General features: G+C 37.0%; 3 protein-coding genes across 8 annotated transcripts in view; 2 read left to right on the top strand and 1 right to left on the bottom strand.

Annotated features, from left to right (window-relative positions):
* Positions 1-4,684, top strand: part of fli1 (Fli-1 proto-oncogene, ETS transcription factor) — a 32,965-nt gene extending 28,281 nt beyond the window's left edge. For all 6 annotated transcript variants that reach the window (XM_051135148.1, XM_051135147.1, XM_051135146.1 and 3 more), the window contains 4 exons: positions 106-165; positions 479-541; positions 786-833; positions 2,862-4,684. In XM_051135148.1, coding sequence (XP_050991105.1) covers positions 106-165; positions 479-541; positions 786-833; positions 2,862-3,391 — 701 coding nt within the window. In that variant the 3' untranslated portion in view covers positions 3,392-4,684. The remainder of the gene's footprint in view (positions 1-105; positions 166-478; positions 542-785; positions 834-2,861) is intronic.
* A 1,545-nt stretch (positions 4,685-6,229) lies between these two features.
* On the bottom strand, positions 6,230-9,463 carry LOC127180349 (ATP-sensitive inward rectifier potassium channel 1). Its single transcript, XM_051134330.1, has 2 exons — positions 9,223-9,463; positions 6,230-7,906 (listed from the first exon to the last, which is right to left on the bottom strand). The coding sequence occupies exon 2, from the start codon at positions 7,891-7,893 to the stop codon at positions 6,775-6,777; it is 1,119 nt and encodes a 372-aa protein (XP_050990287.1). The 5' UTR covers positions 7,894-7,906; positions 9,223-9,463; the 3' UTR covers positions 6,230-6,774.
* Positions 9,464-32,457: 22,994 nt separating this feature from the next.
* kcnj5 (potassium inwardly rectifying channel subfamily J member 5) lies at positions 32,458-61,250 on the top strand. Its single transcript, XM_051135911.1, has 4 exons — positions 32,458-32,729; positions 46,638-46,720; positions 48,423-49,299; positions 59,806-61,250. The coding sequence occupies exons 2-4, from the start codon at positions 46,658-46,660 to the stop codon at positions 60,144-60,146; spliced, it is 1,281 nt and encodes a 426-aa protein (XP_050991868.1). The 5' UTR covers positions 32,458-32,729; positions 46,638-46,657; the 3' UTR covers positions 60,147-61,250.
* Positions 61,251-72,089: the final 10,839 nt, after the last annotated feature.

Below are 72,089 nucleotides of genomic sequence, written 5' to 3'. Positions count from 1 at the left end.
AACATTTCTGAGGAACATTAACACATTTTCCAAAGTCACACTGAGCTTTTGTAAAAACAATAGCAGGTTATGAAAATCCCTCATATTCTTTTGTCTTTTCTCCAGATGCGTCTTACGATGCTGTACGGAGGGCAGGCTGGTCAAACAACATGCACAGCGGCAAAGGTAAGTGTCAAACGTCCATCTCAAGTCACTGATTTATGTGTTTTTGGTCAGACGCTTGCAAGTGTCATTCTTGGTGGGCGCTGTGCTTGATTCTGAGGCTTTAATCTGGACAGTAATACTGAGAGTCAGCAGATGGCCAGTCTTTAGTTTAGGGACACTGAAGAGGCCCATTAAGTGCTTAGCAGTTCGGCCAACTATTGCCCGTGTTTTCTTTGGACCAAGACTTGTGCGTCTGCTCGCCTAGACGAATGTGCTTAACTGTTTTATTTTCTCTCTTTTTTGCTGTCGCGCTCGCTTTCTTTCCATTTCTCAGGCTCTCCAACAGTGGTCTCTCAGAACGTGTCCAAGAACACTGAACAGGCTCGGCCTCAGCCCGGTAAGCAGGAATGCTCTGCCACGAGCACACGCATTCAAAAAAAGTCATATTTTTGCATTTGGCAAGTGCATTAGCAGGATGTGTTTTTATCACTTAATTTTCTGGGAGTTGAATTCATCTCTTTGTTGTTGCTAGTGCTATTCTGCACCAGTACTGAAACTCAATTTCAAGACTTTTAAATTGTGACATTTACCAACTATCCAGTTCAATGCTCACATATAGATTCATTTATTTTTCATTTCAGACCCTTACCAGATATTAGGACCCACTAGCAGTCGACTTGCCAACCCAGGTAACGACATGAAGGCTTAATGTGTTTTTGAGCTACATTGTATTTTAAGAAAACTTTTTCAAATTGCATACTTATTGTGTTAAAATATTAATATTTCATTAAAAGTCCTGACAATACAGATTTATTTCATGTTATGGCTACTAATTAAAAATTCTTGATGGATTCAGTTCTGTTTTAAAATTCTATAATATGTGGTCTAAATAAATTAAAAACAAAACACGAAACATTAAAAGTGTAAAATGTAAATTTAGTCATTCATTATTTACATTCAATTACTGCAAAAGAAACAGCATCTACATTGAAAACCCGTGTATGATTAACAAAAGGGTTATTGTTAACTAAAACTAAATTTTAAACTAAAATCTTTAAAAAAAATCATTACTTGAAATTTTATTTTTGAAACTAAAGAAAAAATAAAATTATTATATTGCACGTTGACATGGCATCTCATTTTCTTTTAGTTTAATTTAAAGTACTAAAATCTAAAATAAAAAATTAAATATTAATACAAATAATGTAGACATTTGTTTGTAAAAAAAAAGACAAAAGAAAAAAACAAAACTACGAAAACTAAAATAAAAATTAAAATTAAAAATATAAAATAAAAAAATGTTTCGAAATATTAAAAAAACAGTATAACAGCATATCAATTATGCTAAAATAACACTGCAGAGAAATTGCTAGAAATGTAACAAATAATGACCAAGTAACACTTATATAACACTAAATAATATGCAAAACTGTGAAGTAGAAAGGTTGACATGTTTCTTTAAAATCTATCCCAATGATCTGTTTTATTTACAACTTTGGAAAAAAAAAAAAAAAAAAAATATATATATATATATATATATATATATATATAAATGGACAATAAATCCTTACTCTAACCCTACCCGATACTTTATGTTCAACTTGAATATACATGCCTTTCTGATGTGATATCTGATTTGAAAAGGGAAGGGAAAATGTTCAATAAACCCGCATTCAAAACAGTCAAAAAATGACTTCAACACGTTCTTTACCGTCTGTGCCACTGGTGCTATTATTAGACGATTTGTAATGCTTTGTAATCACACATTGGTGGGCGGCGTTAGTGTAAACAATAACTGCCAACAAAGCGGGCTATTTGCACTTGTGAATAGACACTCCGTTTATTTTTTTTCGGGTCATCGTCATAAAAGCCTTTTAAACATTGTCACAAGCACAGAGATACATCTTTCATTTCATCAAGTTGAATGCTCACTGAAACCACACAGTCATCACATTTTCAGACCATTTCAAGTTTTATTTTGACGTGACACAAAGCAGTGATATCTAAGCGGGAGAGTTGTTTACTTACTTTATAATTAGTCAATAACACCATTATTTTCTTCATTCAGACCAAGAGCTCGCACGAAAACAAGAGGCAGGATTTATCGAACTAACCAATCACATCCACATAACTGATCATATCCAAGTATAGCACGACGGAGGCATTGCCTCCTCTCACGTGACTTTCCCCTATTCATCTCAGTGAGCCTCCAGAAAAATCACGGCACGCCAAGGGTTCTCTGTATAAAGTCAGTGGGCTGAGGGGAGGCAAGCCTCCGCTGTAACTTTACCTGCGGGTGTCGTTGTTGGACAGTGTTACTTTATAAAAACTAGTGACTATTTAGTCTGGTAACACTTTATTTTAATAGTCCACTATAATATTAGACTGTCTGCTTAATATCTTCTACCACTCTTCTAAACTTTGCAAGTACATCTCAACTTATTCTACTAACCCTAAACCTAACCTCTGAGATTTAGTAGACATGTAGCTGCAAATTAATGAGAATTAGTTGACATGTAGTTGCAAAGTTACTTATAGTTAGTAGAATGTTTAAAGTGGACTATTAAAATAAAGTGTAACCTATCAGTTATCAGTTCTTACTTTGCCTGGGAACTGAACCCATGACCTTGGCATTGCCAGCGCCATGCTCTACTCTTTCAGCTACAGAACAGCAATATTGTGACTCTCCAGTAAAATCTGTTTGTGTCTTTGACCAGGTTCAGGTCAGATCCAGCTGTGGCAGTTCCTGCTCGAGCTGCTCTCCGACAGCGCCAACGCCGGCTGCATCACCTGGGAAGGGACCAACGGAGAGTTCAAGATGACGGACCCCGACGAAGTGGCACGTCGCTGGGGCGAGCGCAAGAGCAAGCCCAACATGAACTACGACAAACTAAGCCGCGCCCTGCGCTACTACTACGACAAAAACATCATGACCAAAGTGCACGGCAAACGTTACGCCTATAAGTTTGACTTCCACGGCATCGCTCAGGCCTTGCAGCCCCATCCCACCGAAACCACCATGTACAAGTACCCAACCGACCTGCCGTATGTACCAAGCTACCACGCTCACCAGCAGAAGGTCAACTTTGTGTCGCCCCATCCCCCCTCCATGCCTGTCACATCCTCCAATTTCTTTGGGCCCACCACCCCGTACTGGAGCTCTCCAACAGGAGGGATTTATCCCAATCCCAGCGTCCCCCGTCATACCAATTCGCATGTGCCTTCTCACCTAGGCAGTTACTACTAAAGCCCTACACCTTTCACCCAGCTGCCCTTATGCCAAAACTTGAACTGCACTCGAAGTGAAGACAAAAAAGAAAGCTGGAATTGAAGGGATTGTGGCCGGAAAGTTATTAGAAGGAAGCAAATGTTGAAAGAAGCTGGAAAAGGAAGAGAAAGTAGACCAAAACGGACCAAAAAATGGCTGATCCTCTTTAAAATGGAGTACTACTTATTCGAGGACTTTCGGTTGGTGTTGGTTTTGGAGAGTGTGCGTGCATGTTTTTTGTGCCTTTCTACACCCGAAAGCTGCACCGATGGGCCAGAGTCCCTTCTACCAAATAAAGACCACCTCTATTATGTATAAGTCGGCGAATGACCGAAAAAAGAATCACTGTAAACTCACCCTGTGTGTTTAATGCAATTGTGAACCCAGTGTTTATACTTTTGGACCTAGTCCCCGCTTCCCTTTGGATTTTATCTAAACCCACCTTGGTTACATGAGTTTATCTTTTTAAGTTGTGACTGAAACTCTCTTTTCTCAAGCAAATCTGGCAACTGGAAAAAATGTTGGCATTCAAGTGCCGTTTCTCCTCCCAGCTGGAGGACGTGGCGTCTGATTGCCTATTAGGAGCTTCTCAGGCTAGCTGGCTCAAGCTAAACTTACTTACTCATCTTTAGCACTCCTCTATGCTGACAACCAAGATGGTGTTGATGTGAAAGCTTTGTCGGATGGATTGAAACCTGCTTTACGCGCTTCTGATGCATGGTGTCCCGCCTTGTTGGCCAGTGAAAATCCACTCGATTTCATCTCAAAACAGCCAGAGTGTTGAGTTCACGTGAGATTTATGTCTTAAAATATTGTTGGATCGACTGAATGTGGGCATCATGCAAAGTACCTCTTTAAAAGAAAAGAAAACTAAGTAACAGTTAAAACAGCAGCACGAGACGTTGAAACCAGAGATTCGCGAACGCTGTGCGTTTGTCAGACCTATTTGCTAGAATTTTTTTGATCAAAGGTCAACTAGGCATTAAAAGCATCTTACTGTATAAATTATGCAGAGCTATTTTCATATGTGACAGTGTTAAGAATCATACGTTAATACGAGTTGACCTCGGTCAAAATGCAAACTTTTTTTATCAGTTACTGAAGGTAGTTTGTACTACGTAGGTGTTTTGTATCTGTACATATGGGCAATAAGTTTATGAATGTTTTCTTGTATTTTTCAGAAAATGCTTTTTCTAAAGTTCTTGGTGCATTGCCATGACAATAAGAAAGTTATTTTGATACGTAGTTGATATTTTTATTCCTCAAAGCAAATGCCTTACCAAACATGCTTAGAGACAATCGGTTTTACAGAAGTAATAGTTCCCAAAGTGCCATAATAATGCCTTAAAGCCAAACTGTCTTACTGGTATGTGCCTAAAAACAGTGTTATTGCAAGCGTTCGTTTCACGCAAGCATTTCCCCTTGTGTATTTTGTAGCATTAAGGAAAAAGCTGATTGAAAATTCCCAGCTGTTCATCTCTTTAAGGGATCACTCTCAGATATGAAGGAATTGTGCTATTTTATATATGCAAGTATTTGGATATTAAATTTATTACTATATAAATATATATGAAATATTGCAATTAATCTTTTTTGTTAATTTTGTTGTTTCTGCAATTTATTAAGTATTACCTTTTGTAAAAGGGTCTGTTGTATAGGTAAAATGTGACAAAATAAATGTTTTTACATTAAAAAATCTCTCCATAGAACTTTTTACTGTGCATCATTTGAAATGAAATTTTGACTGAATTTCTTATAAGGGTGGTGTTTTAAATTGCTAAACTAAACATGTATTGACTTAAACTAAATTCATGTCATCTTTGACTCAGCTGTAGTCAATCAAATGTTAAATCACTCTTGTAAACAGACCAATAGGAAAATCCGTGTCTGGCATCAGCATAACTGCTGTTTATGAATTAATCCCATGGTCTAGACTACTTGATATTTCATCTAATCCAATACTGATTGATCATACACCACCGCAGGCACATCTGAAGATCATAATGATGCATTAAATCTGGTAAGTGTTCATTTATTTGGATTTTGATCCTCTGTTTTGGTAAGGAAAAGACTAGATTATTAAAAAAAAGAAATAAATAAAAACTCACTGGAAAATCGGAGACGAATAAAATGAAATAATAAAACACTAAAGTATTCAGTGATGTAATGTCAGTGCTAAAGGATTGTAAACACATGGATAGTGTAAGGTAAGATATATTAATTCTAAGTGTTTGGCAGTGAAAGCTCTTCAGGGCATTATCTTCATCCAGCGTCTAGTATGTTTTAAAGCCTTTTTATTATTTGATGTGTCATGTAGTGAGTCAGCGGGCTACAGCCTCAGACATCAGTTCTCGATCATGCACCACCCTTCCTTACGCACAAGTCTCCACGCTTATGTTTTATGGGCTTTACAAATTTCCAAGTAGTCAGCGCCGCTAAGGGCAAAGCTGTGACACTGAATGCTTTGTTTGAGACTTTTGTGCTTTTGGATCCACACAGGGATCCTGCTGTCTGACCAGGAATCAATTGTATAAATAAATGCATACTTTATTATTTAATTTTTTAAATATGTATGTATGTATGTATGTATGTATGTATTTATTTAAATGCATTTATATATATATATATATATATATATATATATTCTTTAGACCTAGAGTTTGTCAAGCTGATGTGATGTTTGTCATCTATAGCTTTGTCTTGAACGCCCCCATGTGGTCATTTTTGAACTGTGAATGCTGGAAAATGTAGGTTGAGTTTTATAAAACCATTTCAGTGAATAACCCACCAATTCAAATTCTTAATATTATTTATTTATTTAAAAAAAAAGTGATATTTACAAAGTACAAATGACATTTACACATTCAATATGCATTATTAACAATATCTACTAATTTACAAAGAAATGCACAATCCCAGAGTGATTCAGAGCGTAAAAGCATCTGCTGGTTCACTGGTATTTGAAATACTTTATACAGAGAGACATTAATCAAAGTCAATCTCATATTAATGAACTTTCAGTTAATACTCTCACTCCCAATGACCCTGTAAGAGAAGACAGTTCTACCGTCACTTCAAGGACAATTCACACTTTTATATTTTATATATCTTCTCAGGACAAAGAGTTTTGACCACTAGTTGCTCTTTAAAATAATAAATACATTTCGTAAAAGAAATAGATTCTTACAGTATTGCCACTGCACTTCATTTTTCAGTGGGTGGATGGGGGTTTTCCAGAGATAAAACCCTTGTTGCCTCTTGTGCTCACTATGAGAGACAAAAAGCATTTGTGTCCAGTGTTTCTAGTACAGTGCAAGATGGTGACCTTGTGACGTTGCTCAGTATACGTCAGTCAAAAAGCTTTACATTTTGGTTATGTTGGGTGTCTCAATGTCAATCACCTCAAAACCCTGGTTATCAATGCCGTTGATGGAGTGATGATGGTGTCCTGCCTCGTTGTGGTAGCAGTAGGCACAGTGAGCAGTTGGTACGGGCACCACCTTGGCGAAGTTGGAAAAGTCCACTCGGTATTTTCCCTCTTTGCTGCGGGATATGATCGGGAGGAAGTCGTAGCCCCACATGATCTCCTGAGGGATGTAGGAAGTCCTGACCTGGCAAGTAGAGCTGGTGGACTCGGCCGTGCCATCGAGAAACACCACAAGTTCAAACTCCTGCTGATGCAGAGTGTCCACTGCCATGTCGAAGAAAGGGCTGGTTTTGTCGATGACGTGGTATAGGGTCAATGGACACACGAAAAACAGGTTGTCCTTGCCGGCGTCCACCATGAAGTCAATGCTGACCTGGTCCAAGATGATGGTCTCACCTTCAGGAGTGATGGTGGTCCTTAGGAGTTTGCCGTAAATCTGGCTACCGATCATTAAGGTCTTGCGCAGGTTCGCCACGCGGATCTGAAGGCAGAGGGTGCCCTTTTTAGGGCAGATAACTGCAGAGTCGCTGAAGGTTATGGTCTTGGCTCTCTTCTTGGGAAGGGCAATTTTGGTCATAATTACACCGACCCAGAAGCAGTTGATTATGGCGCCCATAAGACTCTGAATTATAATCAGAGCCACAGCTCCAGGACAGACGTCAGTGACGTACACGTTTCCATAACCAATAGTGGTTTGGGTCTCAAGCGAGAAGAGGAAAGCGTAAGTCAGGCTATTGACGCTGTAGACGCAAGCCGTCTGATTCTCGGGTGGATTCTGCCACTTCAAGTCGCCGTGGTCTCTGGCGATCCAGTACCAGAGGAGGCCAAAGATAAACCAGCTGAGGGTGAAGGACGCCACGAAGTGCAAGATGACAAACCGCCATCGCGTCTCCACAAAGGTGGTCCATATGTCAAGGACGTAGGCGAAGCGGTTTCTGTGCATCACGTTGCCAAACTCGATGTTGCAGCGGCCATCTTTGGTCACCAGGCGATATTTGCGAACCCGCCGCTCTGAGATGTACTCCTTCACCACCTCTCTCAAGGAACGAGTCATTTTGAGGATCTGTCTGGAAAGAGAATAAAGCAATATTTGTTAGAAACAAACCCAAGATCTAATGCAAAACAAAATAGCAATAGAAACTCGGCTACAGCGTTTCAAACAAAGACAGAGAACGTGTTGTCCAACAGACTGGAGTATTTATGGGTAAACACTGCCTACTGTTATGCATGAGATAAGATAGCCAAATTTGTCCACACACTGTACGTGTAAGAACACGAGTTGATTTCACATTTTGCAAACAGTAAACAATTCTTTTAAATCTGGGCCATTCCCAATAACTTCAAGAAGCACATTACAGTTGCAATGTTATTAGTTGCTGATGCTCTCCGTAACATCACAGATATCATATGAGCACATTCAGTGCATTTTTTTTTCTCTCTAGGACATTAAGAGAGTTATTGTTTCAAGCAATGCATGAGTGAGCATGTTATTGTTCATTAGCCATTAGCTAAACTCTTAATTCTATGCAGAACGGCATCAATATTCCGGATATATCATAAAGAGTTTTGAGTTCATAACATGGCATTGTGCAAGGAATCAGTTACATAAATCGATAATCTGTCACTGTGTAAAAGGGAATAAAGCAGTTGATGCTTTACTGCCTCTAGTGTTAATTTCAACTGGAAATTGCAGTGAAATGATATATGTACATTTTTGCAGTTTTTCCAATAAGACAGAATTTCATTAACAAGCAAATGATAAAGCACACTTTTAGGCCGGTATACAATAAAACCACAATCTTAAAATATGACCACAAGTGAATAAAGTTCAAATTAGTTCAATCAACAAGCCTTCAGCTGTCAGTTTAGTGTTGCACCTGACTGCATTGGTGTGGCCTGCGGTTTCACTGCAGGCTTTGATTCACGATCATTTTACTCCACTTGACACATTCTGAATGTTTCTTTGTACTTAATTACAACAGTAAATAAACGCGTTGATAAATGCAGGCGTCGCATGGCAGCGTGTTCAGGGCAGTTAGCTGCGGGTAATCTCCGCTTATCTGTCGTTTATGAGCGGCTGAGTGCTGCTCGGTTCGCTCCAGATCCATTTGTTCCATCTCTGGAGTGTGCTTAATGTTTAATGCAGAGTCTATTAGAATACACATCAACTCTGTTCCGAAGCTCAATTACAGCACAGAATAGCAACTGTTCAGCCCAGCCAGAGGAACCCGCAGTTCCCATCCACCACCAATCATCTGCTGTGCAGATTTATGAATTTAATGTTCCCAAAATACCATGAGGGATATCAGTGCTGATGAGTGAACCAGACTGCACATCAGATGAGCAGAGATTTGCATCACAGATTTAGAGAAGTTCGGCTTACCTGCTACAGAAGTCGAGGTGCGAAAACTCGTTCAGCGGTTCACTTGCTTGTGTCTTTTTGTCTGCTCTTTCCCGTCTTTTAAATGTGAGCTAAAGCAGGAAATTGGAAATCAACATATGTGTGTTACTCATTAATAAGTTGTGTCCCTCCTTTACTCTTTCACACTCCACTACTCTCTCTTTCTCTCGCTTTCTATCCAGGTGTCTGTGACAACTCATGCCCAACTCTTCCCTTTTGTAGGCTTCCCTCCTACTCACACAGTCATCCCGTGTTTATCCCGTGTTTATGTATACACAAAAATGCTTTACGCAAGGGGAGCGTGCAGGGAGCATCTTGCAAACTCAAGACGGAAGTACTTATCAACACACGCACACACTCCCGCACGACATGCTGTTACCGCTGAACTGTTAAGAGTACCTCACAAAATCACATCACTTTTTGCTTTCCCATAAATATTCGTCAGCAGCGATGGTCACGTTGTATTAAGCGATGCATACAGTGATAAAGCAGTCTTCTGTGAATGATTTGGGTTACCAGCAGACTGCAAACCACAAAGGTCAGAGGTCACTGCTTTGATGCAACTAGAGTGGTTCTGACATGGGGAACTGCAGAGGAATACCTAGTGTGCGTATTTGCATTTTTATACGTTTTGATGGACACCGAAACTATTCAATATACAATGTTCAGACACACTTTATTTTAAGGCCAAATTTGCTTAATAAGTTATTTGCTAAGTTTAGGTAGGATTTAGGGATCTAAAATACAGTCATGCAGAATAAGGAATTAATATGTGCTTTATAAGTACTAATAAACAGTCAATACACTAGTAATATTCATGCTAGTTAATAGTGTGATTTGGTTTTTAAAATAAAATGTGACCCAAAGTTCAAAATTCAGACACAGTCCCATAGCAAGACTTTCTTAGTAAATGGCAAAGAATGTACATTTCAGTGTCTATCCATACATTTATTTATGTATTTGTGATAGAAACACACTTTGCTTACAAATTTCTGCAAATATTAATGTTGTCACATTAGTATTGTCTAACTCAAAGTCTAGAACAAACAGAAATCATTGCATTATCAATCAGATATGCCAGACTGTTTCTTCTAGAAATGCAAATCAGCTGTTAGTCGCTGAAGGATTTTGAAAGTCATGACACATGAAGATGATAAGGCCCAGGACTGTAAGTTCACAGACTGACTGACATTTTAGACAAGGAATCTCTCATCATTCATTCTCTGATCTTTTGTTCTTTAGACAGTAAGTAAAAATGGTGGTGGTTTCAACCTGAGAGCTCAAAGCCTTTCTCTTTCCGCGTAGACAGATTCTACAAGCCTGCTGACATGATAAGGTCCTTTCTCATTGAAATGAGGGACCGATCTAATCAGGGATGTCAAAATCTGGAAAAAAAAATCTGGAAATCCTCATTTATTGTTTTAACAATAAAATCATATCATTCAGAATTCATTAAAAGTTACATATTATTTCATACAAAACTTAGTTATGGTCCTCAAAACTGATTCTAATTGAGAGACATTGTAAATTGTAGCTAAAATGATCTATTGAAATACTAAACTTTTTAATGAACTGTTATATTGCTGCAATATCTCACTCAGTTGTGCGAATAACTGCAATATTCAGTTTAACACGACCTTCACTGTATGGACCAAAAAACAAAAAAAAGACTTTTCTTTCCTGTTCCACAGAAATACAAATAAAGTCAAAGGTCACAGGTTTTGAATGAGATAAGGGTAAGTAAGTGATGACAGAATTTCCATTTTTCACCCCTTTAATCATAAAACTAGCCAAGAAACACTTTAGATATTTAAAGCAATGCAAAATGCTTTGGTTATCGTGTAATGTGAGTTTCTGTCATCACAGCTCTGTTTTCTTTTATGATTGCATTTCAAATTGGCCTTGTGTTTACTACTTAACTGAATCAATTTAAAGCAATGGTGTTTGAGAATTCAAAGAGCCTTGAGCATAAACACAAAGACATTTCTCTGAAGTATTACCATACTTTTAGTTGTTTTGCATCAGTATTCCGTCTTTTTACGAGGATTTTCACCCACTTTTGTAAACAAAAAGTATTAAAGTCTAAAAGATTCTTCACTGGATGTTCACACTGTTCGGTTGTTGTTTAAATCACTATTCTGAAGAATAAGAAACTGATCTTGACCTTTCATGAGAGCTGGTTGATCTCACAGCGTATGTATGGTGCCCCGGCCTGTCAGTTATTCGGCTATAATCTTTATTCAGTTCAATACCTTTGCACGCTTTGACATGCTTGAAGACCAAATTTACCTCAGTGAAGCTTTCAATGGAAAATCCATAATAAGCTTTTCAATAATACCAAACCACGAAATGTTGCCTTAGGCTGCCATTCGAGACCACTGATCCAAGAAAGAAGTTTTTCCACACTGACTTTTCTGCTGCGATGCGAACTTTGTGTATTTGTGTAAACGGCAACAGTCGTAAGTTTCAAATCCAATTTATACAACAAAACGGCTGTGATTCTGTTTAGAAAATGCTGAGTCTCTATGCCCTGGATGTTTTCTACTTCACAAATTATTTTGAAATTAATTTCCTTTCACACATGAAACTGCCATCAGGACATGCTTTTATGAAGAACACACAGCATATAAAAATGTTACATGTAAATGAACAAACTCTAAACTGGTAAAAATGCCGGACTTTTTGAACTTTTTCCCTCATTCAAAGAATTCACAGAAGCGTTGCCCTCTCAGTCGAGGTGGCAAAGTAAAGTTTCTCTTCACCCTTCCGTGATCATAATGATATAATCACCTGTGCCAGGTGGCTAAGGGGGGATTTCACTATTGGAGTGTGAACGTTAATGACCAACTTAGTTCCATTGAATGACTCGAATGAGTCACACGCTCCAGGCGACACTCCCACCCATATTTTCTGCTTTTGTCACCTGCTTTGTTTACTCCTAAATCCAATAGTCGATGTAGCTTTCGAGCAGTCTTTGGAGCTCTTTGAGACAAATGTCATAAGCATTATTTTCTAAGCTAGAAACTATTTAATAAGTTTTTTATTAAGCATTTTAATAATACATTTTGTGTATCATTTACTTCAAGTCCTGGAAGTCATTATCATTCATGGTCAATGTATCATTCTTTGTAAAGTCACGGTTTCTACTTAAACACTAGCAAAAACCTGATTTACTCAATAAACCAACCTTGACTTGACATCAGGAGATCCAAGGAAACAAGCCATTCCTTTAACTGTCATTAAATGAATTATACTGCCTAATTTATTTTTGGTGTTGTACTCAGTTTGCTAGTGGCTGTACTTACGTATCACAAACAAATTACTTAGGTCACACTTTTTAATTATTAACTGTGACTTTTGCCTTAGTAAACTCGTAATTTGCTCATTATTAACAGTTAGAAAAGTAGTTAAGTTTAGGTATGGGTTAGGATTAACAGGTCTAAAATATGGTACAATAAGGCATTAATATGCCTTTTATAAGTACCAATAAGCAGCCAATAGCATGCTGAATTGGTCCCTAAATTAAAGTATTACCATTGCTTTGTTTGAAATGCAAATATGCAGAGCTCATTGTTTTTCAGGCACTTGTGTATGTGCAGCTGCTACAGTATTTTGTTGCACTGAAATGAAGATGCTGTAGCTGTGGGGTGTAAAGTGTAGGAGGCTTCATGCAAAATGAGTCAGAACCATTAAACTTTCTGAATTTTGTGATTATATTATATGATATGATGGTGGTGGACTTTAGATAGACCAAGCTGAGGAGATGGGTCTGTTAATCCACATATATTAATAGAGTATAAATAAATCATACTTTTACACAGGGGCGTCATGCACTCATTATTTTTTGAGGAGTCACGAATGGGGGGTGGGGGGTGTTGAGTTGGGGGGGGGGGCTTCATCATGTGACACAGCAGCCACAATAGACTTATGTTTTATTTATTTTTTCCTTGTTATTCTAAGGTTCACTTCCAGAACAAAAATGTACAGATAATTTAGTCACCCCCTTATCATCCAAGATGTTAGAAATTATGTTTCTTGAGGAAAACATTTCAGAATTTCTCACTATATAGTGGACTTCAATGGTGCCCCCAAGTTTGAACTTCCAAAATGCAGTTTAAATGCAACTTTAAATGACTCTAAACGATCCCAAATGAGGAAGAAGGGCCTTATCTAGCAAAACGATCTGTCATTTTCGAAACAAACTGACAATTTATGTACTTTTTTAACCTCAAACGCTCGTCTTGTCTGCGTGAACTCTGTTTTTTTCCGGGTTCAATTCAATGCGGTCATTACAGTTAGGGTTTTTAATATGACTGACTTTATATTTAATGTGAATTTAACAATTAAAGTAAATGTGAATAAAAAATGTAAGTTAGGCTACTAATCATAACACTTTCATTGTACAGAAAAAGTGAAAAACATTTACATTACCAAATAACATTTTCACTGACACTGAGTTCAAGCTCTCTTAAAATCTCCCATTAAAATCACTGAAACTGTTTACACTGTGAATCTTACTTACAGATTCGTACACACATCAGCACTTTGTTGTTTTCTGAATTCGCCAGAAAGTGGTATTCAGTCAGTGAGCGAGTAAAGAAACGAGAGGGTGCTCCCTGCAGAGCCAAATGGGAGGAGCTGGAGCTCTAATTCCCCCTCGCTGGAGGTAATGGGTGGACATAGACACCTAACCACACCCTAACTCTACCCCTTACCCTATCCTAAACATAACGCCACCCATTCATTCACACAGAGGTGGAGCTGGACATCCAGAGAGGGGGAGCTGGAGGCCATTCGGCTCTGCAGTGAGCAGTACTGATAAACGGCATTCACTAAATTCCAGGGGTTTCATTATCACGACGTATAATGGGCGTTTCTGGAGGCGTTGGGAAAATGCCCCCTTTCCAAAAACCCCGATTAATTAAGAGGTCACCGATCATGCGCAGTATACTGTTTTTTGTTTTCTTTTTTGCGCGGGCATTTCCAATCCCAGAATGAGCTCCGATGGATGATAAAGGAGGAGAGCATGCCTGCGATAATGAAGAACAAACCAGTCATACTGGTAATTTTTCTATGTTTTATAACCTTACATTTAAACGATTTTCAAAAACAAATAAACAACCACAAGAAATGTAAAACGTGCAGTAATCGTCAATAGCTTAGCCTGTCTCTTAAACAAACTTAATCATGGTTTTATAACAACAACAAAACCCCAGGGTGTTTGTATTTTCATGGTAACCACAGCGTAATAATGTTTGTGGCAAACTAACCATAGTTTAACCATGTTATTTGTAAAACCAGTTTTATGAATGGTAATCAGTTTGGTTTAAAAAAAAAAAACACGGTTACCACACTTTTACTCTAATAAACCATGGTTAATTTTAGTAATTCTTTAATTAATTAACTGGTGTTTTTATATACAGTATAAATGCATCTTTCCACAATTATACGGAGAGAATATAAAGAATAAAAAGATCATGTAGACGAAAGCATGAACCTCTCCAAAATAATATACTTTGTTTCTTTCAGACTGGCTACCATCATATTTCAAAATATGTACATCACAGGAGTTGTTTCTTCAGACAAAGAACTTAGACATCTCCTGAAAAGCCACAAGCGTGCATCTGGCACATCTTACACTGTTTGGTAATTTAACACTTTACATTTACATTTATACCATGTTTTCTCCTAATGGGAAATATTTCTGTACCTATTTCTGTTATGGAAATATCTTGTGAAGTTTATTTGCCATGATATAAGGAATGTGTCTTGTTTCAGGTCCACAACAGAAAACACATCAACACAAAAACAGTGTAACTCTGCATTGAAAAATATGCAATGTAAGAAGATAACATGTAGTAGAGGGTAACTCTTTACAGTAAGGCCTCATTTATTAACATTAGTTAAAGCATTAACTAACATGAACTTACAGTGAGCAATACATTAATCACTGCAGTATTTCTATTAATAATTACATTATTTGTTAATGCTGTGCTCATCCTGTAACTTTCTGTTTTTCTTTCATTTTGAATATTAATTGTATTTTTTAAGACACTCACAACAGATGATTTGGTATGTATCGCTACACATTTTGGAGGTGTCTATTTTTGCTCCTGGAGGGCCACATTGCCACAGATTTTAGTGATTTTTGAAGATCTTTATTAGCTGATACAAGCAATCACAGCTTAGGCCACTAATAAAAACTTTTCTGTAAGGTAGCCTTCCAGGTGCAGGATTGGACACCCCTTATGCTAAAGAAGTAAAATGTAGTTTTACACTACCCAACAAAAGTTTGAGCACACCAACAGTATTTTAGCCTGAGCTATTCCACAGCCACTGGCATTATGTTTGGTCTAAAGTAGCTTGAATATATGAACACTTATTACAGGTGTACTGTAGGTATTCAGAATAAGACAAACATGGTCTGAAAGATGTATTCATGGTGTTCTTGCCCATTATATAAATGTTCTAAGATACATAGTCTGCCTTTAAAATGTAAAAAAAAAATCCATACATTTGCACAGTTCATATTTGTCTACATGACTAGTCTGTACAATTTGAACATAAAATGTTCGATCAAATGTTTTTTTTTTTTTTTTTTTTTTACTGCAGTCAGTCTGTAGAATGAGAAGCTTGTCCACCTTACAAATTGATATATGCCATATGAAAATATATATGTTTGTTCACTCACAAATAAATGCTAGTGTCTGGCTCTAAAAATATGCAATTAAAGCTTTATTTTCTTTCATTCTCCAGCATACTGAACATGAATACACAAGAAGAAAAATTTCCATATTCAAAACAGCAAGAAAGTGGATCGCGCAGAGTGACTTGGCCACACTGAAGGAGGGTTGCTGGTTTAATGACAAGGTAAGAGTTAGAATAATAATTTGACTTACTTTACTAAGACAAATGCCCTAGCTTATTGAGAATAATGCATCACTGTATTTTACACTGTAGTTTTACACTTTAACCACAAATGCTCATCTTGTTTAGTTCTGCGATGCGTATGATGCAGACTTCCTTTCTCAAGCAAAGCTGCTCACTTTCAGACAGGTACATGATCAAGCAACGGTATTTATGTTAACACCATTCATTCTAAAAAAAAATGTTATTATGCTGTTGATTCATCTCTGATTCATCTCTGTTTCTCTGTAGTGTGACATTCCACTGTTCAGGAAAGTGATGGTTTGGGAGATTATAAGATCCTGAAAGCCTTGAATCAACCAGTTCATCAAACGTCTTCATGACATGTTCTTTCTGTGTAAATTAAATTGAGTATGGAATTACGGATAATTATATATACATATATATATATATATATTTTTTTTTTTTTTTTTTTTCACAGACGAGCTGTGGAAAATATACAGAGATTAATAAAAACAGATCTAACTGTAGATTTGACTTGTGTGATAGGACACATCATAGAATTGATGTGAAGTCAGTAAGCTTATTAAAGTGAAAAAGGTATTTCATAGCTAAATAGTTTATTGTAAATATTTAAAGTTACTGTGTATAATATAAAAGGTATTTGACACAAAACCCCTGCAATCAGGACAGGTATTTGAAGTTACTGTAATATAATTATTTGACATGAAAGCCCTGCGATTGCAGACAGTTATTTGAAGTTACTGTAGCAAAAAAGATATTTGACACAACCCCTGTGATTGCAGACAGGTATTTGAAGTTACTGTAGTATAAAAATTATTTGACATGAAACCCCTGCAGTCCCGGAGAGGTATTTCAAGAAACTGTATATGAATACAAAAGGTACCTGACACGAAACCCCTGCGATCTTGGACAGGTATTTCAAGAAACTGTATATGAGTACAAAAGGTACCTGACACGAAACCCCTGCGATCGCGGACAGGTATTTCAAGGAACTGTATATGAATACAAAAGGTACCTGACACCATGGGCGTCAGAACCATTGAATGTGGGTGGGACAGGACCCACCCACTTTTTAAGTCCAATGATATCGGACCCACCCACTTTTACCATCTCTAATTCAGCGAATATGTCTGCGCACTTTTTAGAGCGCCATCAGTCAAATCCATTCCGCATTACGAATGCGCTAATAGGTTAAGCTCTATGCTTACGTATAAACAGGCAGCACCTGGGGTGGAGAAGTGGACGGAGCGGGCGTGGGCGCATCAGGCGCAATCATCAAACATCAAAGGAAACGGGCGCCACGGTACTGACCGCATCGCGGTCTGGGGCCATGTTTAAACTGGCGTCTTTTACAATGTTGTCACGTTAATGTTTTTAGGGGGAGGACCCACCTTCATTTATTTTGCTTCCACGAAACCCCTGCGATCGCAGACAGGTATTTCAAGATACTGTATATGAATTTAAAAGGTATTTAACACAAAACCCCTGCGATCCCGGTCAGGTAACTGGAGTTATACTAAAATCTATTTGACACGAATCCCCTAGATTGCGGACCGGTATCTGAAGCAAATGGCTTTTCTCAAACTGCGCATGATCGGTGACCTTATGCAGATTCTCAAATAGGCCACGCCCGCCTGGTGACGCAGTATCGATTACGCTGTTCTGAAACCCCTGGGAAAACACCGGCATTTTAGCGTTAACTCATCTGAATGCCTCTGATTGGTCAATGCATTCATAAGCTCAACAGCATTGTGTGTGATTGGTTATAATGCACAGTGCTGGTCTTTCTCTGGCTCAGCGCCAGAATTTATCAGCTGGTGATATGGTGCGAACGATCTAATCAGCCGGTGTGATTGTATCAAATATAGATAATATTATTAAGCTATTTTTTGTCTTTTGGAAGGTGCATTCAAAATCCACTTAGCTCAAAAATCTGAGGGGGTACGTGCCCCCTAATTTTCAGTGGGCCTCTGCTTTTACACCACATAACACTGACACATTTGGCAGAGACATTTAGCTAAAGCAACTTACATTGCTTTCCATACATTTCATCAGTTCATGCAGTTTCCTGGGAATCAAAACTATGACGTAGGTTTGCCAGTAACACACCCTATCATTTGAGCTACTGAAGATCCTGTGAAATTAAAATTAAATTGTGCATACATATGTGTGTGTGTGTGTGTGTGTGTGTGTGTGACTTTGTATTTTTTTTTCTTTTCACTAAACATATCACACACAGCTTTGAAACTTCATTCAATAACCAAACTAAAGCGTCCAAGGCAGTTCAGTTTTTGTAGTTTACACTGAGATGATAATAGTATTGTCAAAAAAAAAAAGTTTCTTATTATTACGCTGTTGCCGGTGTTAGTAAAAATATGTGTATTTCATTTGATGGTGTTATTCTTATTGTTTTTCCCTTTAAAATACTTTTTGACAACATTGAAGATATATCCTTTTCAATAACCAGATTATTTTTTATTAGTAAGCTTATAGTTAACACTTTTCTAACAGGGCAGCTACTTTAAATGATGGGCAGCTGTCTTCTATTTTGTTTCTTTTTCCTGACTTACAAATTTAACAACACTGGCATCTCAGCTGTGGACAGCAAAATTGGAGGTAAAAACTGCAACTCACCTTCCTTTAGAGTCAAGAAAACAAACCTCGATCAGCTGGTCAGTACAGTGTCCTTTGGCGTTTCCTTCTTCATCAAGAATGGGCTGATTCTGCATTTTAAGCCTCTTTTTTTATTCACTCAGTTTCTGGGAGTACAAAGAGTTCATAAAATAGATACATAGTACTTAATAATGTGCCAGAACCTGTTTAGATTCGCACTTGGCTTGATAAATACTCCAGCCAGAGCTGGTGTTTAGCCAGCTGTCAGTATAGACAAGGCCAAGGACTGCTGGCAAACAGCCGCTGTATATTAGCCAACAGCTCCTTGTTTAGTTCAGTAAGGAAAGCATCTGAGAAATAGCCTGATTTTCTGCTCCATGCCTCACATATTGAAACATCACCTCTATGTACTTTAAGAATATTTATGGCACCTGCAAGTGGAACCGTTCCACTGCTTTCTGAAAGATGTCGCTGCTGAGCACAAACACAAACATATATTATACCCATGAATAATCAGCTTTATCAAGACTTCAAAGATGCAAATGAAACCTTCATTATCAGACCTAAATTTAACTGTAAAGACTGGATAGTCTGCTAAATGCACAGCTGATGTGAAAAACTAATCCACTTTTCTGTTAACATGACAAGCGCTGATGTTATACTCTCATATGTGGGCGCTAAACACCACTTCAGGCTAAAATGAGACAGCCCAGTGTGATTTATTATGAAACTCACCTCAGCGGGTGTGTAAAGTGCACTGAACTATTGAACAGCGCATATAGTCTGGCTATGGATTCACCAGTAATGTTGTCATGTACTGCATACTGAAGAAAACATTCTTAAAGGGATCATTTACTCATCCTCATGTTCAGTCACGCATGACCGAACAGCTTTGGACTTTGTATAGACTGTTTTTTGGTTGAACTGTCCTTCAAAATCTTGTTATGGTTCTCTCATGTGTCATCATACAGAGGATAACGGCAATGGCCTAATTTATATTCCTATACTTAAGTATTAAATTATTCCTGAAGTTCCCAGTTGTAATTATGATTTGAAGGGCTGTTCAGGTGCAGCTTCAAAGTTTGAAACTCATAATTATGGTAATTCTTATAGTATGACGACAGTATCATCAACGTCAATACTCAGGGAACACACACAGAAACCAATGACCAATGATAACACTGTGTTGAGCTTTTCTTTTTTTCTTTTCTTTTCTTTTCTTTTCATTTTTTGTTTTTGTTTCACAAAATCATAAACTGTACAGAAGTGAAATGTTAAAGAAATGGTGATTACAATAAACCTTGCAAACTAGTTAAACGCTGCAAAAGTGAACACAAAACAAACAGAATTTCAAGGGCATGTTATAACATCAAATATGATGCAGCTTTTCCTACTAATAAGGACAAAAAAGGACAGAAATCTCCCAGCCTACAAGGTTTTGTTGTCACATCAACTATGATGCGCATTTTCTTGTTAAGGAGGATAAAAGAGAAAATCACATGTCACTCAGGTGACAATAACACTAACAGTGCTTCACACTCGGACCGTGAACCAATAGTTGTCTGTAATGAGAGTTTTGTACTGCCTTCAAGAATGGCAAACTATGGCCCTGGCAAATATAGATAAATCCACATTTCGTGTTTCAGAGTTTTGTAATCTCATCAGCTGAAAATGTAGACGCCTAGTTGTTGTTGGTATTGGTATAAAACAAATAAGACGATTACATGTGTTTAAAAGTTGGGCTAACAATTTAACTTGGCCTAACAATTTAAGTTGGCCTAACAATTAATCTTACTGCTTTTCGTCTTCATGAGTCTTCTCGCCGGTTTGTCAGCCCACTGCGGGAGGAAAATACTAGTTACCAGAGCTTTACCAGGAAACTGAGCACGTAACATTAAAATAATTCATACAAGAAAAGTGTATACAATGTAAAAAACTATTTGTTGATTCCCCTTAAAATTATTTGTTACCCAGCTGCCTTAAAATTTTTCAGTCAACTCAAAAAAGTTTAGTCAACTTGAAATGTTAAGTTGTACTAAGTGACAACTTAGATATTTGAGTTCATTCATCTTAAAATTTTAAGGCAGCTGGGTAACAAGTCCAGCTTTTAAGTTTAACATACCAAATTGTTTGTTTAGTCAACTCAAATATCTAAGTTTTCAATTAGTACAACTGAACATTTCAAGTTGACTAAACTTATTTGACTTGACTGAACTTGAAATTTTAAGACTGCAGGGTAACAAATTATTTCAAGTTGACTCAACAAATTGTGTTATATTATATATATATATAATTAGGGCTGTCAAATCGAATACAAAATAAAAGTTTATTATATATATATATATATATATGTCTGTGTGTGTATTTGTTAATTTTATGGTTTTTTTTCTGTCTAAAATAGATTTTAAATATATGCTAAATTTATGTTGTAAACAGTAACATAAAATAAAATATATTTTTGAAATCAGAAAAAAAAATTCAACCTTCATGTACCAAAATATATTTCAATTAAAAAAATAAATAAAATAAAATAAAATAAAATAATTCAGTCAGCCTAACGTAATTGGAATAGCTTACCGGAGATCAAAATAGATTATTTAGTAATGTATACATTAAAAACATACATGTATACATACAAATGCAATGTGTATACTATATTCCTTGATGATTTTTCTTCACATGTTTAAATGTCAGTGAAACTGCTATTTAATTAAACTGCTCAAAAATAAATAGCTCAAGCTCTGTGAGTTCACATAGGGACCATTAGCAAATGCTAATTTTCAAGTCTTGCCACAGATTCTCAATCAGAATGAGGTCTGGCCTTTGACTGGGCCTTTTTAAAACATCTGGCTTATGTGTAGCTTTGGCAGTGTGTTTTATTGTTGTTTTCCTCCTGAACTTCAACACTCTCAAATCTTTTGCAACCTGAAATGGGTTTTCTCAAGAACTGCCCGTTTGGCTTCATCCATCTACCCCTCAACCCAGTACCTGCTTACAAGACAAGGACTTGCTACCAATACCTTGTTTCAGATAAGGTTTTTATGCATTTGGCAGACACTTTTATCTAGTAACTTTCAATACATTACATTCATCAGCTCACATACACGCTTCAGACTCATAATTGCAGCACCACAGTCCATTGTTTAAGCTACGGAAATAGCCGTGTTTATTCATGTAGTTGTTTAAACAATGTTGCAGTCATGCCATATTCTTTTTAATTTTTAGAAATGAATTCCTTGCTGCTCTGTGGTATGTTAAAGATATTTTGTTTAAAACTCAAACCCAACTGCTTCTCATGACCTCCAACCCAGACTTTTCCAAGCACAGATATAATTCCTTTTGTTAGTTTTTACCTTGCATCATCAGTAGGAAAATGCACATTGCAATTGATGTTAAAACATTCCTTTGTGGCCTCTGTTATTTATTTATTTATTTTTCCCTTCATGCAATAGGAAAATGTGCATCATTGATGTCACGCCTTTGAAACCCTTGTGTCAAGTGATTTTGCCTGCATGCTATTTTTAGTGATTATTTTTCAGTGTTTATTTTAATCATCATTTTATTGACATTTTCCTTCTGAAGTATAGTTTTTAGTATCAGTTTGCCATGGAATAAAAAATACTTTTGATGTCACTATAAGTACAGTAGTGACAATAACAAAACCATTCCTCACACTGATGTCTTCACTTTTATTTGTTGTTATCTGTTGCACAATTTATTTATTTATTGTTTTCTTCAGTATAACATGCACCGGTGAATCATTCAACATAAGACCAGAGTTGTGCATTAAGTAAATAAGGTCACTTTTGATGTCATACTAAATTTAATAGAATCAGTTTTCTTTGTTTTCATGTGTTGTTAAAAGGCATTATATAAATTCATTTTTAATATTACAATTACCAAGTTAGTGGTTCTGTATAAATGCAATTGATTCCTTTGATCAAAGCTGAATTTTCAGCATCATTACTCCAGTCTTCAATGTTCCAAAAATCATTCTAATATCCTGATTTGCTGCTCAAAAAAACATTTTTTATTATTATCAATGTTGAAAACAGTTGTGCTGCTTCATATTTTTGTGCAAACTGTGATATATATATTTTTAATTATTATTATTTTTATTTATTATATTTTTTTCCACAGGATTCTTTGTATAACAGCAGTTCGAAAAAATAATTGGTACATCAGTGGTCCATATTAGTATCTTATGAGCACTTTAAACATTCATATTAGTACCTTTTCAAACTAAACTGGCCCAGTGGCAGCTTTTTTGTAACTTTTTGTGAGTTTATATGGCCTGCTGGGTAGAGGTCTGGCAAACCCATAACAAGTTGAACTCTTGGCAATACATCTTTATCTTCTAGGTGTCACCTCTATACTTTAAACTGGAAAACAACTCAAGATAGAGAGAGAGAGAGAGAGAGAGAGAGAGAGAGAGAGAGAGAGAGAGATTTAATACACTGCATAGCATCCTGTCTACAAATGAAAAAATGCACTTTCAAAACCGCAAGCGGTCGTCACTAATGGGGTTAAACGTGGGAATGATTTGGTGATTCTGAGGGCCAAAGCTCCATTGCCTACAGCATTTCCAGTTAGATTGATGTAGGATCCAACTGAAATAATTTGAAGTATATATCCTTGCTCTCCTCCACCTGCTCCAAGATCTCTGCTAGTAGGCCTACTTCTTACGGGCATTTGCAGTCACTCAACCTGAGGCCAATCTGGCCAATTTTGCCAAAAATGTGCTATACAAAGGACCTTATGAAGGGCTGGGGGCCAAACTGTACTTTATGTTTAGAAGTAAAAGTGCAACAAACTTTACAAAAACAAATGAAGAGTTCAGATGCAAAACCAGCTAAAAGCCATCTTGGTCAAAAATGAGATAATGATACTGAGTGAATGCTCTCGACACATATTATACGTCCATCAAATACTTTTTCTTCAAACTCGCTAAAATACCAGCCTCAGCTCAATCAGAAGTACCGGTACTTACATTGAAACCTGTACATCTGAGCCTGATAAAAATGCATTTTTTAAAGAAAGACATCAGATGGATTTAGCTGGTTTTGCATCTGAACTCTTCAAATATTCTGCTAACAAAAACACTAAACAATAGCATTTGAAGGGTATGTTATAACATTAAATATAATGCATTTTCCTTCTGAAGAGGAAAAAAGAGAAAAATACACAGTATGACCCAAAAGACTATGTTATAACATTAAACATGAGACAAACTTTCCTATTCACAATGCATGGAAAAAACTAACAAAGAGATTAACGCCTTTAGTCATGTTTGGACAGGATTTGTTTTCAGGACATATGCGGTGTGAGATAATTATTACATGTCTATAATGCTTATTGTCATACACAATAAACAACATCTGTAAAAATCATGGAGATATTTGTGCTTCCTGCATTTAAACATTACATTTATACATAACTAAGATATCAAAAATATATTTAGCTTCACTAATTGTGCAGGAAATACTTGAGCATAATCTGATATTAGGACAAACTGATAAAATTTTAGGCAAAATTTAACAGAAAAGTCAGCATTAGTAGACTTGTCATCCTAATTGCATTGCTAAAATTACAAAGATGGACAATCCACTAACATTTTGCAAATTTTTGCTCTAAGTCTCTTGTCTGTACCGTAAAAACTACTCAGAAACACTGCAGTTTTCACCCTTTACTTTGCTGTACTTCCAAAATTAGGTGGTTGTGTATTTTTTTTTCACCTAATCTAAAAAAAAAAAAAAAAAACACATCTTTTTAGTTATCTTAAATGTGTAAAACAAATGTGATTTGTAATTAATTTCATAAATTTCTTCGTTCAACAAGTCTTAAAAACTGTATCATGTTCAGGGGTTAAGACCATACATCATCTTTTCAGTACAGCGCTCTGAGCGGCTGGAGAAAAAAATCAGGAGAAAAATATTCTCATCAACCAATGTCTACTTGAGACACTTGGAAAAATGACCTACAGGCTGAACTTGAGCCACTGAAGACTAGATTTTTACCCGCCAATATCACCACACTGTAATAGTCCACATGCAGTTTCACTTATAGACTTAGCTTTGAATTTGCTGATGTATTTGTCTAATTAATACTGTTGGTATTAATAAGGTAATAAGGTGATCTTCATTATGTTGTGTGTGGGAGTAAACAACAAGATCCTGACTATGAGCAATGCGTCTGCCCATCTATGTACAAAATAACCCAACCCACACGATATATACAAATTAAACAAGCAGTCTTTTGATCAGTGAGTTAATCTCTTCAATACAAAATCTACATCAGTTTTTTTTGGCTTAAAATCACTTTCACTTAACCAGAAAGTAGTTTTTGAAGTCTGGGATACTTCATACAAAGAAGAAGGAAACATGATAATAAAAGTGAGCACTTCCAAGCACTTATCTCTGAGGTTCCCCACAGACTCCCTACATTTACACTCCATTTCTGCATTTAAATCATATTTCAACGGTTAGCCAAAGATTCCTTCAGACAAACTCCTGCTGGAAAACAACTCAAAATGATCTAACAGATTGTCTGGCATACTAGATACAATTGAAAGGCTGCTCTCTTCAAGACTGTAGATATGTGTCCCCATATCATTCAGTCAACAAGCTGAATATTTCAGTGGAAGTGTATCATTCTTCTGTTAAATCTTCTCTTATCACTTCTCTCTCTAAAGCTTCTAAAATACATTTTCATTGTTTTTGTACTCTCAGCTGCTAAATATTTAACATGCACTGCACTTATAACATATACAACACTAAACATCCATACCAGATGGCCTAATAAACACGCTATCATTACTAGAAGAGACCACTGGATTTTTTATTCTTCACCAAACAAATATTAAATTCAGCATTTGTCTGGCAGCTATCACCGTGCAGGTCTTTCAGCTCTTTTTATCAAGCATAAATTGAAAGGAAGCACAATTTCATCACTCACCTCAAATGCTTTCACTGCAAACGTTACCTGTCGAGTTCCCTTAGCTCAACGAGTAAAGCATACAGCTATAGCAATGCCAAAGTCTTGGGCTTGATTCCAAGAAAAAGAATGAACTTGTAAAATATCTTGTATTGATAATATAATCTGCCAAATGCATGCATGTTAAAGGGGTCATCGGATGCAAAGTTCGCTTTTATATGTTGTTTGAACATTAATGTGTGTTGGCAGTGTATGTACACATCTACCCTATAATGATAAAAAAAATCCATGCAGTGGTTTTTTAATTAATCTGTAAAAATAATATTCCCTTTTTCAAATCGAGCCATTCTCAGATGCCTGTCAGTGAGGCTGCTCCCACGATAGTTGACTGACATGGGCGTCTTACCTCAGATGCAGTGGATTACTTTGTTTGTGAAGGGAATGCGCCTCCCGATCCACATAAATGTGTCTATGTTCGCGCAAATCATTCATGATTCAGCTTCGCCTACAGCAGTAAGCGAGTATAAGGATTTTTGTTTTTTTTTATGAATCTCTGTAATCACCTTTCATAATAACGTGCTAAAGTAAACAATCTCTCAGAGCAGCTCATCACTCCACAGAGAGAAGAGGGGGTGGGGTGAGCAGAGCTCATTTGCATTTAAAGGAACAATCCATCAGAATGGATAGATTTTTGCAGAGCTCATTTTGACAAAGTAAAAAGGGTGTTGTTTTACACTACCATTGAGAGTCATATCAACTTGTGGAAAATGGGCATCTGATGACCCCTTTAATAATTTGCTTATTAAAGTCATGTGACAATGATGTAGTGCATTTATACTTTTCAGAGATCAGGAATATCATTAAGAAAAAAAAAACATGTAAGACATCAGAAAATTTTGTCAGTCACAGAGTTTATTTTCTGCAATAATAAAAGGCCATGAGGGAATCAGGATGATGCAAACTAATGGGTTGACTGACAAAATATGTCATCACAGCAGTACTTTATTTATCTTTTTATACAGCTGATACAAGAGCATTATCCTCTCTGCTGCCCTCAACAGCTCTGGAGCACATATAGACGTAATAAAATGTTGACTGATGATAAAGTTAAAGAAGTTATTGTCAGAAGCACTACTGAGTTCTTTAGACTTTAAAAATTAATATATATCATTAACATCTGCAATCTTGATGGCTTCATCGATATTCATAGCACATGTGCTGCTGCTCATTTCATCTGTTCCTTTGTGCCCTGAAACACCAGAGTGAAATAAAATCAGGCATTTAACCGATTCTGTGATTCACTACTGTTGCACCCAAGGAGTTAACTGCCCATATTGGCCAAAGGCCTTGTTTTGTCTACATTTCCTACTTCACATCATCATCACTGTGAACAATATCCCTCCGTCTTTGCAGGCAGCCTACATAGTGCTTAGTACGACATCAGCAACTCATTTTCTGGATTTTTCCATCTCACTGCACTGCTTCTGTTCCCCAGGCACAAATGCACATACAGAGCAATCTTCCAGTGATAACTGATGTGTCTTACCACTGACACCTTGACGAAGTATTATTTTGTAAGTTAAGGATAAAAGATTAACCCTGACTATATTTACCCCAGCAGGAGGTCTTAACTAATTCACATTCTCCTGTTTCAATCGTCACCTTATGTTCACAGCTGATTGAATCCTTGGGGAGCCAAACCCCCACAGTTACACAAAATTACCACTAAGATGCATATGTGCATTTTTTTTTCTCCTGAAGTGTTTTTTTCCCTGCACATTCCACAAAATTCTCAGCTATGCTATTGATACTTTAAATTAATTATTTTATTTTGCTATTTTATATGTATATATTAGGGGTGTTACACAGATGTCACGGTTCGGTACGTACCTTGGTACCTTGGAAAAAAAAAAAACAAATGTACTATGCTAGGTTTTTTTTTCATTTATTTTAAATAGACAGTAGTACCAATTACAATTTTTTCCACCTACATGTAAAAATATTAAATATTATATCAAATTAATGTCATATATAGGCTATAAAGTCTGCAGTACATATATACAAGGAATAGATACTTGAAATATATTTAATTTAGTTAACTGATAGACAAGAGAAAAAGCTGTGCGACACGTAACATAGCCTAGATTTTCTGAATTTCAGTTCAGTTTTGTGACAGAAAGGAAACTCAAATGGCAGAAAGCAACATTTGTTTTTTGTTTTTTTGTCTAGTTGATTTTGCTGGTATGAGGAAAGTTGAAGTAGCGTAATCGCGCTGGCGCACACAAACACAAAACATATCAGTTCCAGGCTTCTAGCATTTCTAACTTGACAGCGCAGTTGGTACTTTATCAAAATAAAACACAGTGAACCCAACATCAGTGCGCCCGCCTCACTGTGTCACCGTTAGAACGTGATGAAGCACAAAGTCTATAATTTACATAATAAATAATAGTTTAGCATTTGGATGCATCGCAAATATGGAAATATTATGGAATATTTGGATTTGTGCCGAATGAGAGAGGTAGGATACAAGAGCACAAAGCTCCATTTCGCAAAGAGTTGAGTGCGCAAGCCTTTAAAGTAACGTTATACTCCTTTGTCAGTAAGAGACGCGCTTAGAATCAGCACATGGTCACTGTCTAGTGGGCTTTGTTTTCAAGAGCACAACAACTGGCATTCGCTGTTCTTCTGCCAGTAGTTATTAAACAGAATTGCATTACTGTGGGCGCCCCCTTCGAACACATGTATCGTTACACCCCTAGTATATACTGTATGTTTAATGTCTAAGCTTTGTCAGATTTACTGGGTCAGAGTAATATTTAAAATTTTTAAATGTTTTAAATGTAAATGTAAAGTAAAAGGCAAAAGTTGTGTTAGATACAGATATCCTTTGAAAATAAATGTTCAAAGCCATTTTTTCACATTCATTGATCAGACCAAAACAAATTACTGACAGACTGCTATACGACAAAGTTTTTTTCCCCCGTTATACCTCTATCACCCTGTTCTTGGTGCCCTTGGTATGTTTTGTCTTTAATTATTTTACTATCTCTCCCATTGTTTTGTCAGGTCACAATATTTCAGTTCAAACAGATCAAATCTGTACTGATGGGGTCAATTCATGCTAATTTATACCAAACAACTAAAACAGACAGAAACAGATCAGAATGTGAATTAAACCAGATGCTGGGTCAGTCTTGAAGAGTACATTAAATAAACGTTTTATTTCTACATATTACGAAATGTTTTAACAGAACTACAAATGTTTTAAACATAATTTACACACTTACAGAGATTGCATTGATTAAAACTGGTCTAACCTAACCTGGTGAAATTAAGAATTAAAGATTTATGACATACTGCATTGATCTACTGTCTTCCCTTCCAGTGTTCTCATATATCTATAACCTTCCTCTCAACTCTCTAGTGATCCAGTGAAGAAAATATAAATGAATAACAAGCTTGGAATAATGAAGGACCAAGCTCTTGATTACACTTAAAGGATTTATATCCTATTGAAAATGTTTATTGATTTTGCAATTACAGGGTCATCTGACTGATGTGGCATCAAGTAGTGCTTCATCACACTTAAAAGAGATAGAGAGTAAATGAAGCACTGTGATGTGTTTTTATTCAAATTTGTTCCCAAAGCATAGCTGCTGATCAAAACAGAAAACTATTTTGAGTTTCTTGAGTCTCTCAAAAGTGATGAAGACACAATATGCTGTAAGTGTGCTTAATCAGGTATACTGCACAATATGAAAACATAATTCTAAAGCCTGCTTTCACAGACAGGGCTTAGGTTAAGCCAGGTTAGGTCATAGTTTAGTTAGGACATTTAAGTAGCGTCTATAAACATGCCTTAGATAAAAACACAACTGGTGTGCATCCTAATACATAACAATGAAACTGACATATTTTAAGATTAGTCAGTGCAGGTTTCTTTTAATTAGAATAACCCAGACATGCATTTGATTCTGGGACAAAACTTAAGCTTTATGAAACTGGAGGTAAGTGTAACTACATCTGTGATGCTATCAAAACATTATTCTGTTCTTTTGAGCATCCAAACAGTCTAGGAGGTCTATAACTGTGTGTTAGTGTTCCCATTCACCTCAACGGCAGCTGCTTGACTGGCACAGAATCCTGAAAATCAGTGCACATTGTATATTGGGTCCACTGTGCACATTAATCAATAAATAGCATCCAAAGACGTGATTTTTAGCTTTCTGAAATTTGATTCCTGTGAAAAAATGCATTCATATGACAATGTGCAGCATTAACAAGTGTGAAACGAAATATGTGCTGTTTCTATGCAGTGTATAATTGATTAAGTCAGGACAGGGCACTAGTGGGACACTTACCCCAATGGCCATGATAGGGTCTTGGGGTTTGAGCCCAAAATGAGTTTGTCCACGGGATCCATGTCAACCTTATCTGAATTAGCCCACATGACATGGATCCTGTGTACAAACTAATTTTGGGCCCAAACCTCAAGCCACTACCACAGAATCTACTGCCTCTGGGCAGATGATGTTTATTACGATGTGTGTCTGTGTGCGTTTGTGTGTGGGGAGACTGCAAAGTCATAAATCAATGTTTATTTGCATGTTGGAAGCCATTTTTGATTCATAGCATCATGGATAAGAAGCAGACGCTAGCTGGGACAGGGGTTGCTGATAGGTTAATTCTGTGGTTCCCCACAATCCCTCTCAGCATGCTACTTCTCAAGGGGGATGGATGGTAAGCTAAAGGAGCGCATGCACTAGCAGGTCGCCCTTTACACCAGTGGCCACCATAATCTAATACTGGACCTTTTCCTTTTACATTCTCAGCCAACATTTCATAGTGGGGCTAAGGTAGGCAATATTGCCTTAAGGTTTAGCCCTGTCAGTTAGAAAAGGTGCAGCACTCACTCTTGAAGAAATCTAACTTTATTGGTTAAAATATTTATGACATTTCGGCCTTATCCAGGCCTTCATCAAACATCAAGAACAGCAGAACTTAAGGTTCAGCCTCAAATAATTTGTCGGCCCTATCTGAATTAGCCCATATGAATCTGATATTGAATCTGACAGGGGACAATTCACTGATGGGGCCCAAACCTCAAATCCATATTGTGCCTACACTTAAATGTGGGCTGGGAGTCAATATATCCAATAGAAGCTACAGATTCTACTGCCATTTGGCAGACGATATGTATTATGATGGGTGTGATTCTGTGTGTGTTTGTGTGTGGGGAGACTGCAGAGTCAGAAATCAGAGTTTATTCACATGTTGGAAGGCATTTTAGATCCATGGAATTGTGGATAAGGAGCAGACGCTGGTCATCTCAGAGGGACAAGGTTTGCTGATGGGGTAGTCCTACAGTCCCCACCTGCTTTCTGTCCCTTTCAACATGCTCCTTCTTAAGGGGGATGGATGATAAGTCAAGAGGGGACCCGAGCATTTTGGGATGCCCTTTACACCAGTGGCCACCATAATCCAATACTGGACTCATTGGTTTGACACTCACATCCAACATTTCATGGTGGATACAATGTAGGAAGTATTCGAAATTAAGGTTTGGGTCCCAAGTGAGTTTTGCCTATGGGCTCCATGACGGCCCTATCTGAGGTAACCCGTATGAATCTCATAAAGATTCTGACAGAGGCCAATTAACTGATATGCATACCGTAAATGAACCCATTTGGGGACCAAAACTCAATATCATGCCTATACTTAAATATGGGCTGCAAGTCAATAGATCCAATAGAAGTCTGCTGTTGGGGAGATGATGTGTGTTACCATGTGCGTAATGTGCATTTGTGTGTGGGGAGACTGCGGAATCAGAAATCAGAGTTTATTTACATGTTAGAAGGCATTTTAGACCCAAGGCATCATGGATAAGTAGCAGAAACTTGTCATCTTTGTGGGAGAGGGGTCACTGATGGGGTAATCCTGCAATCTCTGTCAGATATCTGTCCCTTTCAGCATGCTCCTTCTCAAGAGGGATGGACCCAAGCATAGGTTTTGGGGCTCCCTGCACCACTGGGACGCCCTTCACACCAGTGGCCACCACAATACAATAGTGGACTCACTGGTTTAACACTCCCAGCCAAAATTTCACTGTGGGTCCAGTGTAGGCAGGATATGGGCCCCAAATGGGTTTGTCCACAGGCTCCATGTTGGCACTATCTGAAGTAATCCATATGAATCTCATATAGATTCTGACCAAGGCCAATTAACTGATATGGATCCTGTAAACAATCCTATATCATGCTTACAATGAAATGTGGGCTGCAGTCAATAGAACCCATAGAAGACGCAGAATTTGCTGTCGTTCGGCAGATGATGTGTATTATGACGTGCAACTGCATGCGTTTGTGTGTGGGGAGACTGCAGATTCATAAATCAGAGTTTATTCACATGTTGGAAGTGTGTGGGGAGACGGCCACATGTTTAACCTTGATGTAGTGCTCCTGAAACATCTGCTCACCATTCTGACGACCTTGCAGAGGGATGACAAGCAAATGTCTAACTTTATCTCTCTCAGTCTTCCTGTGCTTCCTCTCTGCTTCTGTATTTACAGCATCTTCCAGTTTTTCTACTGCACTGTGGTGTATCTCACCCTCAGGCTGTTCTTAAGCTAAAAAACGGGAGAAATTGATTATCCGGCACGTCTAGCAGGATTCCTTCTCTCTCACGTCGAGTCTTTTTTACGCAGTTGCGTAAACCTCATCCTGCAGAATCAAACTCATTGTGCGCTAGGATGCTTCCACACACACGCAAGTACGAAAAGGACAAATCCTGCAAGGATAGACAGAGGAGCAGGGGGCTGTGGGGGAGGAAACATCCTCTCATGCTCACTTTCACATCCCTCCCTCTCTCTCTTTTTCTCTCACTCGCTCGCATCCTCCAGGAGAGTGAGGTAAGGAGGTGGTGGAGCGCTCTGTGAACCGAGTCAGTGAGGCAGTGGAGATGAGCACATCAGAGCTGGAGTCAGAACAGAGCGCAGCTGCCCTAACATGCCTCCCTTGACACTGTACAGCTACCTCTGCGCTCGAATGAAGGTAAGTCTGAACAGAGGAAGGGGATGGGGACTAGAATATCCGTTACCCGGCTGAGTGCGATTGTGTCACACGGTCACCATTGAATGGGGTCTTAATATCATCCGTCCCCCGTGAGAAGGAGCATGCTGAGAGGGACAGAGAGCCGGCGGGGATCGCAGGATTACCCCAGCGGCGACACTTGTCCCACTGTGATGGCAAACGCCTGCTCCTTATTCACGATGCCATGAATTTAAAATGCCCTCCAGCATGTAAGGTAGCATGTTGACCAGCGCTCCCAGGTTAAAAAGTGAACACGTGTTTCAGTGCACTGCAGGAGTTTCGTTGCATGTGTGTGCATGCACGTGTTGTGCGGGAGAGAGTTTGCATGTGCGTTCAAATGCAAGTCGCTGGTGTTGACGGGAGTAGTATTGATTCTCTCTGATTCTTGGTTATAGAGGTATTAGTTCTCTCGCCTGGGGTTGCAGCTACAAACTGCTCACAATCAGATTCTCCTCCATCTAGCCTCTCTGGTCCTGTCACACTTTGAGTCTCCAGATAACTCTGCGCTGAAAAGCAGGGAACAAAGCAGCGACTGCTCGATAAAGGGGGAGATAATAAAAGCCAGCTCGATCATTGCTTCAAGGAAAGGGAATGAGTGCGAGATTGTGAATTTTTCATATAGTTTGCTTGCAGCTTGCATACATAATAGCAAATGTGAGAAATGTGCTGTACAGTTTCACTTCACCTAGTCATGTCATGTTTAAATATACATGCAGTTGCAACTAAATCACAAGCATTATGTAAATGCATTCACTACACTGAGAGAATGCTTTTTTGCATTCTCTAGCCCTATGCTTAAACCTTACTCTCCCCATTTTAGATTTTTCCTAAGACATTATTTAGAAGGTTTATTAAGCTATTTTCCTCATGGGGATTGTTTGCTGTTGCTCACTATGGAGGTGATTTCAGGTTTTACTATCCTTGTGGGGATATTTGTTCCAGGCAAAGCCTGACCCCCCACACACACCTAAGCATTTAAATGCAGGCAAACATGGGAAGTGTTCAGCTTAACCCATTTGCAGAACTGTCATTGTTTATCAGAATATGCGCGTCATGTTTCTGGTCACCATGGCGCAGTTGATTCTGATGACCTTTGACCCCATTAACTTCATGACAATTCCCTTAACTCTGAGGAAAACAGCTGCGTCACAGCAACCGCCTTTCTCAGTTACCTACTGGCAATTTTACCACATGAAGCAACAGAAATTACGAATCAGTGTGAATTTGACTGTTTAGCCAAAATGCTAATTATTTACTCACTCAAACTTTAATTCGTCTATGGAATATAGAAAGAGAAATCTGAATGGCTGCCATTGCTGTTGCCATTGCTGTTGGCATCAAATTTTATTTTGTTTCTCACACAAATTTATTTTATGACTTCAGTATATATTGTCATCATATGAACTGTTTATATTATGGTTTTGTATTCTTTTTGAAGTTTGTAAGCCTCCCAATCATTGTAGTTGCACGGACAAGTGCAACCAGTACAGTCTTTAAAAAGTTCAATTTGGTGTTCCATAAAAGAAATTAGTTCATTACTTGTATTTGGAATGACACAAGGATGTGTACATACTGACAGAGTTTAAATATTTGGATAAACTATTGCTCAAGAATTGGACATTTTAAGCAAAGACAGCACAGAAAATGTGTTCAGGCCTGGTTGTTCAGCAGAAATATGGAGTCATGGTCTGGCAGATAATCATTCTCAAAAAATCAGTGATTAGTTGAAGTCCAGTTACTTAATTTGATAGTGGGTTACCTTGAAAGAAATTGATTTTGTAAGATGTGCACACATTACTGCGTTTGCGTGGATGTGCGTCTAAAGATGGAAGTAAGTTGCACCTCATTTGCTCCCAAAGTGCGTGTTCCATTTGTATTGGGTTAGGTAAGATCCAAGCAGAAAATTTCTCAAGCGCAATCCATCTGCTTGGCTGTAATTAGATAAAACTTCAGTCTAATACATTCAGAGTATTGTCATGTCAGCTGTGGTTTGAGAGGAATTCTATTTCCTGCTGCATTGATCTGTATGCTTTGAAAGTATGTGTCTAGCAGTTTAAAGGACAGGTCTGAGATTAAATCTTATGCTGGGTCATTCATGTGACGCTGTATACTTCATATGTTTACCATTTTTTAAATATTACTATATTAACAAAAATGTTAATCATTTCATTACATATTAAAGTGTTTACATTAAAATTTAAGGTAATTAAAATTATTTATTTTTATTATTTATAACTTTATATTTAAACAGTGGTGAGACAAACAGGATGTCTAACAACAGAAATAAAGAGCTAAAGTAAAAAAAATATATATAATCATAATTGTACAATTTGCAATATTATCAAGTATTTGTAAAATTATCAAACTAGAATGATTTGCAGTTATACCTATTAATACCAAAAAGGTAGTGACATCAGTTGTTGTTCTTCCATCAACTGATGTCACTACCTTTTGTTAGAGAAAAACTAAATTTATAATCAATACACAACAAACGTGAGGGTTATATTGCATTTACAAAGAAGGTAAACTAACAAGACTATTCAATATGAAGGCTAGAATACTAAAATACAAGACTACAATACACAAGGAAAGGAAACCAGTAAATAAAAGACAGGAAGTAGACCTTTAAAATAAAAGACATAAAATATAGCCCATTGAACAGCTTTGCTAAGTTCAAATGAAAATGACAGAAAGTTAATGAATATTAACATGTCAAGTAGGATTCAACAGCAACCACTGTTTGTACACTTTGTTCTTTAATATTTCGCAACAGAATATCAAGGTATTTACTTACAGAAAATTAATTGAGTGATTAGGTATTTTGAAGCTCTTTCGGTGTTACGAGTGTTGCCATAGAAACAAATCATTCGTGAGTCTAAGGATGTGAAGAGCTCAGTGTTGAATCCCTGAGTTATGATAATTCTCAAATACGAGAACGCAGCATCACATTTGAATGTAGATCTTCTTTTAACACTCCAGTCTGTCACCAAAGACAGCCACAGTTCTGTGACATATAGAGCTGACACCAGCAACACAGTGAGAAGTAATACTGCCACATCCTTTAAACCAGCACTCGTAAAACAAACAGTCCGATCCACGCTGTAACGGAGAATCATTCCTTCACCTTCTGCCTCATAAACACAGCAGGCCTTACGGGCTGTGTGTGCGGGTGCCTGTGTGAAACTGACGGTGTGCAATAAAAGCCGACATAACAGATAATGAAAAGGGAAGATGAAGGAACAAGAGGCGTGGCTAAATGGCAGATTTGTAGTTACATTCAGGCCTTGTTCTTGCATTGAGATGCATACACACTATGCCACCGGCATGCTCATGCAAACAAATCAGAGAACATCTGATGTTTATCTGAAAGAAAACAAGCTCAAGCCTTTGCTAAATATAGCATGTATTGATTTATAAGCATGAAAGGATGTGCTTGGAGAAATATTACAACAAAAAAAGCATCAAAAGTTTCCCAACCGCTTTATTTTAGCAGCATCCAGCCACTGCAGAAAATAGGACGTCTTTGACTGTTAAAAAAAACAGACAAGGAGATGTGTGAAAGACTGCCGTGTGTATGTGTGTGAGTTTGCATCCGTCATTCAGAAGTCAAGAAGGTGATCAATGTCAGATCGATAAAGCACTATATACTCAGGGCACTACTGCAATACTAGAAATGTCATACTTTTGTTCTGTGATGCTTTCAAAGACAGAAGACTGTCATTCCAACTGGCCTTCTTCATTACTTAAAGTCCCCCTGTAGTGAAAATCAAGTTTTTAATGTTGTTTATTTGTCTATGTGGTGTTTTTAAAGCAAAAGTCCACTTTCAGAACAAAAATGTACAGATAATTTACTCAGCCCCTTGTAGTCCAAGACATTCATGTCTTTCTTTCTTCAGTCAATAAGAAATTATATTTTTTTAAGGAAAACATTTCAGGAATTATCTCCATATAGTGGACTTCAGTGGTGCCCCTAAGTTTGAACTTCCAAAATGCAGTTTAAAAATCGCTTAAAAGGCTCTAAACGATCCCAGCCGAGGAATTTAAATGCATTTTGGAAGTTCAAACTTGGGTGCACCATTGAAGTCCACTATATGAAGATAATTTCTAAATTGTTTTCCTCAAGAAACATAATTTCTTATTCTTAAAGAACGACACAAACATCTAGGGGGTGAGTAAATTTTTGTTCTGGATGTGAAATTCTTTAATATGCTTTTAGACAAACCATGTGCCAATCCATCAACACCATTGCTGAGTATTTTCTGCTTAAAACTGTAGTTTCCCAAAGGCTGTCCTAGAAACTTTTTTGCTACATCACAAACTTAAATAACCAATCACGTCAGTGGATAGGTTCCTATCATTAGCATGAAAATATACCAACTGGATTACCAGCACAACACCAAAAACTAAATAGAGCAAAACCACTAACCTCTAGCCACTAACCGCTAACTTGAATAATAACAGTGTAAAAGTAGCCCGGAGTCAGACCCACCTCTCCCGCACTGGCGTCTGCACTTCACGCATATACTGGCAGGCGCAAATTGGTATCACAAACTAGGCTTCACTTGATGCATCACTTGTGCAAGGCATTTTGAGGACACAACATCATCAAGTAAGTAACTTTAACAAATGTTAGAGTATCCACTGTAGTTGCCCGCTAGTAAAAACATAATTTTATCCAGTATTATCCGTGTGTCGCCATTATATCGCGTTTACTACAGTTCAGTTTAGTTATTGGATCAGGAGGCTCTGGCTGGTGTGAGTGGGTGGAGGCGGGGCTAATTTACATATTTATAGATCCACATATAGTAAATGAGGCAAGGGAGGTAGAGTTACATTCATGCTGTTTTAATGCACAAGAAAAAAAAACATTTAAATATGTCATTTTGATGATCAAATAGAAGTTTTAAGGGATAGTTTTTGACTACAGGGGACTTTTTGCATATCTGCTCTGTCAGCCAAACTGTTTTTTGTTTTTGTTTTTGTTTTTTTTTAGAATCTGTTTGATCAGATTTTTTTTCCCCAAAGCTGCTTGTTAATGTGTGAAAACCTTCAAATCATGTAGTGCAACAAACATGCAGATTTCTGTTAGTCAGTGTGGCAAATCAGTGTGACCAACTTGACTATGTGTGATTATGTCTCACACAAGAATCCCAATCACATGTATCCCCAAGAAATGACTGGATATACCTTGTGAAAATTTTCTGAATAACATTAAATGTCACCACTATGGAAGCTCGTTTCCGTCATCGAATAAAAAATAAAATAAGGTAATTGCGACTTTTTATCTCACAATTCTGATGTTTTTCTTACTATTGAGAGTTTACATCTCGAAATTCTGACTTTTTTCTTAGAATTGTGAGATATAAATTTGCAACTGCAAGTTAAAAAGTCAGAATTGTAAGATATTGCAACTGCAAGTTATAATGTTGAGTTAAAATTGCAATATAGTTTTATATACACTGTAAAAAACAATTTGTTGAGTCAACTTAAAATAATTTGTAACCTGGCTGCCTTAAAATTTTAAGTTCAGTCAACTCAAAAAAAAGTTTATTTAACTTGAAATGTTAAATTATACTAAGTGACAACTTAGATATTTGTTTTGAATCAACTTACCCATCTGTTAAGTTTAGCAAACACAAATACCTAAGTTGTTACTTAGTACAATTTAACATTTCAAGCTTTAAGCTGACTCAACAAATTGTGTTTTTTATTTTTTACAGTGTAGAGGGGGGAAGAAGACTATATTTACTCATTTACTACTCACTTATTTACTACATACTTATTTTATATAGTTTTTATATCTCAAAATTCTGACTTTTTAACTCACAATCACAAGTTTATATCTCACAATTCCTAGAAAAAAAGTCAGAATTGCGAAATAATAAAAACCTTGTTAAAGGACAAGGTTAGTTCAGATTGGAAATGGTCATATAGTTTAACTCCCTAAAAATGTTAAGATATTTAATAAAGAATAATTAATGTTTTTTTGTAACAAAAGTAATAATAATTTGATACAGTACGCATTAATCTTTGTCAATGTTAGTAAAATACAACTTTTCATTGTCAGTTCATGTTAGCTCAGTTCCACTAAATAATATTAAAATTACAATTGCTTTTGAATTATTTTCATAGTTAGTGCATGTTGAACCTAGTAGTTAACTAATGTTAACAAATTGAACCTTGTGTATAGCGTTACCAATTTTTCCTTCATCGTAGACATATTTGATGTTATTTGTTATTGACTGGTGAATAGAAATGCAAACGGATCACACTGTATAGTTATCATAGGCCCCCTAAGCTTTAATTTCCCGTATAGTGAACTCTTATTTACAGTGTGTTTGTGCAGAACAGATGGCCTGTCTTCAGGAGGATCTGCCTGCAAGTGAATGCGCTCAATTCTCCAGCGCCAATCATCTCCCGTGTGCTGACATTTTGATTGTTTCCCAGAGATTCCCCAGAGATCATAGTCCATTACCACTGGATTATAAGTGTTCCCAAAAGAAAAGGATTTAGCATTTTCTGTTTGTGCTCCGCTTTATTGACAGACCCCGACTTAAGGTGTTTTAAGCGGTCGTGTTGAGGCAGTGATTCAGTGATTCCGGAATGCTAATTAGGGCAGTTCGACACGGCGCTCACTTTGGCAGACTCGATGCTGCAAATCACTTCAGGGAGCTGACAGGCCATCTGATAAACACAGGAGAGAGTGTTGAAGAGCCTGTTCTCTGCTTAACACAACCCACCCCCCGCAAACACACACATGCACACATCCAGTAAGGACCGCCTAGAGTGCACAGCCTTGTTAGCGCTCTTGAGTGAGTGTCATTGGACCAGGGATGTATGCATTCACGCACACCCTATAAAGCCTTCTCGAGTGGGTGTGATTTGGTCGCGCATGTGAACTTCCTGAAGCATCACTTGTGCAAGGAAGGTCGCTGTCATGGCGCCAGCGCTCCAAAGACACCGACCGGCTTAGTTTCAGCCACTGCTATTCCTGTCACTGATAGGACGCTGTCTCCGAGACGCACTCCTTTCATTAGGCTAATTGTCCTTAGTGTGGACAGGATGTCTGCTTGAAGGCTTGGTGTCATTCAGAGCGATAGGGACGCTCATACACACTTCCACGCCTGAACACACACACAGGCGAGTGAATGCAGTGCTGGCAGCGAGCCGCGCTGGATGCTGTTCGTTCCAGGGGCATTTTAACTCATTTGCCCTGACTAACCTCAAAGTGTCATAACAGTTTCAGATATAGGCAGCTGAGCCATCATTCTGCTCTGTCCACTGTGCGTACATGCACGTACACACACATTCACACTCATTCACAATGCTGCAGCGATGACATTGACGAAGTGTCCGAGTGGAGGGTACTGTATATTCTCTCATTAAGTAACATTAGTACTCTAACTGAATGTTTACAGTTCTCTAATTTTGGTTAATGGTAATATGACATACAAGGTAAACAAATAAAATAGTGTTCTACTTTCCTTGTTTTAACTTCAAAAATTATTTATTTCAACTTACTACATCATGATTTAATTATTATGAACCACCTCCCTGAGTTTGGGAGGGACAGTTCATAGTTGAATACATATGTAGTTGAATTTACAAAAATGACCCTGTTTAAAAGTTTACATACGCTAACAACTGAAGGACTCTTAGGGACAACTATTACAAAAGATTCAAATCCTCACTGATGCTCTAGAAAGAAAACAAGAAACATTAAGAGCCTGGAGGTGAACTTTTTGAATTTAAAGATCGGGATCAATCAAACGTATTTTGTTTTCTGGGAAACATGTATTTTCTCTAGCAGTAAAAGCAGAAAGGGTTCAAATACTCAAAAGATGTTAGAACGCCAAAGTGGGGACCTGAAGGATTTTTTTTTAAGAACAGTGGACAGTTTAACTGTTCAGGACAAACAAGGGACTCATGAACAAGTATCATCCAGGTAACAATAAAGTATTGAGACTCAAGCGTATGTAAACTTTTAAACAGGCCTTTTTTTTTTTTATATAAATTCAACTATTATTTTCTTTTGTGCACTATATGTAAATTTATTGTATGTGCAATATCTTATTCAGGTCAGTTCTAAATAAAAAATAACATGCATTTTGTATGATCCCTCTTATTTTGGAATTCAGATTCTGCAAAGTGTGTGCAAAATTTTGACTACAAATGTTCATATTATCTTCCTTTTTCCATGGTGCTCTTTTCATGCAATTATAATGAATGCTGTTAAATTTCAAAAAAGTATTTAAAGTATCATGAAAGTAGTCCATGACTTGTGTACTACAGTTTGCACTAAATAACTTTTATCACTTTAAAATTTATCATTTGGCTTCTGAAAAATGGAAATGTAGCACACAAGCCAAATGGACTACTTTTATAATGCTTTCATGGTGCCCTTTTAACCCTTAAATGCATGAATGTTTTGCCAGTCACTATCACATATTCGGGTCTTTAGTGACCTGGACCTATATATCCAGCACAGATAGATCTCTAACTGCTGCAATATCTCTTGATATTTTAAGAACAATTACAGAAGAACAAAACAGAGCATATTTCATTACCTTTTAAAAGGGTTCAATTTGAGCAGATAATTGTACCACCGCCATCATCGTCAGAGCGCACTTCCACAGTACATTCAGCATCTGGCTCATATTCGCGATCTCAACCGTATTCGCAAAACTATCTTTTTCATTGACTTCAAAATCAGTCGTTTGATCGCTGGCAGCTTATTCACCACATCCACCATCCAGTGACAGTGACATTTATATTTTATGGCATACAGTAATTGCTCGTCAATATAGCCATTCAAACCAGTTCAATTTTTGCTGTTGATATTCTTTTGTTTTATGCCTGTGGTAATTACAAGTAAAACATTGCATCATTATTATCTATTAAACAGTGCCACCTCGAGGAATAATTGTGAACTGCAAGTATTGAGTCATCAGATATTTTAATATTTATGAGCAGAAAAAATATGCTTAAGCTATTACACATCTTGTGTCTCTAGCGACCCTATACACTGTTTATTTAAAAATGAGAAAATCAGAAAACAGGCATTCTTTTAAATTGTATTTTTTTTTTTTTTTTGTTATATTGTTTATAATGAATAGATTCAGGAATACTAAGAAAGTTAATGTCTAACTTCAAAAAATGAAGGAGGGAGAGGGTGGTGAATGACGTCCCAGGTCGCTAAAGACCCGAGGTATGCATTTAAGGGTTAAAGCTTGACAGCTTCAGTTCTCGTTCATGGTAATTGCATATAAAACATGGAAAACAGCCTTCAAAATCTTCCATTATAAGTCGAGCAGAAGAAAGTTAATCATGTGGGTTTTGAAGGACATAAGGGAGAGTAAATGATGACAGCTTTTTCATCCTTCGCTAAGACATTCCCTTAAGTAGTAAGTGTATATATGCAAAAGGCATCAGTAAAAGTGTACACTGATGTTTCTTAGGGCGTGCAGAGAGATATTTACCCACCAGTCATTGCAATGAAATTTAGCTAAAATAAATTTGGTGAGAGTGAGCAGCGTGTCCAGATTTTCATTCAGCTTAATTCCTTTCAGGTGTGCTTTTCACAGTTGTTCACAGGTATAAAAGTAGGGCTTAAAATTAGCACTCCCCAAGAGTCAAATGCAAGTCAAAATCAGCACTGGCAAGTATATGAAACAGTTCTGCTTGCCAGTTGCAGAGTTACTAATAACAGTAATATTTAAAACTTTTAATAACAATAATTGCAATAATTGCAAACTGGTGTTTTCCTAGTTTGGTCTGCCTGTTTTTATTAAAATAATGCGCATACAGTCTCAAAGCCAGTCAAAAATAAAAACTATGGCCATTTAATTTTCTCAAGTCACGGGCCATTGGCAAGTGTGACAAAATGTTAGTTTTAAGGCCCTGTAAAAACACATTAAATGTGGCTGTTACAGAGCCAAAAAGACAGATGAAAAAGACACATGCAGTACATACTATAAATTTGCCACGATGTTGCAGGGCATTCCAAATGAACTGTTTATTTTTAACTTTTCAACTTTTCTACAGAGGTCCTTGTGCTGAGTGTAGGCAGCAGTGAACATCACACTGACTGTGTGAATTGAACACAGCTACAGAAATGCTAAGGTATAGAAAGTCTAAGGAAAAAGCTCTACTATGTCTTCACCATTCAAAAGTCTTGCCTGTTCAGTTTGTTTTGATGACTCTTCAGAATTGCTTACTCCAACAAAAGAAAAAGGGAAGAGAGTGAAAATCGCGACCCTGACTGCAGGACATGGATGAATGGACTCGTATCTAAGTAGTAAAATGCATTGCTGCAGCGTGAGCTCTATTCCTCCCCCACCAGTCATTACTCTCCCATGTGTTTGAGTAGATCAGGTTGTTGGACATCACTAGTACTGCAGTGTGTTGACAAAACACGTGGGTCATTCCCCAGACATTGCAGGAAATGTCTCTCTTTGCGATAAACCAGCTGTTCCTATTTGTTTAGAGGGGGTTTAACAGCTCTGCAGTCTGATGAGAATCCGCAGGTCTAGCAAATGAAGTGTCTCCCTTATCGCTGCGCTGATCTGTTCTTAGAGGCAATGATGTAGGGGTATAAAAGCATGTGCGAGGAAGGCTGACAGCAGCTGAATCCTCCCACCAAACCGTACCATTGAAACACTAATTAGTATTGATACAAATGCATGCCGGTGGTGTCTTACTCACAAGAAAGAGATCACCTTTCACTGTGAAAAAAGGCTGATGTAGGCAAATTCTACAGCAGCATTTTTCCAGTGCAGTTAAAGGAGAGTGACAGCCACAACCGTTAATGTACAAATTTGATGCCTGCATTCTCCACCATAGAAATGTGCCAGAATTACATTCTGCTAACAATTCTTGTGCATGCATTAACCCATTAATTCACACAGCACACCATATAAGAACAATATACTGAATACTGCTAGTAATTCATACTGAATGATTCCTGGACACTGAGTCAAAAACATACAGAGCAACTGGCCTAAGTTAAATTCTCAAACATGACACTGATGAGTCAGTTCTCAGTGTGAAGAAGTGTAATCAGATTCTTTAACAAATGACTCATATGTACTCGTTCTGTTAAGTGAATCAAAAACATAACCCAGTGCTGATTTTCAAATGACTGACTCGTATGACCAATTCTTTTTAATGAATGTATCAAACGTATAGGCCCATAGCACAAAGCTGTTTAGTTTAAGATGCATTATATTTTTTGTTATTTATATTTTTTTTAAAAATATATTTTATTATATATATATATCTAAAAACTAAATGCATAAATTTACATTATTTATAAGGCATAATTTATATCGTTTTACATTTATTGAAATGTAAATAGCCATGGAATTGCATTTCCCCCCTCAAAGTATTGATGAAATCATCGATGAAACTGTTAAGGAACCAGAACAAAAATCACTAAAAAAAAGCTTGTTCCTTTGTCTCTCTCTCTCTCTCTCTCTGTCTGTTGTGTCCCCCGTCTGGCTTGCAACCAGACTCCAAAACCACAAAAAGCATGCTACTCTAAAAGCTTGATAAGGAGCTTGTTACCTCTTCAGAACAGCAAGATAAGCAGAAGGGAACAAACTCTGCTCTGGCTCACCTCACCGGCGTGCAACCATCAAAGTCATATGGAGTTGCACTGGGACCATTTTGTCATAAAATGTGGAAATGGCAGAGGAGGGGACGTTGTGGAGGCTTGCCGTCTGTCTGTGATGTATTCTCCATGTGCATCTCGGATGCGGGTCACGTCAGTGTGCCCTTTCACTGCAGACCTGTCAGTCAACACTGTATTCCTGAGTGGATGGCGGCTCTGACGTGCCATCTGCGCGCAAGCAGGGCCGTGCAAATAGGGATGAGTGATGTCACTGCAGTAGAGTGGAATTAGACAAATAAGAACAAGGGTCAAACAAAGGACTTGAATCTCCAGTGAGGCCAGCTTCCTATTCCTGTAAAATTTTCACTACTGTTGTCAAGTACAAATTGAGTTTAGCTGTTTTACAACAGGGATTCTTTCTAGGATGCACTAATTAGTCAGAGATCAGCTGTTGCCCAATACAGCGCCAGGTTGTGTGTGTTTAGCTCTACAAGGTGCTGATTATCTCATTCCCCCACCATGAGGGTTATATTCTCTGCGCTGAAAATGTGTGTGGCCATTTCAAGTGCATGGAGGAGAAATATGCACAAGCATTTGTGGTAATTTGCTCCTGGGGTTCATCGGTTCACCTGATTACTCTACATTGATTTACTCTCCTAGCTGATCAATACCTATTTTGAGGTCTTTTTTTTAAAAAAGCAGTGGGGGATTTGTAACATCCCCCTAAATAGGCTGTACTTTCTCTTTCCTTTTTGCTCTATATTTCAGAGGAGAATCTGCCATAATTTGTCTGAAAGTTATTTAACTATTATCCTAAACTGCTTTCAGAACACACCGGGAGTGCACATGGCTAGCATGACTTGCAAATGGGCTGTTGGGGATCATGGGAATTTTTCACTGTCATTAGGCACCTTATGTAACTGATTAGCAGAGATGAAGCTGCATGACATTACCGACAGGAGCACAGGTGCAGTGTGGGAGTGACCAGGATCTGGAGCTGAATCATTGCTTAATGCACCATGTCATAGCATCTGAAAGTTAAACTAACCAAAATCCAGTTTTCCATAACAAAGACTCTTTATAATACAAACAAAATGTACAGTAAGATGTAGCCTACAGCTACGCTCCAAAATCGTAGCATCATATTGTTAGCTTAGCAACGTGCTAACAGCACTTGTGAGTTGAGTCTATTTGCTTGAAACACAGAGCTTTTTCCTTAAATAGACCTTTCCAAATCGGCTACGTATGAGGTTCCATTTCAGTTTGGATGTTCTAAATAGCAAGACAGCTCAGTACGTTTAGAAACAGAGCCTATGTGCTTCTTTTTGCCCTACACAACAGAAGTACTTTCTGTTCAGGCCCTATCCGCTCAGAGTCTGCCTCGATAGATTTGACAGGTGAACACTAAATGTGTCAGAATGGAGATAGTGAGCTGCCAGAGGCAACGAGGAGTATGCAGAGGTGCTCACCCAGGTTGGCGTTTCTTCTGTGTGTATGAGCGAGAGTTTGACTGGATGATGGAGACAGCAGCAGCAGCTTTCATGGCGTGACGGTGCTGATGCAGTTAGTCTTTAGGGAGCAGAGAACAGCTGAGACTGCCAGCCTGTTTTAGGCACAAATTACATTCAATCCGCACACTCAGAAAGTACATCTCCCTTGTGAGCTTTGATTTAATCCTTCAAGTAACCATCGAAGATGTTCCCCCAAAGGTCTCTTTGTGTGTGCGACTTCCATCTCGAAGTCATGTCATGTCTCATTTAAAAAGACACTCTATTTAATGTGAGAACCTGAGCAGTCAGGTTTAGTTTTTCTGTTTGCCCATTAGAGAGTCAGACAGCCATGGTTGAACTGCTTTTCCCATGCTGTTTGACATGATAAATATGTTTACTCACCTAATTAAGAGAGGGTGCGACAGTGAGTGAGACATTAGCTGATCATATTAACCCTCTTTTTGAATGCGCGTTGTTTGCTTGTGTGAATCTGTAAACAGTGGTAATCCTGAAACAAACATTCAATATTCCTGTAGGGCACAATAAATCCATGTAATGATATTCATCCATCTGAAATGGATAATGGTAATGTATCAAAAACTTAGAGTGGTAAATCCCAAGGTTCATTGACTAAGCATTCATTAAAGGTGCACTTGGTATTTTTCCCCTCATTAAAAGTAGTACTTTTGAAAACATGTTTAAAATCATGGCACACATTTGCTATACAGTAAGCGCAATTACTTTATTCTTTTGTGTTATCGGTTTCAGGTTTGCAGTCGAAGCTGAGGATGGCAGGAGATTCTCGCGTCCACATGGACCACGACATGGAGATAGGAGTGACTCCAAGAGAGGTCAGTAGTCCCCGTGATTGCTTTCAGCTTCAGTAATATTACATGAACATCTGTTGTAACCATGGAATAGACCACCAAAACAGCAGCAGTTAGAATATACAATAAAAATAAGAAATGGTTTTTTTTTTTTTTTTTTGATGTTTTTAATTAATCCATCAAAATAGCATTTCACTTTGGTGCTAATAGCCTTGTGGGCATTGTTCCAACATACAGCGCCTTTGCGCTATGGATGTCCCGAGTTTGAATCCCGGGTTGAAGACCTTTCCCGATCCCGCCCCATTCTCTTTCTCCCACTTCGCTTCCTGTCAGCTTTGCTAGAATAATAAAAGCAAAAACGCCAGAAACAAGTCTTTACAAAAATAGCATTTCACTAGAGTGGCCTTCAAATAATCATAATGTGGGAGGTTGAAACACAAATAACAAACAATGGATAATGATGTGAAGGGCTTAACTATTAAAATTTAGACATTAATCGTAACACCATTTTTAATTAAATATTGTTTTTGTGTTCTATTCTTAGATGTATTCTCATTGATAGGTCATTGTATAGTGGTAAATATATATATATATATATATATATATATATATATATATAAGGGTTAAATTATATAAAATACATTACATAAAAAGCCAATTATACAATGCTCAGTCAAGCGGTGTAGTTGGAATACTGAACATAATAGCAAACTTGATCTACAAAGTTAGAGGCACACCAGATACTAGAAATTGGCTGTAGTTATTTGTTTGCAATGTTTACAAAAAGTGTTGGTTTCATTTTTTGCCCAAGATTTGGCTTTATCTGACACAAAACAGGGGGCCGCAGGTGTGTATGCAGCAGGAGGTCTCTATGTGTTCCGATTTCCCATAAGCACTTTAAGGCTTGCCTATAATTGACTGCCACCACCTTAACATGACACCACGTTTCAATTAACAACCAAGCACACTCTTCCACAAATGGAGAGACAACGTGCCAATGCATCTTCGTCTCATGTGGAGAACACTGTGTTATGGACTTGGGAGGGGGGCAAAGATTCTTATCTGGGCTTGCCAGTGTCCCATGGGCAAGAGGAAGGTAATGGGGGAAGTGTCCCATGGAGCTAGTGTAGAACAAGGAATCAGAAATGGACTAAGGCCAAGATAGCACAGGAAAGAGACCAAAAGAGAGTCACGGGAGAGAAAAAAAACAGCAATAGGAAAAAAAAAAAAGCCACCAGTACTTTTATGTTGCAGTAATCTGCATGTTCTGGACGTGCTGAGACGTACTGTGACAATGTCATGATAGTTGAAAGATATCAGAGCACTTACATTGTTAGAAAAGAACAGTGTGAACGTACTTCTGCTTGATGTTGGCAACTGTGCCATCTACATGTGTCACTGCCTGGCTTACAGCAGCTTAGTAAAGAGATAGAAAAGGCAGAGGGAAGCTATTGATCTGGCTTGCAAAATATGTTCTATGATTCTGATGGGACTAGATTGTAGCACCAGAGGACCTGTAGGAAGCATCACATCCTGCATGCATTATGCCTCCCTAACACTGATGCTTAATATAGATCTACAGGTTCAGACTTGCTGACACTGTAGCTCATCATTCTTATTTTGAATCGAGTCACTATTTAAGAAGACTAAGCAAAGATTTCTGTCACATTGATCTTGTACCCGAAGGATGAATTTTTTTTACTAATCTCTCTCTCCCTCCTTACAGCAGGTGAAGAAACTCCCCAAGCACCTGAGGGAACCACAAATCCCCACAGATCGCACCCACCTCATCTCTGATCCTGTTAAGAAACCCCGTCAGCGCTATGTACAGAAAGACGGCAAGTGCAATGTTCATCACGGAAACGTTCAAGAGACGTATCGTTATCTCAGCGACCTCTTCACAACACTGGTGGACTTACGTTGGCGCCTCAGTTTCTTCATTTTTACGTTGGTCTACGTGGTAAACTGGCTGTTCTTTGGGTTTTTGTGGTGGCTTATTGCGCTAATACGAGGAGATCTTCTACACGCAGATGAAGAGGGCTGGACCCCTTGTGTTGAAAACCTCAACAGCTTTGTCTCAGCTTTTCTCTTTTCCATCGAAACCGAGACCACCATTGGCTATGGCTATCGTGTCATCACAGAGAAGTGCCCAGAAGGGATTATACTTCTACTGGTGCAGGCCATCTTGGGGTCTATTGTCAACGCCATGATGGTGGGCTGCATGTTTGTAAAGATCTCGCAGCCCAAGAACCGAGCAGAGACGTTGATGTTCTCCCACAAGGCTGTAATCTCAGTGAGGGACAACAAGATGTGCCTGATGTTCAGAGTGGGTGACCTGCGGAATTCACACATTGTGGAAGCGTCAATCCGTGCCAAACTCATTCGTTCACAGCAGACCAAGGAGGGTGAGTTCATTCCACTCAACCAGACGGACATCAACATTGGCTTTGACACAGGAGATGACCGCCTCTTCCTGGTTTCGCCTCTCATCATCTCACACGAGATTAACGAGAAGAGCCCTTTCTGGGAAATGTCCCGGGCACAGATGGAGAAGGAAGAGTTTGAGATTGTCGTCATCTTGGAGGGCATGGTTGAAGCTACAGGTATGTTCTCCTTGACATCAAGCAATTCAGCTCTTGACCTGAAAATGTCATAGTCTCCATGAGTAAGAAATGACAATTTGAAGCTTTGCATTAACCCTAGAAACTATCAGTTTTTCGGAATGGCTTCAAGGAGCAAGTTGTGTATTAACTGCCAAGCACTTTAAAGCGGTTGACCTCAATGAATTTTCCATGATTTTTTTGTGGTAAGCGAGAGACTTAGAGGTCAGTCATTTAAATATACAAAACTGCAACACATTATTTATTTGCTGACGGTGCTGAGTCATCCCTTCCCTAAGCATGCTGACTACACAAAATAACTTTCAAGAAGTGACAAGAAGATAAATGTTTCAATATTGATGCTAAGGCTATATTTCCAACACATGAGTCAGGGTGGGTTTGAGAACCTCTTGTTGTCTGGCTAGCCGTGTCCTTGCAAACCTGTTCAGGCTGGAGTTGTGGAAAGAGGTGAAAGGTGATGAAAGTACTCCGGGTATGTTCCACTCTGCTGGAGGGATCCTTTGGAAAGCTTATTGGAGCAAAAAAGTTTCTTTTTCCACTCTTTTAATTAGCATTGTTCCAGTTCTCAGGTCAGTGAAACTCAATAACGGTCAGGCAGTTCAATGAGAAAACTGCTTTTAAAATGTCTTTGAGAGCAGTTTTGGTATTATACCTTAAGACATTTTGACTTAAACACAAGCCATAACACAACAGAGAGCCCAGGGTGTTGTGGCATTCAAATTGTTTATTAATAACACCGTTGATGTGGAGTTACTCTAGCAGTCCTTGCACAGTTTCAGTCTGCATATAATTTTTAGTCCATTACCTTAAAAATTAGTCATAGTCCGCTTAACATAATCAAATGCAAATGCATTTAAGCACGGTCTGTACAAGGTTAACCAATACTAGTTTGATTCCTGGGCTTCAGCAGTAAACATGCGATCTGAATATATGAAAGTGGATGGATTTATACAGATATCTTGTTCTAGACTACTGTTTGGTTGACCTTGCAGAACACTGTGTGCAATATTGATTTTATTCTCACGGCTGTTTAGGGAATAAAGATGCCTCTATTGTCTAACGTGTCTACACTAATTGTAGATTCATTCCCAGGCTAAAACATTTCCCATGGTTTATCAGATATCTCAGGTGAATGTTTGCAATTCAAATTATTTATCGGGCGTTTGTCCAAAGAGAACTTGCTAATCTAAATCCAATTCATTATACATGCTTTCCTGTGAAGGCATTCCGTTTTGTGCTTGTTTTGCAGTGAATATCAATGAGGACTCAATAAAGAAAAGTTGAAAAGCATTGTATGATGAAATTTTCATGCATTCACAATGCAAATGTTTGGCAGCAGGGCTGTAAAATGATTAATCGCGATTAATCACATACAAAATAAAAGTTTGAGTTTGTATATATGTATATATGTATATATAAATACGCACAAATTAGTATATATTTAAGAGAAATGTGTTATGTAAAAAATATGTTTATTTATATTAGGGCTGGCAAATGATTAATCGCAATTAATCGCATACAAAATAAAAGTTTGAGTTTGCCTAATATATGTGTGTGTGTACTGCGTGTAATTATTACGTATATATAAATACAAGCACATTCATGTACATATTTAAGAAATATTTACAAGTATATGTATTTATTATAATTTTTATAGAATTTATATTATATATAAATACAAATATTTTGTAAACAACATATTCATCTTAAATATATACATAATAATTACACACAGTACACACACATATTAGGCAAACTCAAACTTTTATTTTGTATGCAATTAACTGCGATTAATCGTTTGCCAGTCCTAATTTATATATAATATAGCTTATATAAAAATGGTAATGAATGTGTTTGTATTTATATACTGTATGCATAATAATTACACACAGTACGCACACATATATTAGGCAAGCGCAAACTTTTATGTTGCCGCTGATAGCCTTGTGGGCAGCGCGCTGACATACAGCGCCTTTGCGTTATGGGCGTCCCGTGTTCAAATCCCAACTCAAGGACCTTTCCCGATCCTGCCCCCCCTCTCTCTCCCACTTCACTTCCTGTTATATCTGATCTGTCCTATACAATCAGGGCAAAAATGCCAAAAAATAAATCTTAAAAAACTCAAACTTTTATTTTGTATGCAATTAATCGTGATTATTCGTTTAACAGCCCTATTATATTAAGTGAAATATCAAAGGATCTAATGGTGAGAATTCCCACCATCTTACACTAATCTTACACTAACCTTGCTCTGGGCCCTAGATGCCATATGACATATCAGCAATCTCCTCAACCTTGCTATCACTTTGAAATGTTTTTCACTTTCTAGTGTGGAGATGTGCATACATAAGCACATGTCAATAACTATGGGCTATGATGCCATTGATCTAATGAAGCCTGTGTAAATTATACCTTTGACAGATGACCAGATATAGATCAGGGTGCTACTGGCCAGGATAAACCTACAAATAAGCTCACTGGCCTCTCTCAGATCGAAGCCTACTCCTACTTGCTAATGAGGGATGATAGCTTCCTTTTGATGTGCAGTAGAGAGCTAATGACCTGGTGAGTGCAATAAGGTCACAAACAACCTGATGTCTGATTTGTAGAATATAGCAATGTTTTAATTTAGCCCTGGCATGTGTCAGAGATGATGGATAGCCGCTTTGGTCTAGTCTATTATTTTTCCAGTACAGAGGGTAAGGAGTTCTATAGTGAGTCTCTTGAGTACAGCTTGCAATTTGCATGAACGTGATGAGACTCTAATGATGGTTAGTCCGATGTAATTTGCATCATTTAATTGTTGCAAAATAAGCGGTTTTCAATTTAGAAATGGGCCTGATCTTGAGTGATATGATCATGAACAACAGCTTTTCCCTAATGAAAGGTTCATCCTACTGCAGAACATGACATGCAAACATATTTGATCCACTCTGTTCCAAAAGCTAGTGAGCTGACTACATAAGCAGAATTTGTAAAGCATCACAGGCACGCTTCTGAAGCAAAGGCGCTTTGATTTTGCTACCTTTTCAAATGCATTTTTTAAGGCAAATTGCTGAGAAGGTAAATGCATTACAATATAATGTTGATTATAAAAACTCTTCAGAAAGAATCAAATACTTTTCAGACTGTTTTATCACATATCATACGCTTACTATATATTGTCAATCAAGTCTAGTCCACTTCATGTGAAATCTCCGCTATGTCTGATATGCATAGATTTGCTTCCAGATTACCAGACTGGTTATTTCAAATTGGCTATTATGCAGTACAATTAACACTGAAAGTTTAGAAGCAGGTTACAGATGTCTAAAAATATGGATTTTAAATCAGTAATCAATCAATTCCTGTTAGTGAAAAATAACCTGTCATTGAATGCTTTTCTTTTCATCAACATGATGAATGCCTTAAAACACACACACACACACACAAAGCAGCCCATTGAGTGCTCATAACCAACGGCATCTACTAAATATGTCCGGTGGCACTAAGATAGGCTTATCTGAGTTTTTAAGTAGCGACCATTAACTTTCCATTCATTTTGCTATTAATGAGTCTCAAACCCACAGATAAGAACATGCTTTGAATTAATGTTCTATAACTAATATAGATTTTTAAAGGCCAGCTTTATGAGGTGGTGTGTTGATTAAGAGAGAAACTGTGGAGGCAGTTTGAAGGTTATTGATGTGTGCTTGAGCAGTTTAAATTTTAACACTGACTATTAGTGCAGGATTTTCATTTAAAGCTCAAAAAAACCTGCAGAGAATTCTAGCGTCCTCTGAAGGCGGTGATTTTCAGTTCTCATGTCTTTGCCGCTCACGAACCATTAGATAAGCGCTTGTTCAGTAACCACACAATTAGTGGACTTTTTTTTTTTTTTAATCACCCAGATGTATTACATTTTTTTTGTTATAAAACAGCTTTTAGGTGTGCTAATACATGCACACTGAGACAAAGACTTCAACACACATATAATGCATGTTAAAGCTAAATTCTAATATTGACAATGACAAGGACCAGAGAATCAGACAAGCTTTTCCTGCATGGGAACACAGCAGTTCCTATAATGGTGCTTCTTATCACGGGAAAAATGATAGTACTCATATGTGTCAGCAGATTTCAGTGTCACCGTTGTTCTCCACAAATAGACTAAGGAACCCCTGGCCTTGAGGTGCTGTGCCCTTATTTATAGATTTGAAAAGCATCCGTGCATGAAACTGGCCATTGCTAGGTTATTGTGATCAACATACCCTCTTCCGTGTCTTTCTCTTTTACTCAACACATACACACACACAGTAAAACACAATGCTAAATCTATTACCCTTACTCCCACACACCCTTTCTGCTCTAAAATGCGTGATGCAAACACAGGGGGAGTCAGAGTGACTCTCAGAGCATTGAGTTCATTTCAGTTTCAATCAATGCTACAATGTAGATCAGTGGTTTTCAATTGGTTTTGCTTCAGGACCCATATTTTACATCAAGTGGTGAACCAACACAGTACCAAGTTTGTTTATGCAGAAGTAAGCAAAAACGGGTAACGCTTTAGAATACTGTTCCGTCATTAATGAATAACTGCACAGGAACAAATGACTAATGCACTATTTACATTCTAGTAACTACTATTAACTAACACGAAGTAATAGCTCTCAGTTAAATGTTGTGGTTCACTATTAGCTAATCAGCAGTGGTGGCTCATCAGGGGAGGCACAGCTTCCCCAAAATTTTGGGGAGAAAATGAGAGGAGGACGATTTAATGTTAATAAAATTCAAAATTAATTTCAGTTCATGATTCAGAATTTGTATATTTTGTTAGCTGTAATATCATAACATGTTACCAAATTTGGACAGTGCCGCATTTCTTTCGCAAATTTTCCGAATCTGCTGATTTAATTACAACCACTAAGTGACAGAGAAGGGGAGGGGGAGGCCGGGGTAGAGCTGAGCTCTCGTGCCTTCGTTGGTAAAAAATTAGCCAATCACCATCGAGTGTTTACTTTCAGCGCTGAGGAGTGTTGAGAAAAGAAACCTCGTAAGGAAGGCTAGCCTCCTGGTATTTCAACCAATCATCATAGAGGTAAATTACATGATATTAGTTTGAACGTCTCCCGCTGCACTGATAATGTACCAAGTAATTATGATGAGTTGTGATATTGAATATTTGATTGACAGATTAATATTTGATTGACAGATTTAGCTGTCATTCAAACAGTGTATATATATGAAGAGTTCAGATGCAAAAGCCTCTTAATCCATCTGACGTTTTTCTTTAAAATGAGCATTTCTTTCTGGCTATTGTGTATAGGTTTCTATGTAAATACTGGCACTTCTGATTGGGCCGAGGCTGGAATTTAGCGAGTTTGAAGTAAAAGTATTTGATGGACGTATAATATGTGTCAGGAGCATTCACTCAGTATCATTATCTCATTTTTGACTGAGATGGCTTTTAGCTGGTTTTGCATCTGAACTATTCATATGTACAAATTAAAAATAAAGGGAGAACACCTCTAAGCTGGAAATAGGCTAACGTTACAGCAGTCGGTTTAATTAAATGGCACAACAGGAAGCTCGCTTTTAACAGACCTTTAAGAAGGGATGGATGTTTGCTTCAAGTGATAGACCGTAAGTGAATTTATCTTATCTTACAGTATGTGTGTCGTTTGCTTTACGTTTTCTGACTAAAAGCAACCAAAAAGCCATTTTAAAGTGGTTAAGCAAATAATTATAATAATAATAATAATAACAATTGCCAGGGATCCTCAGATGAATACAATTAATGTGCCTTCTCTATTTTAAAACCCACGAGCCAACATTGCTATTGAGTAACTACTATTTTTTTTATATCTCCCTGAGAACTACTAAGAATTACTATATACATGTTCCTAATTAATGTGAATAATGCAAAATGTATAATTAATTCCAAAGTAACCACTATTAATGACTTAATCCGGTATTAACAAATCCATCAGAAGTAATTACTAATTATTTGTATCAGTAGGGTTGGGTATCGTTCAGAAATTTTCGATGCCGATACGGATACCTTGACTTCGATACCGGTTCCTGAGCGATACTTTTTTCTATACCAATTTTATGAAGTAAATTTTAACAAGATTATATTATCTCAAAATATTCTTTTTCAGCTTATTGACGTTTATACAGATTCAAAAACTCCTGAGCCACTGCACAATAAATCAATGAAAATAATTTTAATAAAGCTCAAAAAGTTTTCAGTTTACACATCGGCGCATCGGCTATATTTACACTGTGCATGTTCGTTTTTAAAATGCATACCTCAGAATCATAATTTCTATTCATTTTCCACTAATTTACTGACAAGCACTAGCACCTTCCAGCGCTGTCTGCCGGTATGTGTAACGTTATGCGCCTTCTCTCTTCTGCGATCTCTGTTCTGACTCAAGAGGACATAACATATTTAACAACATTACATGGCCAAAACACACATTAGACGGCAAACGGAAGTGATTACAAACACTTGCTGGTGGTTTAAAATGAGTTTAGAGTAAAAGTGGAATATAAATCTTTTTTATTGTCTTATGTAGCATCATGCTACAGTGTTCATGAATGATCACGTAATGCACACTTTCGGTCGTGTAGTATGGACAGATATCTTTTCTGAAATGCCAGTATGGATGAGGATTGTTTTATTTGTTTACTCAAAAACGCACCAGTGTAAACGTAGTCTTACATCTAAGGGGGTTGTAATGCTTTCGCGCTATAGCCTCACGTGTGAGTCACATCTCTGAGTGTAACCGGCGTAAACTAGCAGGTATGTTCGACTTTGTCGCAGCTCTGCGCAGGGCCAAGAGAGCAGACTGCTTTGTATGCTTTCGGATCGCTCTCGCAAGCCACGGTCAAAGTATTACTAGTGGGTTACCATAATCTTTACTTTAGAATTCATTATACATTTTGCATCATTCACATTAATTGTGGACATGTATATAGTAAGTCTTAGTAGTTCTCCGGAAGATATGATGAGTAGTTAAAATAGTAGTTACTGATTAGCTAATAGTGAACTACCACTTTCAACCAAGCACTATTACTTACTTATTTGTTAATCTGAATTTTTTGTAAGTTAACAGTAGTTTAATGTTAATAGTGCATTAGTCCTTAGTTCCTGTGTAGTTATTTAATAATGACGGAACAGTATTCTAAAGTGTTACCCAAAAATGTACTTGTAGCCTTTCTTTTCTTCTTTCTTTTGTAAGTAAATTAATAATAAGTAATATAATATAATATATCATAGGCAGCCAATAGTTCACTAAAACAATATAGCTGTCACATCCTTGTTGAAAGATTTTAATATAATCAAGGTCGTATTTTCATTTACTTTGCATAGTTTTGTCATGTTTTTTCCTGATGCATGCATGCCACGCAACCTATCCATATTAGAATTTGGCTAACTGCATTAGTTTCTGTGCAGTTCAAGATAAATTTGCACCACAACAGCATAGAGTGTGATTGGATTCATGATCTTTGACGCCAACAATAATATTATATTATGAATTGCGGATTGCTTTTTGCAGTCAGTGTTTACTGACCAGCCACGCATCTTTGGGTTGTGACGCACCATTTGAGAACCACTGACGTAGATTGTGACGCTTTAGGCTTTAATTCCTGGCATGGTTTAATTCTCTATAATCTGTACAGTTTTATCAATAATAGATGGCTTCACTGAGTATTACACATATAAGCATGAGGTTTTAGTCTTGTATTATTCTCAATGTTTTGCTAAAACATAAATACAGTGATTAACAAGGACTTTTCCATAATTGCAGGTCTAAACTAAAATTACTGCATGATTTTGAGTTTCCATGATCCAATTCAGGGCAAAACATAAATCGCTGTACCAGAGTAGACACAAGACATGCATACAAATTTGGGGAATTTCCTTTTATCCTCTAAATGTTTCCTAGGATGTGTATAATTTGCTCACACGAAAAGATAATGATCATCTTCCGTTTTTTTTTTTGTTTTTGTTTTTTTGCATCGTGTTTATAGAAAGTGGACATGATGGATATGGACGTTAACTCAGGTTTACATGACAACTTGAAGTTATGGGGCAACAATGCCCTATCAAGCTGTGTTCAAATAGGTGTAACTGAAGACGCACAGTTACACACTGCACCAAATAGAAAATGAAATATGCCGTTTGATCATTGTAATCCCTTCGGCTTCCAGCTCATGATACATAATGTCATGCACCCAAAACTGCACAGAAAGGGAAATGTAAAACATTCAGCCTTACAAACAAATTCATCTCCCTTTGGCACAAACTCACAATTGGTAAAGAGTCTAAAAACTGTAAGCAGACAGAGCACTCATGTGGAAAATTAGTTGCTCATTGACTCATTTACTATATATTGAATTTTGTGAAATATTGTATAATTGGAATGTTCTTTAGTGTGTACAGGTGATTTTGGTGAGTGTTTTTATGCATTTATTTGATCAAAAATACAGAAAAAAATGTAATATTGTGAAAAATAATTTTATTATGTAACCTAATGTTTTTTCTATTTTAATATACATTAAAATCTAATTTGTTCCTGAAATCAGAGCTGAATTTTCAGCATCATTACTCCAGTCTTCAGTGTCACATCCTTCAGAAATCATTTTGATATGCTGATTTATTATTAGTGCTGGAAACAGTTGTGCTGCTTAATATTTTTTGGAATATGTGATACTTTTTTTTAGGATTCTTTGATGGAAAAAAGTTTAGAAATAGAAATATTTTCTAACATATACAATACCGTTGGGGTCACTAAATTTTTAGTATTTTTCGAAAGAAATTAATAGTTTCTACAGTATTTACCAAGGATTTATTAAATTTATAAAAAGTGATAGCAAAATTGTGTTCCAAATTTGAGGTTGATATCTCAAAAAAATGAGCTTTTAGTAAGATTTGAGTGCAGTAACAAATTTTCCCCATTAGATGCCCATTAGATTCCCCATTAAAACTCCACTGGTGCACACAGTGGTTGGATTTGTGATTAGCAGCAGAGTTTTTCTCTCTCAAATATTACACACACGCACACACAATGCACACACAATTTTTTTTTTTTTTTTTATGACACACATACAAACCACACTGACATCCATACCAACACAGTTCCACAAGTTGTTTGCACAGCGCTCTTCCGTAATTCAGTTTTTCGTTTAGGTGTATTTATTACCTTTTATGCAAAACTATGATCCGCACTCACATAAAACAAACTTCTCTATTCGTTTTCTCTAGTCGAAGAGGACTTGGTGATGGATTAGTAAAACAAAAAGAGAAGTTTGTTTTATGTGAGTGCGATCCATACAAACACACCCACACAGTTATAGCTGCATTATTTATCCAATTGGCACTGTAATATGCAGAAGCAGAAAACAGGAATAAAGTGAGTATTTGCTTTATAAGCCAAATCTGAAAAAAATGGCACCATCTGGTAAAAAATAGTAAAAATTACATTTTAAAGCCTTGCCAACAGAATGAAAGCCTGTTAACAAAAAATTGTATCATTTTATAGTTAAATGGCACTGCGATTTAAAAATGGGTTTCAGTGGAGACATTTTTGTCTTTAAGATCCTGAGATGAAAATGTTTTTGTACCTAGTGCAAAATAGATTTTTTAAAAGGAAATGGGGGTGAAATAGTAAATTTCAAATAAAAATACACACCTGTTCCAGAATTTATGCAGCTGGCAATAACACAGGCAAAATGATCAAAAAAACTAAACTGAAAAGGACAAAAATGTCCAAAAGGTCGCACAAGGGTTAAACAAACTTCACAAAGTAACATAAATATGATAAATTAAAATTAAAATGGAAAATTGTATTATAAACATATATAAATGATATATTAAATTATATCATAAAAATATTATTAATAATTAATATATTATTTATTAAAATTATATATTTTAATTGTTATATAAATAGAGATTAAAATGAATAATACATTCAATAACAAATTAAATTTTATGTTAATAAATACAATGACTAATTATAATTATTAATACATTTTTAATGGTAATATATAATAAATATTAATAACTGATATTCTGATATTTTTTAATGTAGGTTTATCAGTAACTCATTACAGGAAGAAAGAAAAAAATTGTATCACTGGAATTAAAGTGCCTAAGATAGAGAAAAACAAAACAAAAAAAAAAACATTGTTTTCTGTCACATTACTGATGTTCTATGCTCTTTTCTAAGACGTATATATATCAAATGGAAGGCATACAGTAATTCAGTACTGTGAAATGCAGCTCAGAAACTGATACAGCCCATATCTGACCGCAAAATCTTGTTAATGACCTGTGCAGCGCTGTAAACATTGAGAGCATGTCTCATAAATAATTTCTTTCTCTCCCTCCCTCCCCTTGTTCATTTCTCTGTGTGTGTGTGTAAATAACCGTGTGCACGTGTTTTACCTGCGTATGTGTGTGTGTGTCTGCACCCATATTGTTCTCCATGTATCCAGGCATGACGTGTCAAGCACGCAGCTCCTACCTGGACTCGGAAGTGCTGTGGGGCTACCGCTTCACTCCGGTGCTTTCTCTGGAAAAGGGCTTCTACGAAGTCGACTACAACAACTTCCACGATATATACGAGACCAACACCCCAACCTGTAGCGCTAAAGAACTGTCCGCTCGATTAAAAGAGAGTCCACTCCTGCCTCACCTGCCGCTCCTAAGCCCCGACCTCAGGCAGCACACTGACCCCTTCTCCCCCCAAACCACACGGGACGAGCAGGACAAGGACGGCGAGAAGCCCGCGGAGACCAACAACGGCTCTGCCAACCGCTTGGAGGAGAACCCTTGAGGGAAACCCTGCTCCAAATTGACTCATGGACTCAGTTTGTAGTGACTGGCAAGCTTCTTTCCCCTTGCATGGAGAGATATCCTTGCAATAGCCATGCAATACGACCCCCGATTCCTCTAGAGAGCCAAGCTGATGTGTAGATCGAGGTTAGACGCACAAACAGATGAAAATCCGTATATTTATACCGCACACGTTATCGACGCCTACACGTACTCTATTTTAGCTTTACAAACTCTGTTGTGCAGATTTTCATGGTATCAATCGACACCCTGTACCTCAAGGACAACACAGTAGCCATATATTATACACATGCAATGAATGACCCTAAGGTCAAATCCCCTTAATCTAACCATAGCAATTCAGCTTTAATAGAATCCCAATGCAAAGACTCTTAGGAGCCGAACACAATGCTTGCGTGTTTAACCACAGCGAAGGGCCGCGGTGTTGGTTTCTTTAAGCTATTCTATTGTATGTTTTATCTGCATTATAATTATGCATTATAATTATCAATTCCCCCCTCATATCGAAGTGCATGTGTTTGAATTTGATGCTAAATGGAAGCTGGAAGACGACACCAGACTAAAGCACAACCACTGCAGTGACAGATGTATGGTATGAAAACCTGCAGTACAACAAAATAACGGCGACGAATGGAAATATCGCACATGCATCGTCTCTGTGAAGTTCAATCTCGCTCAGTCCACACTCCTGGACTCGTATTTTGTCTCTATCACATTTGATTTGCGTGCAAGTTTGAGGCCACACGTGTAAGACTGTCAGTCACGTTTCTAAGCGGTCCGAAGAGCTGTGTTTCAAAGCATGAACCCTAAGGCAAGTTCTATACACTTTCTAAACAGGGTATTTTCTAAGGCATGCAGACTTCAAAAACACAAACGCTTTCTATAAAAATTGTACAATTAAATTAAGGAGAGCTCCATTTACAGCAGAGGCAACGGTGCTGTGTTTTAAAGACGACTTCACCCCTGCTGAGAGTTTATTCGCATTTTAGAGGGAACTCACCTATGACAAGTCATTTTCACAGAATATTATATGCAGGCTATTTACATAAATAAAATAAATAAAGAAACATATAAATGAATACTGTCGTTGTTGTTTTGTTTGTTTTGTTTTTGTACATGGGGAATGAAAAAGTGATGCCCAAAAAAGTGATGTCAGATGCAAGATGCAATGTGTGTGGTTAAATTATGGAAAATGAGTAATGATGATGATGATTTATAGATTAGTAAATCATTGACTAAACATAAAAAGTGGCTTTAGAAGTGTTTTTACATATTATTAAACAATGTCTTTTTGGATTTTAAGTTTCATGTGCACAGTAAGGAAATTGTATATAATATATATATTTAAATTTGTTCAAATATAAAAATGTCACATACAGAAAATCTACACTTGAATCTGGCTTGAAACAGAGCTGGAAGTTTTAAATGTGAAATCAGAGTATATCAGTGTATGTGTGCTAACCAATTTAATTTAATTTAATTTAATTTAATTTTTTATATCATTTGTTTTGATGTGTAATGGGTCCAGGATGAACAGACAAGTAGCAGATGCTGAGAAATGTTTTCTGGTGGGCTCTAAATATTATTTTCCTAAACAATATGCTTTGTTCCAGCCATATGTTACCAGCCAGTGCTCCTTCTGCCCACGGTACACATGCATTATTCAAAGATGAGCAGAAATTAATTATCTGCAGAAACTGGGACACCTGCAAGTTACTTACATTTCTTTAAAATGACCACTTTTTTGTAAAAAGTTCATGACGTTCCTATGAGGAAAATACACCTGAGCACAGCTGACTGCTTTGGCAACACATATCAATTTATAATACCACTGAGTTTAACTGATGCTCACTAAGGCATGTTTCTCATCATCCATCTTCATGCACCATGAAAGTTGTTTAACAAGAAATGAAACCATTTAATAAAACCAATAACAACAATATGCAATGGTTCAAATGCCAGATGGCTTACAGTTCTGTAACACTGCAGATAAAATAAGATGTGTCTGTAAAATACCAGAGTGAAATATTGCCTGTGAAATTCAAATAAGCAGTATAATCCTTCAGTAAAACAAATTCATAATAAAAATAAATTACCCACTTGAGGCTGGGCATTACAATGATGTTTTGACATTATCATATAATGGATTTATTTTTACATTGTGAATTTAAATTAACAAATACATTTTGCATTTTACATTCACCAGGCCTTCTGGAAGTGACGTTCACCAAATAAACATACTTCACCAAGTGAGAACGGGGCTACCGTGCACATATGTCTGCTGGTTTTCACAGGTATATATATTTATATGAAAACATGCTGTCCAATGGTGTCAGGATGTACATATTTATACAATCAATATGGATTTGTATACATGGATGCATCACAGCTCATTAGAACACGCTGGTCTTCCTTTCTCTTCTCATTGTTTCAAAACAAATATTAATGACCAGCGACTATGGGTGTTCCCTGTTCCCAAAACATGACCATATTTGGTCATGAAAAACAAATAATAAATACACCCGAAAAACAGAAAAAAAAAAAAATATATATATAGCTGCAAGCAGCGATTATCGGGGTTCAAGCGCTTTAGGTATTTAAGCACATATGGAAAAATATATTACATATTATTTAGCAAGCCTGTAACCACCTAAATCAATTATTAAAAAAAACATTTTTGTCAAATCCAGGTGATTTACCATAGAAATATGATGTTTTTATAACATTTATGACTGTGATAGCACCAGCTGTGGTCCGATCTCCCTGAAACTTTGCATACTTGTTTAGAATCACCTAACGCATGTGCTCAGCGGGTTTCGTGAAGTTTTGAGTTTTTGTTTAGGCTTTATAGGCTTTTGAGTATATTTGGACAAAGGGTGAATTTGAACGTATTTTTGATCATTATTGACCTAGAGTTCAGAGAATTGCACTGTGGTGGTTTTTTCCAGACTGAGCGAAAAACCTACTGTAGGACTAGTTTGCAAAAGTAGGTTTTTCACATCTTCTCAATCATTTTAAAAAAACTATTTAATTGACAGAAGTGGTTCTAGAGGCAAAGTTGTTTGGAACAAGGAGGTCTATCATACGATATGAATATTGCATGTATGTGTGGAAAACTTCGCAATGTACAATTGTTTATGACCTCAAAAAATGCAATTCCGCACCCCAGTGGCTGATTTCTTTCAAATTTCTCATAGACTTTTGGGACTCAGGCCCACTGAGTTTTGTTCCGATCGGCCTCTTTTAAACTTGTTTAATAGGTGCTCAAACTTCATCACCAATGGCGGCCATGTTTTTTTTTTTTTGAGATACGCAGATGTCCCCATAGACACCTGTGGCAGCGCACAGAGATTTTCATGTTGATAGGACAAATGGGTTGCCTAGTTATAGCCATTTGTATGTTTTTTTTCCCCTCTTATAGAGCCACCAAGTGGCCAGTCTCCACAATTTATTTTTCCTGTGACCGCAGCTTGAGCTCTTAGATAAGACTTGCGAATTTGGTGAACATATCTTATTCCGTTCAGGAGTTATAGGCATTTTACTAAAAGTGAAAACCCTAAAACCCTTCGAACATTTTGGCGTCCCTTTGCCACGAGAGTCGAAAAATCAAGTTTTTTTGATAATTATTGATATTTACTCTCAAATCTTTCTGCACTGGTTTGGTTCTGATCGGCTGAAAAACCTAGGACTACTTCACTAAAGTAGGTTTTGCAAAAAAAGCTAAACACTCAAAAAATTAGCCAGGCTCATGATTGAATCTGAGGTGTGTGTTTTGTCCGGCATGAGCCAAGGATTCCAACGACATAAGACACTGACGGTTTTAGGAGCTGTTTTGTACTTTCAATCGCTGTAGCGCCCCGTCAGGCCGATTGGGGTGAGCTTCGGTCACGTTGTAGGCGGTGTGAGTACTATCATCCCTCCAAGTTTCAAATCTCTACGGCTTACAGTTTGGTCTGCACAATCAGTTTTACATGGAAATCACTTATCCGTGACCATTCTAACAATTACAATAGGGTTTCAGTGCTACGCACTTGAACCCCTAACTAGATTGATTATAAACAGTGCCTGAAGTGGAAAAAAGAAGTGCCAGCGCCATCACTGACATTCAAACAGCACTTGATCTCATTTACATACCTAATTTTCCTTAACCACTAAGTAATATGTACATTAAAGGCCTATATGTGAGTAGCTTTTGCATCTGATTTAATTTTGCCATAAAATAAGAAATATACTGTGTACATATTTTATACATATATATATTTTGAAAAGTTTGTTTTATGAATTGGTTAATGCACTATATAACAACTATGTTTCAGCATGAAATGAAAATGCACCCCATCTGTTTTCTAAAAGCATGTTGTAGATCTTATTGTGAATAATTCACAGTTCAATTTAAAATGTTTGGACCTCATAATATTTAATCAAAATGTCTTGGTCTCTGATCTATGCCATGCCCACATCTCAACATCCAATCAACACTTGGTGCACAGAATCAAGACCCTGCCCTACAGTTTTGCATTTTCAATGACCTGTTACACTTGGATATCATAATACAGAACAAACGTTCTGTTACTACTTGTTTTATCACAAATATAATATATACATAGGTTTTGTTTTGTTTTGAGCCACTTCCTGTTTAGGCTACACCCAGCTGCAGTTGCATTCATGCATTTCATATACATTTTTATCTAGGAGGAATTAACAGTGCATTTAATGTATGCATTTTTATCAGCATGGACTGATAAAAATCAACCTATACAGATACAGATACAAAACTATTTATACATTTAAAAAAAAAAATTATCCTTAAAGGAACACTCAACATTTTTTGAAATTAGGCTCATTTTCCAGCTCCCCTAGAGTTAAACCGTTGATTTTTACTGTTTTTTAATTCATTCAGCCGATCTCCGATTCTGGCAGTAGCACATATAAGCATAGCTTAGCATAGATCATTGAATTCGATTAGACCGTTAGCTTCTCGCTCAAAAACGACCAAAGAGTCGATATTTTTCCTATTTAAAACTTGACTCTTCTGTAGTTACATCGTGTACTAAGACCAACAGAAAATAGCTGCGATTTTCTATACTCTCATTCCGGCGTAATAATCAAGGAACTTTGCTGCCGTATGAGTGCAGCAGGCGCAATTATATTACACAGTACCTAGAAACAGGCTAACTTATGTCACAGTAAAACGGTAAAACTCAACTGTTTAACTGAAAAATTAATCTATTTTCAAAAAAAGTGGAGTTCTCCTTTAAGGTTTGCTCTTTCAGTGAGCTTTAATTCACAGCATGATCTGATTGGTTTTATGTTTTTATATCCTGTATACCATACTATTGGGGAATATGCAGGACCATCTAGTATGATGCATCAGATCATCAGATGGGCCCATCATGTGTTAGACTTATACAACAGTCCTAGATCAAATCCCAAGTCTAACCCTCCTACATTGAAAACTTTGAGAGAAAGTTTCTTCTGCAGTCCTCCAGACATTTTAGATGCTGCAGTCTATTTGAAAGTCTAGAAAACGGACTAGAAAACAAAACTCCTTCAAATGAATCAGATGCCTTAAGGCAATCACAGTTATCCCCGAAGAGCTGAAAAACCGCTCAGTCACAGAACAGTCGTGACCTCACTTCCTGTAACCTATAATATATATAGACATTTATCAAAACTGATCATGCTCTGTCTTCTGAAATGTTAGAAATGAGAATGGAATTTAAAAGACTGGAATCAGATGCATCTCTTTGTTTAATGCCATTTGTTGTCAAGACGAAGAGAGAAGGGCAAGATTTCAAAATTCTGTTTCTTAGATTAATTTAGGTGGTAAAATGTGATTTGAAGAGAAAAAAATGAAAAGATATTCACAATATTGGAAACAAAAATTTAAATCAGCATATTATAATGTTTTTTGAAGGATCATGTGACACTGAAGACTGGAGTAATGATGCTGAAAATTCAGCTATGCATCATAGAAATAAATAAGCTTTTTGAATATATTCGAATATATATTAGAAGTTATTTCAAACTGTAATAATATTTCACAATATTACTGTTTTTACTGTATTTTTGATCAAATAAATGCAGTCTTGGTGAGCAGAAGAGACTTGATTAAAAACATGTAAAAATTGTTATGTTTGCAAAAAAATTATTAGAGTATATTTTACAAGAAAATATACTTTTTATATGATCGTATCATATATAATCATACACACAAGGTGTAAGGAAATATGTTATTGCACTTTAATTAGTGACATAGCATTTCCATAGTCATTCATTTCACTCTTTTCACTCTTTTTTCATTTTCACTTTTCATTTTTATTAGGCCTATTGTTAACAAATCATTATGATGCTGTGAGGATGTGTTTGTTATGCATGAGCATTTATACTCCAAGTTTATCTACTGAGTGAAAAGTAATCTGACGCCCACAGCATTTCCTTCTGAAAAATTATTTCTCAGCTTTTTCACATACAACAGAGCCTTTCGGCGCAAGACCAAAATATCAGGTCTCAGGTCTGTTCTGATAGGTCATGGAAAGTAGGAATAAAAAGCATGCAAGATGCAAAGAATACAATTTGTTTAACAGACCACAAATGAATTGGAACAACATCCTAAACTGCTGAAATAAAGATTGTGCTAATTTGAATATTTCATCTAAACAGCCATTATGGTTAATTGAGTGTTAAAAGAGACAGATGCTTTTAAATCTGACAGCCAAAATAGATGGATTTCAAGCACCACAGCATTATATAACGTGAGTTTGTTCCATAACAGAGATGGCTTTCACACTGTGCAGAGGACCAAAGCATCTGTGGAAAATGGCTGCACTAAACAGAAACTTCAGATGATTTTCAGGGTTTCTCTTGCAGCTCCATCAATCTTGGAACAAGAACATATGGCTGAGCCAAGAAGGAAAACCTCCATCAATAGTGAATCAATAATCTCTCAGAAGAAACCAGAGCAATAAGAGAGAGGATGAGCAGACGGTTGGGTTTTGAGTACCTCCTGAAAGGTGTTTGCTGGTATAGGCCTCATGAATTTTCTCCAAAACAATGTGAGGGAAAGGAATGAAGCAGAGCGAAAGGATCTGAAGCTGATGGTATATGGCTGCAAGGGCTGAGAGAGAGAACATGCTATGGATGAAAGATCAGAGCCGAGAGCCTAAACAGAGTCCAGGATCCATGCAGAGTTGAGAGGATGTGGATGAGAGAGAAAAAACAGAACTACACCATATTCATCTAAAAGGTTTCCAATGGAGTTGCCTGGAACAATGTTATTTTAGTATTTTTGAGAAACCATTTTTAGACAGTTTGAATTAGTTTTTATCTACAGTATATATGTTCACTTTTTTATTTTATTTTATTTATTTTATTATTATTTATTTATTATTATTTTATTTATTTATTTAGTTTTTTATATATATATTTCTAGTAATTTTGTTCTGTGTTTATTTTTTATTGTGTTAAGATTTTGGAGTTTTCGTATGTCTGTATAGGCTTTTTATTTTTATTGTTAATTTTAATTTTGGTTTTACTTCCAGTTTTTTTAGTACATCAAGTAAAATTAACTGAAAATAATAAATGTTCCATTGGCAACTAGTTAAAATAAAATTAGTTACATTTTTAATTCAATTTCATTTCATTTCATTTATTATTTTTTTTTTTTTTTAATAACCCTTATCTGGGTCTTTATTTAAAATACTTTAAAAAATACAGATCATACAAAGACAATAAATTCATGTTTTAATTCTGTTCTAAATTTTATTTTTAGGGCCATAAAATGTTACAATTGTCAAGATGATATCTTTCCTGAGATCATAGAGAAGGAAAGAAAAATGAAATAAACAAATAAATAAATAAATAAATATTATTAAGTAAACTGGCATACTATTTGATTATTATTATTTCTTAACTGTAAATATGCTAAAATAATTTAGGGGGTAAAATGTGATGTGGTGAGACTTATTAATTAATAACTCATTTGTAAAAAGAAAGGAAAGGAAAATATATTTAAATATTTTTGGAAAGTAATAATTAAGATATGTACGCTTGCATTATTAAATGTTATTAATATTTACTTGATGGTTACACCATGAAATGAGTCATTCATTCAGACTCATTCTTTTTTGTGTATTTCAGATGTCAGATTTTGTGTGTTTTTATATGTTGTTATACAGGGTGGTTTAGAAGAACATGGCTTAGACGTTACTCATAATATAAGTGTATTCACTGTGTGTGTGTTTGTGCGTAAGACTATTATAAACAAAAATTGTGGACCGCCAGATGTAGTTTGGGCCCAGAGAGCATGAATCAGACTGTTTATAAGTGCGTGGGTGTTTGTGTGTGTGTGTGCATGTGTGTGTATGTGCGTCATTGCTTGTTAACGCAGGTTCTGGCAATGTGAGTATATTGTGAAAGTTGTTTTGGAGTATATGTGGGAGTGGGTTAGGCAGACCTGTACAGCTAGGCTAAAGGGACTAAGAGCCTTATTTATGAATAAAAATATCTCTCTAAAAGGCCTCTCTCATCGAGTGGCCCCTCATTTCCTCTCTATCTGTATATAAGTATCCATGAAAAGGCAGAATCTCAGCGGAGCAGTGTGACATTTACAAAAGATCATTGCTTACGATTACATTTCCATGCTTTAGAAAGCATTTCATAAACCATGCAATTGTACAATAAAGATTCCTGAATGACTTTCTGGCCAATTTTATTTAACGTAAAATTTAAAGGCAGCTAGAGTTAAAGAAATTGTTCACATTTGGGTTCAAAAATGTCATTTACATCATTATTTACCAATGTATTCCTCGTTATATCATTTCAAACACATTTTCAAAACATACCAAATATGCCAAAATGTAACCTGCCTTGGTGTGTTTGTGTGGGTTCATGAGAAAAGCAGCGGTTTGCAAATCATGAACAAATCATTCTTTTGAGTCTTTTCAGTGAATCCCTTTATCTGGGTTAAAACCAGTCTGAATGATTTGTTTATCTGGATCTCCAGTCACAGAGGTTTACAACCTACTGGATGGGAAAATGACACTAAAAAGGTGAATAACACTTACATTTTGACTTGTTTGCACTGTATGACTTCAGAAGACTTATAGTGCATGAACCAATTTTATAATACTTTAATGTGGCTTTTATGTACTTTTTGAAGTAACCAGCGCAGTCTAAGAAGTTTTTGTGTTCAGCAGATAAAAGTAAGTCATGCAGGTTTGGAACAACATCAAGGTGAAGATTTTGGGTGGATTATACCATTAATGTGAAATATGGGCATGTTATATAACATATTTTCCTCAAAAAGAGGTGCTAAATACGGAAATACCCATTTTTTACTCTCGAAATGAAAACAGAAAATTACACATGGCTTTCTTTAATTGGCTGTCTGGAAGGCAGTAGTAGAGCACAGAGCTAAAAGAGTTTGGGCTCTGTTGAGAGCAGCCTACAGCTGAGAGGAGATTTCTGAAAAATTCACTCAACCAAGAAATGGACGGACTGAATTTCATCCAAACACTCTGCTGTTGGATTTATGTAAACTCCTTAGAGGTTGCTAACAACTGTATTTTTAGACCCTTAAAGGAGAAGTCCACTTCCAGAACAACAATTTACAGATAATGTACTCACCCCCTTGTCATCCAAAATATTCATTCTCAGTCTTTCTTTCTTCAGCCGTAAAGAAATTGTGTTTTTTGAGGAAAACATTTCAGCATTTTTCTTCATATAATGGACTGGTATGGTGCCATGATTTTGAACTTTCAAAATGCAGTTTAAATGCGGCTTCAAAAGATCCCAAATGTGGTTGTAAACGATCCCAGCCGAGGAAGAAGGGTCTTATCTAGTGAAAAGATCGGTTATTTTCATTTTAAAAATACAATTTAAATACTTTTTAATCTCAAATGCTCATCTTGCCTTTCTCTCCATGAACTCTGTGTATTCTGATTCAAGTCAGTCAGGGTATGTCGAAAAACTCAATACGGTCTTTCTCCCTCAACTTCAAAAATCATTTCAAAATCATCCTACATCACTACAGAAGTACCGACCCAGTCTTTGCAAGGTGAACATGCAAAGAAGATCAAACACCCTTAAAGGGGTCATCGGATGCAAAGTTCACTTTACATGTTGTTTGAACATTAATGTGTGTTGGCAGTGTATGTACAAATCTACACTATAATGATAAAAATCCATGCAGTGGTTTTTAATTAATCTGTAAAAATAATATCCCCTTTTTCACACCGACAGAGGCCGCTCCCACGATAGTTGATTGACATGAGCGTCTTACCTCAGACCCGCCTTACAACAGTCCGACCTCCATTGTTTCGGTGCCGGAGCAGGGATGCAAGTTAGACATGAATATCTCCAATTGAGCGATTGAGGTGTTGTGTTGCTGGATTTAATAATGAACACAGTGGTCGTCATTTATTCCCGACATCTGAGCCGCTGAAGATGCAGTGGATTACATTTGTTTGTGAAGGGAATGCGCCTCCCAATCTACATATATCCATCTATGTTTGTGCGAATCATTCGTGATCCAGCTTCACTTACAGTAGAAGTGAGTATAAGGGGTTTTTTTATGAATCTTTGCGATTGTCTTTCCTAATAACATGCTAGTTAGCAAGTTTTCAGCAGCAGCTAAACGCAGCTAAATGCGGCTAAAGTAAACAGGCTCGTCACTCCACAGAGAGAAGAGAGGGGCGGGGCGAGCAGAGCTCATGAACATTTAAAGCAACCTCGACCAGAACAGAATGATTTTTGCAGAGCTGATTTTGGCAAGATAAAAAGGGTGTTGTTTTACACAACCATTGAGAATTTTTAACCAAAGTATTTTATAGACTTTTCATTAAGACCCTAAAGAATCATATCAACTTGTGGAAAATGGGCATCTGATGACCGATGAAAAAAGGTAAAACGGCGATATAGGGTGATTTTGAAGATGAGGGAGAAAATACAGTCTGAGTTTTTCGACATACCTTAACTGTCATGAGCTAGAATACACAGAGTTCAGGGAGAGTAAGGCAAGATGAGCATTTGACATTAAAAAGCATATGAATTGTATTATTTTTATGAAAATAACTGATCGTTTCGCTAGATAAGACCCTTCTTCCTCGGCTGGGATCGTTTACAACCGCAGTTGGGATTGTTTACAACCGCATTTAAACTGCATTTTGGAGGTTTAAACTCGGGGCACCATATCAGTCCATTATATGAAGAAAAATGCTGAAATGTTTTCCTCAAAAAACATAATTTCTTTAAGACTGAAGGAAAAAGGACATGAACATCTTGGATGACAAGGGGGTGAGTACATTATTTGTAAATTGTTGTTCTGGAAATGGGCTTCTCCTTTAAAAACCATAAATGATCTTGACCTATGGATATTTTTGACCAGACAACATTACTGTCCTTATATTCATTGGCAGGAAGGTTTTCAAATTCGTCTGAGATCTGCATTGTCTTAAAAACCACATTTGTGCTCCACACTTACAGACAGATCACAGCTATTTTTGAAACATAGTAGCGGTTACTTATTTGTGGTGCTGGCCACCTTATGTTTTTATATTTTGGGATGAATAAACAAAGGAAAGGAAACGAAAGAGACCTTGTTAATAATAGACTGTTTTGTTGTGCAGCCAGCCCTTTTGTCTCCGTTTCTTTTTCACAGTTTTTACAGAGTGATATAATCTCTTCTGTGGCTTCTGAATTATGCAATACCATATGCCTTATCCAAGACAGCGATTATGGAACATAAGCCATTCAGTGCCTTCTCTAACTATACGTGCTGAACTGAAATGATGAGAAGATGCCAGATTTCCTCTAGAGTGTAAGAGAGTGTTAATTTTTTTCCCAGTGGAAAATGTTGATTTTGCAACTATAATCATCAGGTAGAGCAGTGAGTTCTTGTTTTTTAAGATTTATGGAATATGGT

The sequence above is a fragment of the Labeo rohita genome, chromosome 18, assembly GCF_022985175.1.
Source record: "Labeo rohita strain BAU-BD-2019 chromosome 18, IGBB_LRoh.1.0, whole genome shotgun sequence".
Lineage (NCBI taxonomy): Eukaryota > Metazoa > Chordata > Actinopteri > Cypriniformes > Cyprinidae > Labeo > Labeo rohita.
Note: the sequence above shows the minus strand (reverse complement) of the source record. Positions and strands in the feature narration are given on the sequence as shown.

Bases quoted from the DNA above. Each gene is read 5' to 3' on its own strand.
- LOC127180349 (XM_051134330.1), bottom strand. From the start codon at position 7,893: ATGACTCGTTCCTTGAGAGAGGTGGTGAAGGAGTACATCTCAGAGCGG.
- kcnj5 (XM_051135911.1), top strand. From the start codon at position 46,658: ATGGCAGGAGATTCTCGCGTCCACATGGACCACGACATGGAGATAGGA. The intron at 46,721-48,422 runs GTCAGTAGTCCC...CCCTCCTTACAG, and splicing joins TAGGAGTGACTCCAAGAGAG to CAGGTGAAGAAACTCCCCAA. The intron at 49,300-59,805 runs GTATGTTCTCCT...CCATGTATCCAG, and splicing joins GGGCATGGTTGAAGCTACAG to GCATGACGTGTCAAGCACGC.